This window comes from Anser cygnoides, chromosome 13 (genome assembly GCF_040182565.1).
Source record: "Anser cygnoides isolate HZ-2024a breed goose chromosome 13, Taihu_goose_T2T_genome, whole genome shotgun sequence".
Taxonomy (NCBI): domain Eukaryota; kingdom Metazoa; phylum Chordata; class Aves; order Anseriformes; family Anatidae; genus Anser; species Anser cygnoides.
This window is the reverse complement of record NC_089885.1, coordinates 20,711,749-20,781,552: the sequence shown is the minus strand read 5'-3', so window position 1 is coordinate 20,781,552 and position 69,804 is coordinate 20,711,749. Positions and strand designations below refer to the sequence as shown.

The following is a 69,804-nucleotide window of genomic DNA, read 5'->3' as shown; positions in this document are numbered from 1 at the left end:
TCCTCCTGCCCTGCTTCTCGCAGCCCAGAAGGGGTTAACTCCCAGCAGCTGCTCCCCAGATGCCGGTTCTGGAATTCACATTTGTGTAATAATAAACCTCGGGGTAAGCGGTGGTGATGGGGGGAGCTGCTGCCCCCCGCCCCCCCTCGCTCCCCCCGCCCAGCGAGGGGCTGCTGCCAAGCGGGCGGCCGGGGGCCGAGCAGCAGCCCAGGTGCGGTGGGATCCCTCCCGTGGGATCCCTCCCGACGGACTCCCAGGGAGATGAATTGGGGGCCGCCGGGACAGCCTGATGCATTTCCATGCCCATCGCCAACCCCCCCCCCCCCCCGCGGCCCCGGGATGTCCCGGGGGGGCAAACGGAGCGGGTCTCCCCGAACGGGGCAGGAGCGCGGCGTAATGTGTTTCAGGAGAGAGGGGTGAGGAGAGACGGGCATAAATTTTATTTAGAGGCTTTCTCTTTAATGGCTCCCATCGCGTGGCGGGGCAGCACACCTGCTTCCAATAGCCGGCCCCCGGATTCGGATTCGGCTGCCCGCGGGTGCGGGAGGAGAAACCTCTTCTGCCACCGCCTCTGCCCAAACACCGCCTTTGCCCCTCATCCTAGGGCATGCCCGTGCTCCCCTCGCTCTCCCCCTTCCTGCTGGGTGTGGATTTCCCCCCTCGCCCCTCTCCCAGGGGCTGGGTGAGCTCCCGGCCACCCTCATCCCATAAGGGTGCTGTGGGGCCGCGGTCATGGTCCCGGCAAGCCTCGAGCAGGGCAGGCAGGAGGCTGCAAAGCCCTGCCGCCCCCGGAGTGGCTTCACGGTCCCGGCTCAGACCCGCAACGGCCCCCAGCGCTATGCAGGGAATTGGAGAGAGATCAGAGGTTTCGCTCAGATGGGCGGCAGGGGCAGGAAGAGGGTTCGGGGAGCCTGATTTGAGCCTATCTGTCGCTCCATTTGTCCTGAAACCCTAAACCGGGTCGTCGTCTTTCAAGTGAGGATTGCTGCTGCCAGCCAGGATGCCTTTCTTCTCGTGCCGGTGCCGTATTTCACACCGCGGGGAGTCACCAGAGCCTCCCGCTGACCACAGCTCGTCCCCTGCAGCACCAGGCTGGGAGACACCAGCACAACCCCTGGTGTGGGGGGCTCCCAGCTCAGCCCCTGCCCGCAGCCCCCCAGAAACCCACGGGATGGCGAGGACACAGCCTCAGAGGCCATGGGTGGAGGAGCAGGAGGCTGGGGGGATTTCACACCCGTCCCACAGGGCTGTACTCGCGGCGGGGGGGCACCCAGGCTCACCGAAGGACGGGCGTCAGCTGCAGCGGCCCCGGCGCCGTGGGTGGGTTCGCAGCCCTCCCGTGGTCCCTCTGATCTCCGGAGCTCTGCAGCATCTCCGCTTCCTCCCGTGCAGATGGGGGGCCGGGGGGCGGGGGGGGGGGGCATCCCGCTTCTAGGGACCATGTCTCATCTGCTCCTGCTGCTCGGCAGCCCCGCAGGCAGCACGCCCCAAGGAGAGGGGTGCTGGGGAGCAGACAGGGAAGGTGACGGGTGTGGGGAGCCTGTGAAAGGTGAAGGGCCAGCTGTTGGGGTACCAGGGGTGGGGGGGGGGGGCTGTTGCTCCCTCAGAGCAGGAACCCTGGCTCTCCAGTGCTGTGGGCACAGAGAGCATCCTGCTTTCCTTCCCAAGGAGCTGAGCGGGCTTGCAGTGAGCTCGCCGTGCTGCACCAGGGAGAAGCCACCGCAGCTGCATGTGACAGTCCCCATCCTGCTCCTTGTCAGATAACATTGAGGACAGCAGGGGTGAAGAGCACGCAAGTGCAGCCAGAAGACACAGACACCCCCATCAACACAGCCCCGCTGCAAACCTCTCTTCCTGGCCTCGAGCTGCCCTGGGCCAAACCCCGGCCGATGCCCTGGGAGGGGTTTGAATCAAGCTGTTTACAAAGCTGTGGAGCCTCCTTGGGAAGACCTTCAGAGTGAGCTCCGTCCTGCTCAGCCAGGTGAGGACGACCCACAGCATCACCCGTTGGAGTGGGGTCGTGCCATGGAGCTGGGGCCAGAAATCCCTGCCCATGGCCAGCCTCTGTGCTACCCCTGTGCCAGCTGGCATCTGCGTCCCGCTTGAAAAACATCTTCCTGACAGCATCTGCAGATGGCCCCAAGTCACCAAGGACAGCACCACGCTCGGTCCTGGGCAGAAAGGCTTGCACAACAAAGGCACGGCCAGCACGCCTGCCTGGGGAGAGCAGTACAACCCTGCGAACCTCGCAGCTCCTGGGAAGGGGGTATTTCTGAAATCACCACCTTTGAAGGATTTCGGAGCATCCCTGGGGATGTCCCCATAATTAATTTTGGGGGTGTTGGAGCAGGAGCAAGGCTCCTGCAGCCACTGGAGTGCACCGGCTGCTGGGGGGACAAAATGCGCTTTTGGGGAGCCTGCAGCGTGATGCTGCTTGCAGTCTGCTGCTGCTTCCCCTGGGCCAAGTGCTTTCTCTAACACCAAAAAAAAAAAAAAAAAGAAAGAAAACCAAGCCTCCAAACTTATCTCAAATGGCCTCGTTATGACTATTTTATTTGCTGGCTTCAGCCCAGCCGCTCGCTGGCCAAAGAGCCTTGATTTCTCCCTCCAGCTCCAGCTCTTCGGGGGGAGCAGCCTGGCCGCGGTCCCATGCTCTGGATTCAGACAAGCCTGGGTTTCCTTTGGAAAGCACCGTTAATTGACATGAGAAAATAATCCAAGCCTCTTTCTCTCTCGAGCAGCAATGGTTCTCCTCAGAGGGCATCCTGAAAAGCCGCGCTGCTTTTTTGGGACCGTGCAAATGCACCAGTCAAAATAACACTCCCCAGGCCAAAACCTCTTCCCCGGGGCAAGGCTGACGGCTTCAAAAGCTTTGCTCCGGAGATGCCTGCGGCCACTTGCTTTGCAGGCTGGCCATGGGCCGGCTCCAGCCCCGTGTCCCTTTCTGTTCCCCTTCCGCATCCCCTCTGCTCGCTCCGTGTCCCCTGGGAGGGCACAGGGACCTGCTGCTTCTCTGCTCTGCCTCCGCCACGGACCTCCAGGTCTGGCCAGCCTCCCTTGCAGAACCCCTGGAGGTGCCCAGCAGCACCCTGGGGACAGCTCATTGTCACCTCTGCCTGCCCTGCCCAGGTCATCCTGCCCTGGGAGTCACTGGGAAAAAAATGGGGCCGAGGGACAGACAAAGCAGCCAGCAGTGGGCAGGAGCTGGGGTGCCTGGGGACCCCAGGGTGGTTCCATAACGCACTCGCTTGTTTGTTGGTTGCCTGGTGTTTGTTAGTTTTAGAAATAGTCTTATCTTACTGATCTAAAAGCAATAAGGACATTTTATGGGAAAAATAAATCCTACCTTACTTCTCCCCAGTGGTGCATTATTGCATCCCAAAAACAGCACCGATGGAACATTTGGGTCACCACAATGAGCAAGCACATTTTCAAGTGGCAGGCTTGCTGCGAGCACATAGCACTGCCCTCCGCTGCTGTGGGCAGGGGCACCAGGAGGAAGACGATGGGCGAGGAAGCCAAGGGTGTTTTCAGAGCCCTTGGGGCCCAGCGTGACCCCACTGGACAGGCTGAAACCTCAGCCTGGGGAAGAGGAGGTGATGGAGGGAGGGTGATGGAGCTTCTCAACCCAGTGCACAGGCTGCTTGCAGTTTTCATGCACCCCAAGGAAGGGGGAAGCAGAGGGCAAGGGCATGGACGAGCCAGCAGCAAAGCTAGGAGCTTTTTTGCTCCTGCTCACTCCAGACATCACCCACGGAGCAGAAGCCACCGGTGGTAGGACAGAAACTTGGGACTCAGTGAAAACGTGCGGCTCAGGGAAACTTCTGTGGGTGCGGCTCCTCCCTGGGCCTCAGAGGCAGGCAAAGGATTCTGCCATTATTGCTGTGAGACAGTAATTTCCACCAGCCATAAAACTTGCTTTTACATTTGTATAAAATACACTTAAGTGCATGCTAAATGCGGACCAAATGAGACAAGAATTGCAAATGGAACGAATGCCATATTGATTATCGAGGATTTATTCCCTGAGGTTTAGCAGGTTTGCCATAGACACAGATCTCCTTGCACATGGCTGTCGTTAACACTCATGAAACCAGCCATTAATAGTTAATGGCTAATTTAATAATTAATCAGTATTTAACAAATGCGAAGGGGAGCAGCCTGAGAGCCTCCAAAATCAAAAAGAGAAAAAGTTTGCAGCGGTGGCATCCGAGCGAGTTTGGCTTGGTTTGCTGGGCTCCGAGGCCGTAATTTGGGCAGTGCCAAAGGTCAGCTCCGCAGGGCCAAGCCCCAGGACCCTGCCCAGGACCCCGCCGCCAGCCCCCATGAATACTGCATGCTTACAAATGGCTGCAGCGCCGCTGCTGCCTGCTCCCTAATTGCTTCAATTGCGCATTAAACAGGCACTAATCTTTTCATAAATATTGATACTTGCACTGGAAGGCGGTGCCCAGGAGGGGCGACTCCTGGCCAGCAGCAGAAGCCGTGCCACCACGTGGAGGCCACCAAGGGCCCCCACCCCACGAGGCCCCCAGCACCCTTTGGCAGCACCCCCGTGCCATGCGAGAGCTGCGGTGGCCGCGCTCCCGGGGGGCCGAGGACGGGTGCAGAGCCCCCGCCCCCGCCACGGGACGCAGAGGCTTTGAGTCAGCCCTGGGCATTTGTAAATTAAAGGCTTATTATTAGCAGTACTTGAGATGTACATGTTCCGTCTCCCTCGGGACGTTCATTTCGTGCCGATTATCATATTTTTTAAAATGTAATGAATTTATGGAGATAATTCAATCCCACTGACTAGGAGGGTGTCTTACTCCTGCCACAAGTAAAGCTGCTGCGTGTGTGAAAATGGAAATTGCTGCGGCACTTTCCATGTCTTTTGCCTGTCTTCCCCTACCAAAGGATCCCAAAATGCTTTGCAGACCCTATCTGCTGGTGAGATCGACCAGAATCACAGCACTTCACAGGAACACAGCCACCTCTGGGCTGGAACACAGAAACTCTTTAACTAGAAGCAGAAATGTAATCAGATTAATTAAGTAAGTACAATTCCAAGGCAAGAAAGTCAATTAAATGAATCATACGTCAATATGTAAATAAAAGGAGCTGGCTTTGAAGCAGGATTAGAGATAGGAGTGACAATCAAGAGCGCTGCTTCTTGCAGAGCTTGTTCAAACGCCTTCCAAGAGCCACTTCTCGGGGCCAGCTCCAGCACCGCATGGGGCTGCTTGCCACCGGGATGGGGACGGGGACAGGGACGGGGATGGGGATGGGGACAGGGACAGCTCTGAGCAGGTTCCATGCACCAAAAGTGCTCCAGCAGCTCCAGCTTCTCCAAGACATCTGCAGAGCCAAGCGTGTTTGGAGGCACACAAGCGTGTCTGTGCTCCCTCTGCGTGCTTCTGCCCACACACTGGCAACACCAAAAGCTTTCCATAGCCATGCCCATGAGCATGTGTTACCGTGCACATTTTTATTCCCAGCCAAACCCGATCCTCAGTGATTTGCCCCCATGGTGCCTAGCTGCTCTCCTCTCAGCGGTCCAGATACCCTCTGCTTTTCCAGCACGTTTTCTCTCCTTTCCCTCCTTCCTTTCTGCCTGCCAGTGAAGACTCCCTGCCACGGATGTCTTCCTGCACCCATAAATCTTTTGCATGGGCTGAAATAGTGTCATTGAAAAAAGATCTTTTTTGTGCAAATTTCAATAAATGCCACTGGAACAACACAGTAAATGATCCTGAAAATACAAGAGCAAAAAGGAGAGAAAGAAATGGCAGCCGAGGGGGAAAGAGAGTGAAACGCCTGGATTTAAGGCTGCCAAACAATGCATTTAAATAATTCAATTTGCAAAAGCAGAGAAAAAAGAGAAAAGAAAAGAGGAGAAAAAGCTCAGCTTGTGTAGCAACCCAATAAATAAACTCAGAGAGCACGAGGCTGGGAATGCAGGACTGGGGTAGGCCTTCTGTTTAGAGGGTTTTCATTATAATGCTGGCAAAAATAAGAAATATTTTGATAGATTAAGGCCGTAATTTCACTTTTGGTTCCTGAAGTGCCCCGCCTGTAACCAGTGGGGTTTTGTGGGCGCAGGGACATGCATAGAGCTGCAGCTCCAGCGGGTTTGAAGCAGGACACCTGAGGGGTGCAGGGATCCCACTGCCCCTCCGACCACACCGGGGCTTGTGCTTCTTCCGAGGCTGATCGTCTTTTTGTGCTTTTGCCTGTTATTGCCCCTTAATTACCACGGCTGGGGTTAACGAGCTAACTTTGATTTGCATATGTCTCTGAGAGAGCCTGTTCATCCTGCCAATTCCTGGCTATAAATCCCTATTCATGTCGACGTTGTTGGGAAAATGAATCAAAATAATGATCACTCGTTGCCTTTTACCCGCGCAGCCCCAGCCAGGTACTTCACAAAGGCATCGAACTCTGAAGAGGAAAACCAAGCAGGAGCATCACGAAGTTTGTTAGCGATTCCTGCAGCACGGTAACCCCTGCAGCCACCCTGGTGAGGGTCACTGAGCATCACCCCAGGGAAGCGCTGGACAGCACAGCAAGAGCCGGGCACCCCTGCGGCGGAAGCGTGGGCACTACGATCTCTGCTGGACCCCACTGCTGTCCCCTGATGCTCTGGTGTGATGCCTCCTGCTGACTGTTCTGGACTCAGGTCTCTCTACTCCACGCTAGGTCGGGGAATCCATGGCTCTTTCTTAAAACCAGGGCCAAGCAGGACAGGAGCAGGGACACACCAAGGGACAGGCAGCGGCCGGCCCCCGGCACCTCCCCATGGCGCATCCCTGTGCCTGGTGCCAGGGGTGGCTGTGCCCAGCCTCCTGCCGAGCGCTCCCTGAAGAGACCAAAAGGCTTTTAAACTTAGAAAAGCCACATTTTATGTGAATAAAGACGAGAGGCCTCCCTTTTCAAAGGGAGAGAACTCAAAGCAACTAGGGAACAGAAGAGAAATAAAAAGCTCTTTCCCTGCCCGCCGCACCCGCGAGGGCAGAGCCCTGCTTGCACACTTGGCTTCAATTAGCTCGGGGACTTGCAGAGCTGCAGCAAACTCTGCTGAAGCCCCCCTGGCTGCCAGGATGTCCCCTCTGCCTGCGGAGGTTCCCGGTCCCCATGCTGGCTGTGCTGCAGTGAGTGCACCCAGTGCTTGGGCACCCTGCGCCCTCACCCCCCTGTCAGCCCTGGCAGCACCTCGCATCTCGCCCAGGCTCCTCACCAGCACATAAAATTGAACAGCTCAGCCCAACAACATATTGGCAGCGATCCCAGGGCTTTACCAGGAGGTTGCTGCTGAAAACCAGGTGGGATTACCTGCACAGGGTGGGCTGGGGCGTGCTGCCCACCCTCCAGGCGAGGCAGGGGCTGCTGCACACCAGTAAGGACGCACATGCAGGGCACTTGCTGGTGGCATGGCACAGGGAGCAGCTGCCACCTCTGCTCACGCTGCCTGGCTGTTATTAGCACCGACGCTCCCACCTGCCAGCACAGGGGCTGCTGTTGTGCCCAGAAACCTTCCCCATGCCCCTGCAAAACCCTGGCACTCGGGAGCAACCTCAGCAGCCCCAGCCCACAGAGGTGCTGTGACACCCAGACATGGCCACCGCCACCACCCCGACCCCCAGGGCTGCAGCCCTGCACACGCTGCTGCCTCCAACACCCCACGCCCCTTGCAGAGGTAACTCTGGGTCATGTATTTGAGATATATTAAACTGTGAGGGAATGTTTAATTATCTGTTTAATGACGCTTAAAACATGTTGGAAATATTGTTCTGCAGAGGAGAAAAGTGCACGGCATCCTCTACTCCCAGAGGCCGTTCATTACCCCGGATGGTTTTGTGTTAGTCACAGAGTTTAGGTTCTCATTTTATTCCCATTCACACCCTGCTGCCTCGCTGGTCCCTGAGCTGCAGAAAGAGGCCCATAAACAGGGGCAGAAGAAATACCTGCAGCAGATGGGTCTCAGCAGCAAGGACTCAGCGCCTGGGGAACCCAGCACCTTCGTGGAGTTGTGTGGGTGGGGATGTCCGAGGGATGCTCTGCACAAAGGAGCAGACCTCATCTCAGCCAGGAGCCAACTGTCGCTGTAGGAACACCAGGGTCTTGTTCTGGGTGCCAGCAGGGGACATCCACAAAGCCCTGTATGACCCCCCCAGGAAAGCACTCACCTCGCCTCAAGCACAGTGCCTGCGGCAAGGATCGGGCACTGCTCCTGCCTGGGCTCCAGCAAGGGGAAGGTGATGGCTGCTGTGCTCGGTGACCTGGCAAGGGCTGAGGCAGGAGCACCGCGGGGACCTCGGCTCTCTCCTGACAGCTTTTACAGACCCTACATTTCACTGGCTTGAAAGTGCTGACACTCGTGCTCCCACTTAATTCCACCAGTGCAGCCCATTTCGGGGCTATGAGCCTTGGAGAAAGCCAGCCTGGTTCGCTCAGAGTGGAGACGTAAATCCTCATCGGACCCCTGGCAGCAAACATCACCACCTCCATGCCATGCTTGCTGGCTGAAAGCCTCCTCTCGCAGCGAGGAGATGAAGCACCGTCCTGCTGGAGCCAGCCACGACCCCTGAGGAGTCCAGGGGAGGTTGTGCCAGTGGGGCTGGCACAGAGAGGACCTGCCGTGGGTGACCCCAGACCTGTCCCCACGCAGGAACTCCTGCGAGTGTAGGCTTTGAAACCGGCATTTGGGACCAGCATCTGCTCAGGAAAAGTTTGCTGTACAGCCTGCTTGCAGCAAAGTCTCTTCCTCAGCAGATGCAGGGCTCGGGTGCCTCTTTCAAAGGGTTCCGGAGAGCTGGCCTATTTCTGGAAAGGACAAAGTGCCATTTCCTGATTTATTTGCAGTTTAAGTGGGTCTGCAAAGTCCCATTTCGAGGTTGAGGAGGAGGGCAGAGGGATTAGCCCACAAACAGCTGTGGTGCCTTGAGTCCTAAAATACTCTCTGAAAGAGGATACTGGCCCTGTAGCTGAGCTCGGTGAAGAGCTTTCAATTTATTGTTCTTTTTAAAGCACCTGTGCTGCAGGATGTCATTTGTCTCTGTGGAGGAGACAGAGTGCCAGGATTTAGGTCCCCACGGACAGGCAGCCAAAGGACCCCGCACATCTCACGATCCCAGCTGGGTGTCCCAGCATCGCTCCTGACCGACACAGAGGGAAAAAGAGATGAATCCCATAAATCCCATAGTCATCTTTTTAAAGTCCTTCCACGTCACCAGGCCTGGTTTCGTCTCCATCTCATTGCCCTACAAGCAGCAGAATCAATTCACGACATCACATCAGCCACTGCTAGAGGGGCAATGCCATTTCGTGTGTGTTTCGGTGAGGAAGGTGGTGCCAGGACGCACCAGCACTCCTGTCCCAGTAAAACATTGCCATCAGAAAACACTCCCACTGCAGTTAAGCAGACGTTATGGGAAAAGCAAATAGGGCTGAAGCAGCAAGTAGGGCACCTCGCAGGCACGAGCAGCTCCTCACCTTCAGCAGCACAGGCTAGAGTTAGATGTCAGTAAATATTTATCGGGGGTATTTCGGTCCCAGAGGCCCATTCAGGCCTTTTCTTCCGTCCATATTTTCTCATGGGATCCTCAAGCTCTGGAGCAACTCCCTGAAGGCAGAGGTATGGGAAGGGACGTGTGAGCTCTCTGGGTCCTGCACTGCCTGTGCTCGAGTCCCACGCTCATCAGTGAGGCAAGTGTCCGTAAAGGCACCCCAGAGGGGTCTTGCAGATCAGCTTTGCACGAAGAAGAAAATAACGACATCCCAGTGCTTCCCATGCAATTTCCCTCATACTCTGGAGACTCTCTTTTCTTCCAAGAACCTCCACGGCTTACATTTTGGGAATAATTACTGCTCTTCTTTCAGTGGTAGCACTAATAGGGCTCCTCACGGGGCCAGGGCACACTGCAGCCCAGCTCTCCCGAGAGCAGCTCTAGGACATCAAAACCCTGATGCTGCTGCCTGTGTCTGCGGCCCCACAGAGCTGACCGGGGGGGCCAAGGCATGGCAGGAGCAGGCAGGAGCAGGCAGGAGCAGGCAGGGGCTTCATGCCGGGGCTGCGGGGCTGGCTGGACAGGGTGTGCTGGCCTGGGTCCGCCGCAGCATCTGGCCTGCCGTTGGCAGACACAGGGCTCAGCAACTTTCTCCGAGCTGAGGAAAGAATAACGACGGAGTAAAAAATAGTCCTGGTCCCTCGTGAGCCGCGTTCATTAAAAGAGAGCAGCATGCTTTATGGCTCTCGCGTTATCCTCCCGGTGGTTTCCCCAGAACGGGCTCCTCCAGACAATGAGAGCGGCTCCGCCAGCGCGCTCTGCACCATCTCCCGAGCGCCCTGAGCAGGGGCCATCACTCAGCCTCTGTCGGCGGCTCCGTCAGGCCCACTCCGGGACCACCCCAGCTGCGGGTCTCCTCCACCCTCCTCTCCTCCCCACGCTGCCCCGCTCCCCATGGCTGTGAGCTCACCAGCTGGAAATCCATGGGGCGTCAGCTCGCGCCTGGGGCACGGGCGCTGCCGGACGAGAGGCTGCTCCACGTCCTGGCTGCATCTCCATCTCATTGCCCTGCAAGCAGCAGAACCACGTTCTGGCTCTGTAGCTCAGCAGTGGGCTCTAGCCACAGGATTTAGGCCTGACTTTCCAAATTCCACCCACTCAAGGTCAATGCTGAGCTTGATGAAGACTCCCTCATGCACCAGCTTATGCCCGCTTTCTCCTCCTCCAGCCCTCCCCAGTGCTCTCAAACAGCAAGCTGCAGCTTGGAGGAGAAGGTGGAACACCAGGAGTAATGCCACTGTCTCTTCCAAGAGGGTTTCACCTGCCTCTGCACATACCAAGAAGGCAGCTGAAGGATGGGCCCCGCATCCCAGCTCCATCTCAGCATCGGCTCCACGTCTCCCACCCAGAGATGGTGCCTGCCCTGGGATCCAGCATGGGAAGAATCTGCCTGGTCGTGGGCTTCCTTCACATCCAACAGGATTTGCATTCGAGGCTAATGATGTGCCAATTGCTTTTACAACAAATCCTCCCGGAGGTCTCCCAGACGGCTAGTTGATTCTTGTGGCCTGCTCTGTATGTAAGATTACGTAGCTGCTGCTAACCCCACCGTAAATATGTTTTTAATGTTTAATTTGCATCTCACTCACATTCAATAACTGCTCTGGGAAATCTAAAGTGCATCTTAAAAACTGAGCCACAATAATTATTGAATATTAGATACCATCATTGGAGTATTAAAAACATATTTCTGTATAGAACCAGAGTTTGAACACACAGCACAGGGCTGCACCACACACAGTGCATGCCGAGCGCCGGCAGAACAGCCAGCTTCCTATTGCAATATCAGCAACAACTTGCGTTCCGGATGCATTTCCCATCACAAGAACCCCAAAGAAATTGTCCCTGCAGCCCGGACAGGAGCGATGTGCCATGTGTGGGCACTTTTGGGATCGGGCTGCACCACTGAGCCCTGGCACAGCTCATTCCTCCCAGCACGGGGTCAGGGACCGCTGCGGGATGGCCCAAGGCTGCTCCCTTAGAGCCAGCACCTTGGCAGCTCTGGTCTTTCATGCCGGCGTGTGGGTAGCCACAAGTTAAATCAGCGAGCCCAGCAAAGGCACTTGGTGCCTAAATGGAGAAACGTGCTCTGAAGAGGCCACTTAGCTGCTCTCACGCTCTGTTTTACCTGGTTTGCCCACTCCAGCATGGCGACTGCACCAGCAAATGAGACTTGCAGCTGAGCAGAACCTTTTCAGAGCTAGCCCCAATTAGGCTCACTCGCAGGATTAGTGTACATATTTTAACAATGCAGATAATAATAAATAAAGGGAGAACATGCATTAGTTCCACCTGGGGCCCCGCAAATACCCAGAATTAGCGAGTTAATGTAAAAATAGAGCATGCGACTATTATTTCCCCATCCTCAAAATTTTCATCCTCTGATGGATGCACTCAAGGGAACAGTCAAACTGTGTCTCTTCAAGACACTTTCTTAGTAATTTGACTGCAAGGTTTTTGCTTCTGTGCTCCCAAGAAATTGGAGGGGAATCAGCACTTCCCTTGATCATGTAAAACTTTGATATCACCAGGCAGAACTGCTTCATGCCTCCAAGACCTGTTATGTTATACAGTCACAGAGGTGAAGATCACAGACCCCAGCAAGCACAGAGGCGCCGTGATCTATCACTGGAGCTCCTTCTGATGCCATGAATCAAACCTCCAAGGTTTTAAGAGACCAAGCACCAAGGCATTTAGCAAGCACAAAGTCTGAACAGCCACCCTAGGGCCTTTGGTTGCTGCAGGGACCCGATCCTGGCCTTGCACCTGAGATTGGGTATGAGTTTGGGCAATTTATTCCATTTTCCTGGCCTCCCTTCTGTGGGGGTAATCTGAGAGGTCTGTTTCTACACAGGCAATTCTGTGGTTCCATATACAGGACTGGCTTAATTCAGGAGAGGAGGAATCAAAAAATACCAGCCCTGTTTCTCTGCTTTGCCTTTCTTGGGTTAGAAGCAAATTCATTTTGCAGAGGAGGGAACTGCAAGGGAGCAGCACAAAACTCAGCTTCTCCCTGCATCAGGAGTCTGAAACCCCAGATTTCTCTGGAGTCCATTAAGGTTAATAACTTGGCTTTTCCCACAAAGGCAAGATTATCCTTCGGGATTTACCGCCACAGGATTTTGCAGAGCTGCAGACAGGCTCGGGTAGGTGCAGGGCAAACTCGCAGAAGAGAAATGCAACCCAGGCTGTTAGGTGCAGCCACCTGGATGCTCTTGCTGCTCGGTAAATCCCTAAATCAGTAGGTAAAAGAGCAAAACGTATTTGATTCTGCATTATTTCTTGTATGTGTTATCTCGGAATCACGCCAACAACATTTTCCAGGTCTTGTCATCCTGGAAGAAGAAAAAGCAAGGCACGACGCACGGAGGCGTTCCTGCGGCACACTGAGGCTGGTTCCCAGCCGCGCAGCTGGTGCCAAAGAGAGACCCGTGTCCTGCCAGGTGGCCATGCCTTTATCCCCCAGCACCAGACAGAAGCACGAGGGTGGGAGCGGGAGCAGCCCAGCATGGGGGGACAGTGGCTGCCACGGGGCACCCCACATCCCAAGGCTGCTGGGCAGCTGCGGAGCCAGGCTGGCAGACAGAAGGGAAGCAGCAACTCTCGTGCTATTTCAGTCCTAAAAGAGCTGCAAAATTCATGAAAAATAGAAACGCGTGACAGCAAAAAGCGAGACTCTTATTCCTGCAAGCTGTTTCAAGCTGACACTTGCGGCTGGCCACGTTGCATCCCCCTAACCCCTCCATAAAGCCCCGCGCCCGGGCGCGCCGTGCAGCGTGCGCTAGCGGGGCCGCGGTCCCTGCGCACGGCCACGAGACCGCGCGGAGCCGAGCACCAGGCTGTCGGAGCCGGTCTGCGGAGCTGTCAGGGAATCTGAGAAAGCCGAGTGTGAAATCAGCATGTTTTGTGGGACAGTGGGCACAGACTGCCCATATGTTACCCACACACATCACCAGTCATCTGGGAAATGCGCACATCTTACAGGCTTTCATTTCTCCATTTTTCCCTGTTGGACTTGTCAGAGAAATTTCGCTGCCAGCCCATATACCTTCGCGAAAAACGCATGGCTCAATCTTTCACAGATGGACTTCCCTCACGTCTGGGCTTTGATCAAGGCAAGAAAGCAGCGGGGGGGGATTATTACCTAGAAATGTGTCTGTGGAAGCATTTGTGCGTGCAGACGCGCTCCTGGTGCCGTTTGCAGGTTCATTTCTCTGTGCGTGTGTGCATCCACGCCGCTGCGGCTCAGAGCGGACCCAAGGGCACCGCTCACACCCCAGCATCACCCAGCCAGCCCAGCGGGTGAGGGGGTCACCAGGGGGCTTTTTCTCCTCCCCTCCCTGCCAGCAGGGTTTGAACATTGGCAGGACCGGGGCCAGGACCTTGCTGGAAGACGGACAAGTGAGAAAGCTGAGCTACACCGCTTTGCTGCTCTTCAGGGGCAGCTGAAGTGCGCTGCCTCCTTTTTGTTGTTCTCTTCTTTCCATTGGGAAGGGGGGAGGATGGAAATCTTCAGCGCAGTGTTTCCACCAGGATCCTCAGAGCCCTCTTCAATACCTCCTCTGAGCCCCTCTGGCCTGCTTTGTCTGCAGGCTCTGGGTGAGTGGTGTCAGGAAAACATTTTTAACCCTAGCTGTCGGGGCTGGAGGGAAAGCCCAGTCCCCCCCCCCGGCCCAGGGGGACTGCAGGGGAGCAGCGAGCCCGAAAATGAGGCAGCTCTGTGGGCAGCTGATGGCTGGAAAGGAAGATAAAACTGAAAGGGACCGGAGCATGGGTGGGTCTAAACCACGGCACTCGCATGCAGATCGCTTCATTACATTTGGGAGGAGTTGCTTTGTTTTGTTGTCTGAGAGAAGGGCACGTCACACAAAGCAGAAAAGCTGGGGGATGCAGCAGGGAGGGCAGCTGATATTTGCGGGCGGGGGAATTAGTTCAGCGAGCACTGAAGTCTCAGAAAGTTTGTTTTAATTTTCCCAGGAGGCTTGGGTTGGTTATTCATTAGCAGCGCCTTCAGACGCGGACCCGGCCTGGCTGCTGCCAGCCGAGCGCAGGCAGCGGGTGACACTGCTGTGACCCCCGGCACGAGGGGGGCACCCAGAGCCTGCAGCAGGGGGGACAGCCCCTCGTGTCCCCTCTGGTGAATCCGGCCAGCCCCGGGAGCTGGCACCTGCTGCAGCCCAGGGCAGAGCCGGCGTGCTTGAGGTGCCCCGAAAGGAAGCTTGGACGGAAATGGGAGTTTTGGATGGGGATTACATCCAAAACAACAACAGCAACACCACTGAGGGTAGGGGAGAATGAAAACAAAAGACTCAACAGCTTAAATTGCCCTTTCTGAAAAAAGCTCAGAAGAGCTTTCAGAAAACCTGGAAGCTTTCACCCTGCAGGGCAGAGAAAAGCCTCTGACCCTTGCAAGCTGCATTTTTCAAGCAAAATGTCAGGGCACATCTCAGAAGGCAGAAAACACTTTAAAGGATGAAATAATTGTAAAACACCCCCAAGCATGGAGCAAACAACAAGACGGCTGGGATATAAGCTGATTTATTTTTCATTTGGCCGATGATTCCCCCAAACTCCACCACCCTTTCACAAGGACATGGCAGCCCTGCCCAGAAGCCAGGCGCAGAATGGCCAACACCAAGGTGCTGCCGTGCCCACCCTGTGCCATGCCGCTGCCCTCTCTGCACGCACGGCTGGCGCGGATGCACCCGAGCGGGGACGGCGGTTGGCCTTCCTGGCTGTGCTTCCATCCAAACATCACAGCTTTCATCTTGAGCAACAGGATCTTAAGCAACCCCCAGGGACGCAGGGTCTGGTCTGGAGCACTTCACAGGGTGAGGGAAGCGGAGAGGGAGCGGCAGGGTTGTATTTGGCAGGGTGGATTTGCCCGGCTTTGTGTTTCTTCTGGCACTAAACAAAAAGCAACCGAGTACTTGAATCCCATGCACAAGCAATGTGCACAATGCGCTTTGCCTCTCCCCAGGCTTTTGCTGGGGTTGCACACCCCCGGCCAGCGGCGGTGTCCAAAGCACGCGGCGGGTGCCGGGGGTCAGCGGCGGGGCTGGGGGCACCGAGGGCGCCAGGGCCGGCAGTGCAGCCAGGACAGGAGGCTGCTGCCAGCGAGGGGACCTCATGACAAAGCCCAGAGCCCGTCGCTGGGCAGGCTCTGGGAAAAGCAGCCGAAAGGAGAGCCCACGGAGGCTGCCGAGCCCGCTGGCTGAGCCCAGCCAAGCCATTCCATGCATGCCCAGACTGCTCGCTCCGTCCCGTCTCCTGCGCGCAGGCAGGTTTTTTGCTGCGTGGCTTCAGCAGCTGCCCCTTCTCCCAGGGCCTTTCTGGCCCCTCGCAGCCAGCCAGAGCAGATCGGGCAGAAAAATCCCCTTGGCAGCATGCACAGATCCAGCCACAGATGGCACGCGCGCACCCCCCGATGCCAGCCCGTCCCTTGAAGGTGACCACCACTCGTCATCCCGCAGCCGCCGGCGCTGTCAGGTCCCCCGCGCCCGTCTCCGGCGTGACGTTCCAGCTCATTAATTTTCCCCATTAGACGTTCCTGAGGGAGCTGAGGAACTTGGGTGCGATTTTTCTTCCCAGTTTTCAGCCCCTGAGCACATGTGAGAAGAAACACGCGCAGCCCCCCCTCGCTGCTTCCCTCATCGCCCGCGTTAGGACTTGACCTCCCTGCTTTCTGCCCCGATTTTTAAATAATGTTGAAAATTTGTCACTGGACCCCTGTCATTCTTCAGCCACTATCCACTTTAAATGGATGATTTGCAGAGCCAAAGAAAACACTGTTCATGGGACCCGGACAAGAAATACCAGACCTGCTCTCACTGGCCTTAAAAGCAATGCGTGTTGTAGACCATACGTCCTGTCTGACAAGAGCTGCTCCAAAAGCAGCCTTGGGAGAGAAATGTCCCGGGAAATACCCCGAAAAATTAATTCTTGCATGTTGCCGCCTCCAGAATAAATGAGATAACATTTTTAGCTCTAATTGGGTAAACGGAAACTCTTGTTTCCACAGGGAACTTGGGCTCTGTGTAACAAGCCATTAATCAGGGGGCGAGCAGGGAGCCCTGGGGCAGTGTGCCCCCCCAAGATGTGTCCTGGCGCCCCAAAGCCGTGAGACCACCCTCTGCCAGCCCTCGTGGGGCACAGCCCAGCCCGTGGGATGCAGCTCAGAACAAGGGGCAGCCTGCACCCCTGCTGGACCCCAGTTCTGGCCATGTTTGTAGCCTGCTCCTGCTTCGCAGAGTGGCCACAGGTGGATAATCCCCTCCTTGCCCTACTTCTTAATGTTTTACATAGGGAAGGATTTGCATCCCTGGGCTGACTTCTTCATTTTTCATTTAGAGAAAGCCATGGGGAGCCCCATGGGAGGGCTGGCACACTGCTGTGCTGCCCAGCCCTGCCCTTCCTCTCCTCTCTCCCATCACCCAGCCTGAGGGATGCAGAAGGGGTCTCTGCCCACCAGCTCACCATGCCACCATGCACCATCCTAGCATCATCTGCCTGCCCACCACCTCCAGCACCCTTCCACCTGCCAGCCCAGCCCAGGTTCCCTGCAAGCCCCAAAGCCATCCCTGGCATCCCACGCCCCAGCCCCTCGCCCTCCCCGCAGCACGAGGCAATAGCTGGAGCCCGACATCCCATCTGGAGCCGATCAGCGCTGGCTGACTTGGAGATGTCACTTGTGGAAACCTCGATGCTTCATTTTAAGCGGCTTCTGCCTCTTCCGTTTGCGGTGCTCAGACTCAGAGACCCCCAAAAGGCGCTGAGCCCTCCCAGCCCTTTGCAATTAGCAGGGCTGGGGTCAGGCCGGTGGCTGCAGGGGGGGGGAGATGCAGTTCATAAAGCTGCTCGCAATGCCCCATTTCACAGCACAATTCCCCTTGCCCCCTCCTGCTCCCCCTCCGGGGCTGAAACTTGCTTTTTTGTGTACCCGCACACACGTGGCCCTGAAGGATTGCCGTCTCAGAGATTAAAAGGCACCATTATGGGAGTCAAACATAAATTCTCTTTTTATTAAGCAGAGTAAATGTCATCAGTGAAAAAAAGCAGAGGACGATGGAGAGAAGAGGAGGATTTCATTCCAACTTCCCTTTACTTTCGTTCTTGCTCCTGGCCCTGGCTCGGTGAAGTTGTTTATTTTAAAGTCCAGTAGGGAAAGCTCATATCTTACCTGCTTTCTGCGGGGATTTTCTGCACCATTACCATAATGAACAGCATATACAGTGTCAGTACCACTTGGCTCCAGTCTTGCTGCTGAAACCCTCGGTCGCTGCCTTTGGGAGGGCCAAGCAGGGCAAAGGCCCCATGCCAGGCATCGGAGCCACCTTGCCCCTGTCCTGGACAGCTGGCACTGCCCAACACGTGGTGACAGTGAGGAGGTGAAAGCCGCCATGTGAAGGCCGCAGGGGCCAAATTCCTCCCGGCATCCTGGGAGGGCCAGAGGCAGCAGCTGCCCTGCGCAATGACAGAGCAGAGGGATGAATGGGGACGGCCTCACGGGGGTGCAGGTCGGCTCCAGCTCCACTGCTTTGCCTCCTGGGCCTCCTGGGGATCCTGGGCAAAGATCTTCAGTTCAAAGGGCAAGTCCCTATCAGTGGAGCCGAAACATTTCCCTTAACCTGATGAGACAGACCCAAATTTGTGTCACATGCCCGCCTCACCTAATTGCCTGGCGTGAGGCTCTCCGCAGCCCTGGAGCCAGGCGGACGCAGCGAGCCCACCCCGCACAGCCCGCGGCTCCCTCGGCATCCTCTGCACCACAGGGAGAGGCTGCAGCACCACCGTGGGGTCCTGGCCTTGCAACGGCATGTCACACACCCGAGAGCAGCAGGGACCCCGGAGCGTTGGTGTTACACAGCATTTTTCAAGGCACGGAAGTGGGAGAGGGAGAGCGCACGGGAAATGTTTTTCCTCCTTTCAGGTTTAATTCTTCTGTCGTGCACTCGCCTGAGATGGTTTTATTCGCACACAGCAGCAGAGAAATGGCTGAACAAAGGGGCTCCTTTTTTTATACTTTGTGTTATCTTTGTAGTCTGAGGAATGTAGCTGGGTTTAATGGATGCATTACCCAGCACGTGTGTGTGCCTGCATGCACGAGAGGAAGGGGAAAGGGGGGGTGCGGAGCCGGCAGGAAAGCCGGCGCGATAAACACCGCGTGCTGCGGTAACCACTTACTGCTTCAGGTGGAGTGTTTGCTTAAGTGGGCTTCACAATGTGGGGGAAGCACTCAGGACATATCTTAAACAAATAACCACCGTGCACAGCAAATCTGCCCAAGAGTGGGTTTGCTGCACGGCCAGGTGCTCCTTCCAAAGGAGATTTCCGTCCTCCTGCAGTTGCCTCGGGTGTCCTGCCTGTGGGGAGAGGTGGATTTATTCGAGCACCAGGCCGGCTGGTCACCGTGGTCCCCCAGATGCCTGTGGGCAGCGCTGAGCCCGGCTCCTTGGGGTGCTGCTTTTCAGCGCCTGTGTGTTTCCACCCCCTGGCAGGGACCGAGCAGCCCTGTATCGTGCCCAGGCACTGCTGCAGCCCTCAGGCTTTACCCACTGCGCTTATTGATCACCCCACCGGTGAGCCAGAAGCCAGAGTGAGACCCTGTGCCCTTCCCACAAGGTCTCGATTGTTCTGGTGCACACAGACAGGCTTGCACGGTCGCAGTGTGCGCCAGGGAGGGTCGGTCTCACGGCACAGCGGGTGTAGCAGGGGCCCAGCACCATGGGTGGTTTATAAAACGATTGCTATCAAAATTCCTTCCGAGAGAGATGGGAACGTCCAGCCCCAAAACAAAAACAAAGGGAAATGGAAGGGTTTGTCCTGTGAGTTTACTGTTTTTTACACCAGTGCCATGTTCAGAATCTCCAGCCGGGCAGGCGGGTGGGTGACCGGGCACAGCCCCACCACATCAGCCTGCTGGCCCTGCCGGCTTTTGCCAGGCCCCGGTGCAAGCCTTGCCCAGCATGCAATAAATAAATGGATAAATCATGCCCTACAGAGGGTGTGCTCTTCCTCAACCTCTGCGTAAATCAGCTTATTCCTTGTATCATGACATATGATCACACCCACTGCGGCCTGCACTGGAGGGTTGCTGTGGCAGGCACCTTTTGTGCAGGCCGTGCCCCAGCCCCTGCTCACCCGGCCCGGCTGAGCCCCCCAAAACCACACTCACCATGTCCCTCAGCCTGGAGCTGGGGCAGGGAGCACAGACACGGTCATCTGTCCCCACAGCCCTTCTCCATGAGGAAAGGAAAGGCCTTGGCGTCCCGTGACGGCGAACCATACAAGCCCCGTGTCCCTGTGCAGGTCCTACTCATGCCATGCGGCTCCTGCCATGGGGGGACACAGCTCAGGGGGAGCAGAGCGGCAGCAGTCTCCCTCAGCCCTCGAGCCCAAGGAAGCAAGGGCTCCTCTGAGCCTTTTTGCCCTTCCCCAGAGAGCTCCCCAGCACTCACCTCCCTCGCTCTGCCCCTCCAGTTTCTCCCGCACACACATACAGCTTCCTCCTGCTATCTTTGTCAGCAAAGAGAAACTGATACGGTCCATTAGCTCGGCCCCCTCCCCTGATCTCCCCCCACTGACAGGGAACATGACACTGCGCTGCCAAGCACAGATGCAAGCTCTCCATCCTGACAAACGTGTGTTGAGAAAGCATTTTTGACCAAGTTCCATATCCAGGGCTAGTGTCAGACAGGGGAGGTGGAAGAAAAGGACCTCTTGGCTGGAGACGCTGGAGATAAGCAGCAACAGGAAGCCTGCGAGTGAAAAAAGATGCTAGCCCCAGAAATTTTAGAGGGGAGAGCAGCGACACAAAATAATTGCTGAAAGAATGCAGCTTGATTGCAGACAGCGGGGAGAGTCTCAAATCTTGCATGGAATGAAAGGCCAGGATGATAGCTTAAGGGGAAGAAAAGTTATCAGGCTAGCAGGAGTGATTTATTCAATGGAGGGGATTAAGAGTCCAAAAGTTAATGTGCGTAATGTAAAACAGGGAGGCTGAGGGCTTCAGGGGGGTGCAGTGGGAGAGACACGTGGGTGCATGGAGGTGTAGGAGTGCTGCGGGAGGTGTCAGGGTGCTGGTGGCCATGCTGAGCCCTTGCTCAGAGGCTGCCCCAGCCCGGGGTGGGGTGGCCAAGGGGTGCAAGGAACCACCATGCCTTGTGAACCGAAGTGGTTAGGTTTGGTGGAGGCCAGGCGGTTTCACCCCAACCTCTCTCCTCTCTTCCACATCTCACTGGAAACCAGGAGCGATGTCCTGGTATGGAGGATGCTCTTCCCCAGCCTTGTGCTATGAGGCCATGAAATGGGGTCAGGATTACTGTGGTGACACCACGTTCACAGCAAAGGGCAGCTTCCCTAGCTGGTGGCTGCAGGACAGAGCATCCACCCCAGATCCCCCCCCTGTGCTCTGATCCGCTCCTTCATCTCCCCACAGAGAGCCAGCAATGGGCCAAATCCTCTCCCAGCTCAGCCCACTGGGCCTGGTGGAGCGCTGCCAGCCGTCCCCAGCCAGCGTCCCTGCATTGTTCGTGGGGAGCTTCCGCCATTCATCCCTGCTCTCCTCCCAGGTGCCTCGCCAGAGAGGGAGGGAATCCTGTCAATCGCTAACAAAAATGCTGTTCAAATCATATTAAAATAAAAGGCTCTTGTAATTTTTAGCGTTTATTGAAGTGGTTTCTCTTTATTTCTTTTCTTTTGGCTCCCCGAACATTTTGGAGCACGGCTGCCAAAAATGAGATGTTTGACCGGCCCCAGTGACGCTTCTGTTGGCCTCTTTCCCTCCGCTCTTCTCCACGCTGCACTTCTCTCACGTCACCTCCCTGCTCAGCCTTCCTGAAAGCTGCGTGACCCCCTGGGTCTCCTCATCTTCTGCTTTGCCCCACCTCTCCTCCGTGCTCCCTGCAGCCTGTGATGTCTGTGGGCAGGCAGCGGGCTGCCTCCGTTGTGACTGGATTCCATGAGCTGGAGTCCATCATTGGAAAGCGAGGGGTAAAGGAAGGGAAGGCAGCGGATGCGTGGGCATGCCAGAGGAAGAAATGTGCGGGTCCTTATGTCCAGCATGTGTCCACTGGCTCCTGGGCTCTGCAAGCACCACTGCCACCCCGCATGTCCCATCAGGGGGCTTCGGCAGATGCTGGACCACCATCTTCATGCCCATTGTACAGCTGAGGAAGCTGAGGCATGGCAAAGCAATGCACACAGAGCCATTTCCCCTGAGTCTCCACCAGCCTCTGTCCCCTGCCACCCTGCCATGCAGCAGCCACCCATGCACAGCATCCCCGTGCTGCCCCTGTGCCACGCACATCCCCGCAGGATGCAGCCCAGGCGCCTGCTCCCACCTGGCTGCAGCCCCGGCAGACCCGCCCGCACCAGCCCATGCTGCTGCAATTAATGCCTGGTGCTCGGGCTCCCAGCGTATTTAATCCGCTAATGGTATTAATTCCCTATTAAATTAAACTGTGCAAACATGTTGCTGGCTGGGTTTGGGGAGGAGGGGGTTGTGCCTCTCCCTCCCCCACCCTTTTATCCCAGGAAAGACACTGGAGCATTTGTTAGCGGAGAGAGAAAGAAAATCCTACAAAGAATTGCAGCATTTATGCAGTTATAAAAAAAAAAAAAAAAAAAAAAAAAAAGGCAGATTATTTTTCAAAAAAGCCAAAGGAAACTCCCCTTTTCCTTGCAAACAAAATCCCCTCTCTCCGGGCAGCAGCCCTCTGTCCCCGGTCCCAGCGTGCGGGCAGACAAAAGGCCTCGGTGGGGCACAGGGTCCGGAGGGGGGCAGCCGGCCGCCCGCAGCAGCCCCCCGAGCCGTGCCTGGCCGAGCTCACATTTCAAAGCTGTTGTTTTTACATCGAATGTCCTTCTCTTCTCATACATATATGCATTCAAAGCAAAGTTATGATAAAAATCCAGCGCAGAGCTGAAAGCGAGGGCTTGAGTTGCGTTTTGGCACGGATGGGGCTCATCCCTTCTGCAGGAGGCTCCTTGCCAGAAGACATCTTGGAGTGGAAGGAATTCTGGAAATCGGGATTCTGCATGCTATTGGGTTTTATTTGTCTCATTCGGGGAGGTGAGAGGAAGCAGCGAGGGGCTGAGTGTAAAAAAATCTGGTCTGGGATTTACCTGCGACTGACGCAGGTGAAAAGTGTTGGATGATGGATTCTTCCCGGTGAATGAAGAGACAAAGGGGAGTCTCTTCCCTGTCTGACACTTTGTTAGTAGCATATTTTCAGGCAGGGGAGGTTAAGTAAAAAATCTGGTCTGGATCAGCGTGCTTGTGTCTCGTTGGATGGACTCTGCGATGCCATTTTAGATAGACACAATTTGCAATGAGCACCTCGAGAAGACGCGTGTCTGGGAAACTCTCCCGGCTGCTGGAGCCATTTGTTGGAGACACCAGCTCGCACGGGACCATCGGCTACGTCCGACTAGCTGCCTGGGAGAGGATTTTGTCGTCGTGTTTGTTGTCTTAGTCTCCTTTTTCATAGCTCGCCGCATGCTCGCTGATAGCTCGAGATCAGCGTGAGCCAAATGCTTCCAAAACTTCTCACTAGGATTTTTGGATGACATGCCCCTGCTCTGCTGTGTCCCAGGAGATGTTCTGGTGAGCAGAAGTTCACACCCCTGATTCTTATGAATTTCCAGGAAACGGCTACAGAGAGCTGAATTTCAATTCAAGCACGTGTGGCTGCATCACTCAGCCGGCTAGGAAGGAGAGGTATACCGTGTTCCTCGGCTGGCTGATTAAAATTAACCAATCCTAATCAGATTTTCAAATACCGAACACTTACAGGAAGCATGGGCAAATGCATAGTGATGATTTGTTAATACTGTTCAGAGACACATAGCGCTTAATTAATGTATGCAGGAAAACCACACAGAAGGCAGGTTGCAGATGGAAACACAGGTAGGACACGATGATTTCATTATCTGCGATTCTCTGGTCACAGTCTCCGCGAAGCACTGGTGTCTCTGCCAGCCAGGGCTGACTCGGGTCCATTTTCCCACTAGTGCCGGGAGCTGCTGGGCTGTTAGGAAGGGCCGATGCTGCTCATCCTGCCCATCCTCAGGCTCCCTGGCTTCCCAGTTCTTGTACCAGGGATGGGTGCAGAGCACCACTGCCTCCTGAGATCCTGTGTCCAAGAGCCCCAGATTGGCTCCAGGAGAGCAGCAGAGCCTCCCACCCACGCAGCCCCGGCTGCCCCGAGCGCAGCGGTGGCAGCAGCTTGGGGAACATTGGAGCTCTGGGGCTCATTACCTGCTCCTGCCCCAGGGAAAAGCGGAAACCTAAGCCTAAGTGCAGCGTATGCCATGGCTTCTTTGAACGGGACATAAAGGGCTATTCTGAAAACATGAAAGGGGGAGCACAAAGTTGCCTCTCTGCGAAATGGAGGCACGACGAACATCGGGTTGTCCCCGCGGAGCGGAGGCGGGTGCTGTTTAGGTGTCGCGGAGGTGACAGATGGTGAGCGTCTCACACATCTCATCTCTGATCCCAAGGCAACCTGGGGGGATGCCGCAGTTCAGAGGAAGATCCCGGGGATGTGAGGCCGGGGGTGCAGGAGGGGCAGATGCTCCCGCAGCCCCCCGGCTATCACCTTCCTCCCACATGCGAGTTGAGTGCTGGGGAAGAAACCACCACCAAACTCTCTCCAAAGTCCTTTTGTTACAGGACAACCAAATGCTGTTTCCAAGGGCCCAGGGGAAGGTCAGAAAAGCACATCACAGCTGCAGCATTTCCTTGATGTTTCCATGAGGATTTTGCTCACTCTTTGCTGAGACCACGGCAGATCTGAGTCGCTGGTTTGCATAGCAGTGAAAGTACGAGCAGCAACCCCATTACCCCTGGGTGTCCAAACTGCTGGAGTTCAGCATAAAACCACCACCAAACCTGGCCAAAACTTCCCACACTACAGCAAACTGCCTGTGGGACAAACCCATCCCTGGGTGTTTGCAGCAGACTTGCAGGTCACCATTATGTGGGCTGAAATGGAGAAAATTCGCTTGGAAAGGTCTGAAACGACCAAAGTTGAACGAGAAATGAGATAGCTTCTAATAACCAGATCCCAGGCACTTCCCTAATTGGGCAGCCCCAGAAATTGCCCTTTACCGTGTCTATTCCTTCCTTTTTGTAGAGGAAAAGGATTTCCATATGTGCACAGCTCAGAGAGGTCAAATTAGCAGCGCCCGCTCAGCCACGCTACTTGGGGCAGCTCGGCAGGGAGAGGGAGGCACAGAAAAAGGTCGGTGTTTTTGGAGAAAACCGCCAGCAGCCTTTCGTTCTGCAGAGCAGTGGTGAGAGGTGGGGAAGGAAGGCTGGGAAAGAGATTTTTCCAGGAAATGCTTCTGAAAAACAAGTACCTGCCGTGACCCTGTGCAGTCAACCCTGGCCATGCAGCAAATAACAGATCAAGAAAACACAACTAGAAGGAGCTGATCTGGCTCACAGATGATTAAGGCTTTGGGAAATCTATTTCTATTAAACTGCCAAAGGATCTGGGCAGGAGGGGGAGAGCAGGAGCAGGCATTTCAGTGACACTGCAGTGTGAGTATATCCTGCATGGTTGAGTTACCGGCTGTGATTAAAGTACCAAGGCCTTTCCTGAAGACTTAATTTGGATTCAGACAACTGACTTTGCCCTCAGTTTGCTTTCCAGGGGGACGGGCAAGTATCTGAGTCTAAGGGGAACCCCAAGGTGTGCAGAATGAAGAGCCCGGGTGGTAAATGTCACCACCAAGGATGCTCTTTGCTTCCTCGTCCTATAGAAATAGAATGATACCATGAAATAAACTCATCTTGCCTAACTTTAGAACAGACATCTAACTTTCAGACGGCAGGCAGAGATCCAGTTGTCTTCCAAAGTCAGTGCTGGAACAGATGCTCCGAGGAGGTGACTCCTGGACTGGGGAGGAGCAGATGACTCGTTTCACAAACACCATTCAGCAACACGCAGAGGCATTTGCCTTTTGCACAGAGGCTTTTTGCAAAGGCTTTTTTCCAAGTCTCAGCAATGGTCGGATTTGAAATGAGCACACAAACATGGAAGGGACCATGACATAGGAGCTGTGAGGTTTTCCTTTTTGAGTGGGTATACGGAGCCTATGGAGTAAAAGACAAGTTAACTGCTGTTGTAATAAACAGGATTGTAAAAGAATTTATTTCACACAGTGACTTATTTGCTAAATATGCTTTGCTCAATGTCCTGCTTCCGCTGTACTCGTTTGCAGAACTAACAGCCACCATGGGCACTGGGTGACCGGAGTACACTCCCCAAAACTATTTTGCAGGAAACTTTCTCTGCACTTTCCCATTCCACTCTCCACCAGAGGACACCATCTCTGTAAAACATTCATGAGCAGCTTTAAAATAATAAAAAATTAAACAACCTTTGCTATAAGGTATGAAATATTTACCATGCTGCTGTAAGCTAATTGCATACGGAAACTACAAAGTGCCAGCGCTATAGGCTAAGTGGCACCGCCGCCATCCGGGGGCTGATGCTGGCCAGGAGTGGTGCTGGGACAAAAAGCCAGCAGAGCTCCAGCTCCCCCCTCGCCTCCACCCAGAAGGGCTGGACACAACGAGGAGGACGGGCCAGCAGCTCCTGTGCCCAGTGCTGGAGGTGCGGGGCCGCTGCAGAGCCCAGGAATTAGCTCCAGGAGCCTGCGTGCTCAGCAAACGCTCATCGTGCTGGAGTCTCACAGGCCCTCCTCAGACTTTGTCACTTCTTCCCATCCCGGCTGCAACCCTGAAGTGCTCTAATGGAAAATGGTAGAGCCGGCTGAACAAGTTGGAGCAAATGATATATGTGACAAATTAAGCCTACGTTTCTGTTCACTTTAATCATTGCAATTTCCTCCAGTTTTTCTTGTTGTTTGGAAGTATTTAAACATCTTTGGGAGGGAGACTTTTCTTTTTTTTGGCTTGATTGCAAACAGCTCCCCGCGGGTGCTCGGCACTCAAGCTGTGCTCTACCGGGAATCAGGACTGATCAGAGCAGTCACCTGGTGCCGCCTCCAGCCCTGGGTTGGCTGCACGGAGCGCTCGCACGCCAAATACACCCCGCATGCAAATCCAAACGCGGCCCTACAGCCGGAGGAGAGGCTGGAGCGCGCTTGCTTTGAGATAGGCGCAGCGCAAACACACCAATGTTTGCAAGAACCAAGTGGTACACGAGGAGGATGTGTCCGGCGATAAGGAATTCGCCTCTCCCGACATCCCCTTCCCCAGAAAAGCTGGGCTTCCCGTCCACCGAGTGCCTGTTCCCCAGATCTCTCGCCCGCAGCCCGACCTCGCCTCCTGCCCGCAGCCCCCTGCCCCACAACCCCCCAGTGCTTCGGGGCGTCCAAAGGGGCGTTCTGCTCCCCGATGCCTCAGCTGGGATCCAGAAGAGCAGAACCCCCAAGGAAGAAAGAAATGAGCGCTGGGCACAGAAAGTATCGCTGCTCTCCATTATTACAGGATTTATCTTCCTAATATCCGGGGAGCGTTGCCTGGCAACTCGGCTCTCCGACCTCTGCCATCTCCCCCCAGCACAGCCCAAATGAGCTCGAGCCGCACGGAGCCTCCTCTGGCACAATTGCGAGCTGATTTACATGGGCTGGGGAAGCGAGCACACTGCTCACCCCTCCAGCTCCAGCCCTTTCTCCTGCCTGGCGGCGAAGCCTCCCAGCAGAGCAGCCAGGCTGCCCCGCTCCTGGCCCCAGGATGCTCCTGGAGGGACGCAGGCTGGGATGGAGGCAGCTCCGCACCTGCATTTACACCTGGTTGGGGAACCCCGCCATAGGGCAGAGCAGGGAGGAGAGCGGGGCCATGCCGTGCTCCCAGCCCAGGGGCCAGTGCTGAAATTTTATTCTTTGCTCAGGACAGGATTAAAGCCTCGCACATCCCCAGGCAAGGGGGCTGGGGCAGAGGGAGCCCAGCGCTGCTGCCACCACCGCAGCAGTCAAAAAGTCTTACACTTGTGCAGGTTGTGTTTTCATTGTCCATAATATTTATTTTTCTACACACTCCCCCACCCTGGGATTTCAAAAGAAGGAGAAAACAAGCAGCAACAACAGTAAAAAGAAATTGTAGGCTCAGAATCCCTGTCCGAGGTACGTAGCACAGCATGAGTGTACAGGTGCCGATATCACCCCGATAACCACAAAATCAATGCTGGAGTGCAACTGGCGGGGCTCAGCCACCAGAGGAGAGGGACATGAAAGCAGGGATGAGGAGAAAGGGGATGAGCAGGGTTTCAACCTGTGTGTGATTTCCTAGACAGCCTCCAAAACCAGCCCCTGGTCTGTACAAACTCCTCTGGCTGCACCTCGCGTGCTGGAAGGCAACCTGCAGCCGGCGAGGCTGCAGTTCAGCTGCGTGTTAACAGGAGAGCAGTCCTGTTCAGGCTCACAGGCTAAACATTCAAAGAGCCACACATCTCCGCTTCCCTCTCGAACACCAGCGCCCAGCAAGGTGCACAGAAAAACCCTCCCTCCCCTCGCACCCCGCTGCACCCGCGGGGCGAGGAGGCGAGGACAACCAGAAAGAGGAGCAGGCGTGTCGCCCGGCGGAGAGCAGGGCGCTTGCACAGATACTATGGTGACGAGCATTGTGTAAAACCTGAATAGACCCGAACAGAAAAACTTCAACAGTATCACAGCCAGGATCACCGAGGCTCCGGGAAAGCCGACTGGCTGCGCACACTTGTAAACTTGAGGGTGGGCTGCTATTGTAGAGCAGAAAGCTGGCGGGAGAGGTAGGGGCGGGGAGCGCTCGAGTGATGGAGAGAATTCAGGTGAAAAAAGGTTAAGTGCAGCCAGATATTTAAGTGAGACGGAGTCGCCCATGAGAGCAATGCAAACAGTTCATTGCAAGGAAACCTGATCCAAGGCCATTCACTGCACAGGCCCAGAGACAGGCAAGTGCCCCCTCCCCTTACACTCCATGGGATCTGGCAAGGACAGTGCTGGCTCAGAGTTCATAAATTCTTCAGCAGAAAATACTTAGATACTTAATCAAGGGCTCCTCTGTTACTCCAGAACAAGTTTACATTATTAGAGGGGGAAGGAAAAAAAAAGAAAAAAAGAAAAAAACTCAACCAAACAAAAAGGGTCCTAAATAAAGAGATAAAGTAGTATGACAGGACAGCAATAATAGCTTTCAGGTGTATGTTCTGCATAAGATTTCCAGGCAGTTGGTTTAGTTAATGGATTCCCTTAATCTTTCAGCTGTCAGCATGCAATCTATAGTCTACTGTTTCCTCCACACCGTATTTATATGGACAAATTCAAACTTGTATAAACAGACAGGAGTATCTATTGTTGTGCGAGAGCAGAACACAATGGGAGCTTGTCACCGATACATCACAGCTGTCGGGGAGCGGTGGCTGGAGAAGCTGGGAGCTCGGGGCCAGGAGCGAAGGAGCAGCCTGGAAGGACGCGGAGGTGCTGGGGAGTGTGGGAGCAGGGGCAGGGCGAGACGGAGCGCGCTTGGCAGTGGCCAGCAAAAGGGGAGGGAAAGAGGAGAAGGAAGGGAGGAAAGTAAGGCCTGGTGATGGAGGAATGAAACACAGAGGTTTAGTCTAAAATGATTGTGGTCCCATGCAGCGATGGGGGAAAATTGAGCCAGCTGGAGAAGGCACAGGGCCAGCCATGGGGCTGAGATGGAAACGTGCAAAGGGACCTCAGCGGGGCGGGGGGGGCACAGCCCCAAAGAGACGATGTGCAAGGTCCCCAGGCAAGATCCTTCAGGCAAATCATGTCCAAAGAGGAGGAGAAACTGGGAAAAGTTTGGTTCTGACAGCAGCTGGAGTCCCTCGCACAGCGGTGTGAGGGGAGCAGGCACGGCCCCTGCGCACACTCACCCCAGCGGGGGATGCTCGGAGCTTGCTGGTTTGCTTGTGTGCCTCCTGCACCATGGCTCGGAGGTGCTCGAAGCTCTTGGGGATGCTGAGAGCCCCAGCAGAGCTCTGCCCTCTCTGCTGGCATCACCTGGAGGCAGGGGAGGTGGCAGAGCCAGGCCAAGAATTGCTGATGGCGAGAAGATGAAATCTTGGCCCCCTGGGCACGTGGAGGCCCAGAAGATGCTGGAGGAGCGAGGGCAGCACGGGGAGGCTGCAGGCAGCGGGAGGTCGGGGCCGTGCACAGCTCCGGTCTCTGCCGCTCCTGGTGCTTAAATCACAGGGCACAGCTCCGTGAGGAAGGGCTTATTTCTCCTTTGATAGCTCTGGTTGAAGGCAGGGAGGTTTCTTGCCATGCCCTGCAGCGAACACGCTCCTGGCACCAGTGGAATACAAATAACCAGCAACGAGCAGAGCAGATAAGTTTCTGCTGGAAGTTTGACAGAGCCCTGCAAAAGCGTGCTACCCAGCACGGCGGCTGCAGATATGTTTATTGGCAAAATGCAGGACAAGGGAGATAGGGACTAACTCCCTGTGCCGGTCTGCTTTGTGTACTCGAGCACTCACAGAAAACGCATCTGAAAGCGTTCCCCTCCGATCCCATCCCTGTTCATCTTTTACTTGTTTATTTAAAAGCGCAGATTTGCAGAAATGATCTTTCCTGCCCCTCCACTGCCCTGTTCCTCCCTAGCCCCTTCCCACAGAGGCTCCCAGAGTGGGCAGGGGGCTTCTGCTGGGACCTGCCCTGGCACGGGGGCAAATGGGAGGAAGGAGCAGGGGGTGGCAGCCTCAGCTCCCTGCCAGCCGCAGCGATTTGAATATATATTGAAAAATTTTCCCAGTGTGTCAAATAGGCAGGGAGAGGGTGCGGGAGGGCTGAGGGGGCGGCGGGGCGGTCACGGTGAAGGGTGCTGCTTGCTCACCTGTCTTCAGCATCCCAGCTGTGCAGGAGAGGCTGCGCTTCCCGGGGCGCACGGAGCAGCCTGCTTGGCCGAGGCAGTGCCTGGAGGCACAGGGACGTGGTCGGAGGCCATGGATATTGCCACGAAGGAGAAGGGGATGGAGAAGGGGATGCTCATGCAACAGGAGGCTGGGCGGTGGGGCAGCTAATGGTTTATTAAGAGGAAAGGGGTCAGGGAGCCGTCATCAGGCCCTGGGGCAATTACGCCGCGTAGCCAGTCCTGGCTCTTCCGGACACAACTCATCTCTCTCCAGGGTAATGCAGGCCGCCTGGTGCACCTGATCCCCACATTAACACTGTCACAAGCTGATGATATTATCAAGTGAAGCGTAGCCTCCAGGGGAGAAGGCTTTTAACCCTTCCCACGCTGGCCGTGCAGGGAAGATGAGCCCTGGGCCGTGCCAAACAACAGGTGAAAAGTGATCTTTTGAGGCTCAGGTGAGTTTGCAGAGAGAAGTGCCTGGGGGAAGAAAAGGAGGGGCAGCAGAAAGGCAAGGCACAGACCGTGATGGCTGCAAGCTGGTGTCAAAGTCTCAGTGATATTTGTGGCTGTACAACGGCCCCCAGAATTTTCCCCAAGGACTGGATTAGACAAGCCATCGCCTTCTAAATGGCCCATCCTCTGAGAAATCATACCTGCTACCACCCCTCCTCCCTGCCGGCACCAACCAGAGGCATTAAACCACCACATCAATACAGCTGCATCTTCACAGAGTGCCAGAGCCATGCAGCACCTGCAGCCGCAGCAGCATGGCCGAGTCCTGGGTCCTGCAGCAGCCCCGGTGCCCTGCAGGACTGTGTTTGCTGGTTTGGGTCCAGAGCAGTGCAGAAGGCCCCCAGGAGCAGCAGCCCTGCCATGCTCCCCTGCCCCTCCCCACAGATCCTTCAGGACCATCCTCCCTGGTGCCGTCCCCAGCCCCCCAGGGGAGCCCCCCAGCTCCTATCTTCCACTGCTCCATGCCACCCACCTCACGTGGCCCCTTCCCAGCCTCCTCCAGTTCTGCCAGGCTGGAGCCTGGGGACACAAACCGGAGCGTGGGACCGCAGCAGGGTTGCGGAGATGCTGTAAAACCCTGCTCCTGCCGGGCAGCCCCGTCGCACCCGGCTGGCATCCTCCCTGCACCTCCCTGGGGAACCCGCGCCGGTCCCCACGTCCGCCTGCAACGGTCTGAGTTGCACTGCTGAAATCTCCAGGGCAGGAAAAAAGGCTTGAATTTCAGTGTTGAAATCTCCAGGGAGAGAAAAGCGAGAGGAGGAAAGCGCCCATCCTGAGGGGCCGAGCAGCTGATTTAATTCAACCTTCCCATCGGAATCGGTGTTGTATTTGAGGTCGGAACAGGGGAACAGGTAACTACAGCATAAAATGAAAGCGGGTACCGGAGCGGGTGCCAGGCCCGTGTTAGGAGGCAGCCCGGTGTTTCAGGCTCTTCATTCTTATTCATTACCAGCTCTGGAGGCAGCATCTCCAAATCCCTCTAAATTCCTGTTCTCTCTCTCCCTGATTTCCCTCTCGTCCCACATGCTGAAGTCTGCAAACAACTCACTTAAATCCGCTCCTCCACTGCCCAATAAGCTTTTAACACTTGCTGCATTTCCTGACAATGACGCAGATTGTATTATAGCTTCTTAAAAGTTAATTTTTTATTGATTCTATATATATACATAAAAATACACACGCACTCAAACATGCACGCATGTATTGATATATATATATTGATATCTAGCGAGTGCTTGCTGCAGGCAGTGTATCAGAGGCTGATTGCTGCTACTTCCAGGGAAAAGGGGCACCCTTGCCAGCATCAGGAGAGGCCAAATGCAAGAGCAGTCTGATAAGCAATAGCCTGTGAAGCAAAGAGCCTCTCCTTGGGGTGTCCGCAAGTTAGAGGACCAGAGGTATCTGCCGGGCTGGCTTGAAGCTGAGATGACTGAGTAGTTTCTCTTAAAAAATACCCTGTGCTGAGAGGTTTACCACTGCTTTTATAGGCTTTGCAAGACCACAAAGCACCTGTGTGCTCAGGCTGGGGTCAGGAGCCAGCTGGGGAACGGGCGTTCTCTAGCAGGTGATGGTCTGAAGCCTCTCAAGGCTTCAAGGGGCGATGACCCACAGTGGGTTTCCCTGGCACTGTGCTGCCACGTGGGTTAGATACAGGGGAGGCATAAAAGGGTCTGGTCTGCTTGGAGCTCCTTGAAGTAGTCCATCTCAAGGTGGCAGTGAAGACAAATTCCCTCAGCAGATGAGGTCGCAGAGCTCATTTCCATGATATCCAGGGAGTTACTCTGCTAAAAGCAAGTAACACGGTGAAATCAGGCGTTCAGATGTGGAAAAGCAGCACGGGGGCTGTGTGCATCCTCTCCTGTGGCAAGCACTGCTTTAAGCCTCTAAAAGCAGAGGCACGTAATGGAAACGGAAAGCCATCAGAACTCCAGGGCCTGCTGCCTGTATTCCCTTTGGCATATATAAAAATCTCCCTGTTGATATGAATAATTTTAATAAAGTAAGGGGAAAGAAAGCCGTGGGTGAACGTTGAGGACATACCTTTTCTTTAACTGGGAGTCAGTGTTCAGAGGGGGGAGGAGGGACAGGACCTGGGGCTGCAGCTCTGCACCGGCTGGCAGGGAGCGGGCTGTCCCCGGGACGGGGCTGGCTCGTGGATTAGCGGAGTTGTTGGGCTCCGTGTTGCGGTCATGGCAGAGGAGCAGAACTGAGAAGCCAAATGGTTTTGCTAATCCGCTTGCTTTGATTTAGCGGTACCAACCGTTTGCAAACACAGCTTTAATCTCCACTGCTGATTTTCAGCATGAAGAGCTTGAGCTCAACTAAAGACACCGGGAAGAGAGGATGCTCAAATAAAAATTGTACTGCGGAAGCTGGCCCAAGGAAGACCCTCCTTTGCACACGCTGAGGCCCCATGCAGGCGCACGGGGTTTTATATGTCAGACCTGCTCCTGCACAGCTGCTGCTGACTGCATGCAGAGCGGGCGCTCAGCAGAGGACAAACTCTCCCATCCTGAGAAAACGCCTGTCCCAGCACAGCGCTGCTTACAGAGAGCACTGTTGTCACCTGCTGCAGGGCAGAGGCTTCAGACGGGGGGATCTGCATGCAGAAGGAGCCTGCTGGAAGGAACCAGGCCCCTCTCCAGCGCCAACAGCCTCCCAGTGCTGCCCCTCCTGCCTCCCGCACAGCCGCTCCCTCCTCCCCTTCTCTCCTGGTGAACTCAGCTCCGTGTCCTTCGGGGTGTCTCATGCTTGTGCAAGATGATCTGACATCCCTTCCCCTGGGCTCTGTATCGAGGTCTCTGCCTTCAGCCAGGGCAGGGATGGAAGAGCTGCAGGCACAGGGCGGTGACCAGGCGGGCATCTGCCAGCACCGCCAGCCAGCACCGCGGGGCAAAGCTCCCCAAAAGTGGGGTGCCTGGGGATCACGCGGGGTCATGAAGAATGTCCTGCCATTAATTAGCTCATGCAGAAGGGAGGATTCCTCTCAATCGGAGGCATCACGGGGCGTGACAGGGCCCTAATTGCCACACAAGACATTTGGCAGTGTGGCTGACGGCTGGGGCGGCAGAAGGAGCAGATCACAGCCCCTGACTGGAGGACCTTGACAAGAGAAAGGTAAGGGTTCTTCTCACCCTGCTCTGCTCCTCTCAATCGCATTCATCACATCACAAAAGCGTTAGCAAAGGGTAATTATTAAAGATCAAAGAACGACATTTGCAAAGGTTGCACAGGCAATGAAGCCCAGAAACACGTTTCTGGAGAGGCTCTGCCTTTGTGCCTGGATCTCAAGGAGAGCATTGTGAAGGGCTGATGAAACAGTCTGACTGTGCTTCGGAGCTGGTATTACTGTAATTCATTTAAAACTTGACCCAGTTTTATTTTCCATATTGGCATATTTCATCTTTTTTAAATAAAAAAAAAAAAGAGAGAGAGAGAGGGAGAGAGAGAATAATTGAGTACACCCAGCAAAACGTACCAAATGTTTTGTTTGAGCCAAAACTCTGTTTTTTAAGGGAAAAAAACAGTTGGCAAAAGTCTTTTCCCAGAATCGGAGTGAGAATGTGGGAGAAGATGCACATGCACAGCAGCACGTGAGCGCACGTGGGAGGAAGCTGCCCCAGAGCTGTGTGTCGCACTGCCCACGGCGCGGGGAGCGCACGGACTCCTGTGCTGGTGGCTCCTTCTCCTGCCTGATGGCGAGGGCGAGGCCCGCTCCAGAGCGAGTTTTGCCCTGATTTAGGGACTGTTGGACAGGAATGATAAACCCTGGCCGTGCGACAGATTAACAGGCACTGTCTGGTAGCCGCAGCGGGAGGAATGAGTGATGGCCCTGCCGTGTCGGTGTGCCTTAGCTGATCATCTGCTGGTGGTGAGGGATTTATGGTGTGCACACGTGTGTTCGGGCACACCTTCTGCCGTGCCTACACCCCCGACTCCAGCCGGCAAGCCCTGGTCTGTGCTCAGTGTGAGGCAGACTCAGCTCAGCCATGCTTTTCCTGCATGGGATGCACACCTCCATTCATGTGCTCATTCTGCCTCCAGGGCATGAAAGGGAAGCAGTTTTTCTACCTAATGGAAATTTTCTTTGGCATGGAGACCACAGAGGGAAAAGTGCCTGGTGTGCAGGTAGGTGGGGGAGGAGCACGGGAGAGCGGTGGGAGGCTGCAGGGAGGCCCGAGGCTCTCAGCTGGGAGGCTGCAGGGAGGCCCGAGGCTCGCAGCTCGTGGGCAGGGGCTGCTGCTGGCCCTTCCCGGGCAGGGTGGGGTTGGTACGGAGCAGGGGCCACGGGCACAGCCCAGTCCAAGCCCCAGCACAGCAGAGCAGGGCATTGCTGGCCCCTGCTCGCCCCTTCCCCGCACGTGGACCAGAGCCGGCTGCTGCGCCCACTGCTGCTTTTGAGGGGATTTAGTCTTCCCTAAGTAAACATGGAGGCAGTTGATACACACCTTATAATTACATTGCTCCACTCTGCAATTATTACATTTTCCAAGCTACAGCTGCTTCCTACTCATTATCAGGTTAAGAAACTTCTCCTGATAGTACCATTGCATTAACCCTGTAATTAAGAGGCAGACCACCCAGCGACTGGCTGCTGAGAGGGGCTTCTCCAGGCGCGAGGCAGCCATGCCGCAGCTCGGCGGCGGCTCTCTGGGATGCAGGGAGTCACTTTTCCACCACCAGGCAGCTGCCCTTCCCTCTCCTCTCTGATATTTTCAGTGGCACAGCAGGAACATCCTCACTAATATGCCATGGCAGAGGTGATGTGCTGAGCATTCGGAGGGGCAGCCGCTGAGCGCGGCATTTCGGCAGGCACGGGCATGGGTACCTGGGCTCACGGGGGGCTCACTGGCACCTGATGGATTTTGCATTGCCAGTTTGTGAGCATGGGCTTCTACAAACGAGATTATTTGCTGTTGGAAATGCTGTTTCCCATGGCCCTGCCCAGGCTCAGGCTCTTTACTGCAGCTGCTGGGAGAAACGGCTGGGTTGCACACATCCAGCTGGGTCCCCATCAGAACAAGGGGTGGTTTCTGGAAGGTGGGGATGTCACCTAAAGCAACACGGAGGATGTCAGGAAGGCAGTGAGGGAGCTCGCTTCCTTGCAGAGCTGCTGAGAAACCCCAAGACCTGAGGCTGAGCAGCTGCTGTTCGGGGACTTGTCCAGGGAGAACCAGGTGCAAGGCCTGCAGATGGGCCAGAGCCACAGGCCAAGCAATTTTAGCCCTTATCATAGTGATTCTCCTCAGGCACATCACTTTCAATTTCGTTCAGACCTGTTTAGAAGAAAGAAGGGCACTTCTCAGACTAAGAAGTTCAGAGCACCACCATACCCTCACCCTGCAGAGGCTGTAATTTCATGACCCTTCCCAGCCTGGACAATTTAATGTACTTAGGAAGAAATTAGCTGCTACTGCTGAATTCAGTCCGTGGCATAACTTGACACCTTTAATTACAGGAAGCAGAGCTGGGCTCCAGATAGAGCGGCATATCTAGAGTGGGATCATATCAGTGCAATCAAACCCAGCCGGAGAGCACCCAAAGGACGGCTGGGGGGGCACGCTGGGCTGCTGCTGCCCTTCTGCTCCTCCTGGAGCAGCAGCTGGGCTGCTTTCTCCTGCCCAAGCAGAGCTTGAGAAGCTGCACACACTTCGCTGCCTCCTGCAGTTGCTTTCTTTTGGCTAGGGGAGTGGAGCTGGGAACGGCTCTACCTGCTGGAGCAGTTTGCAAAGAAGTGAGGGAGCAAATATATTTAAGCTTTTGCCGTGCTTGCCAGTAGCAGCAGGATCTGCCTCTGCGAGCAGGGCTCTGCAAGCCAGGGACAAAATCCCCCCCCGGCAGGACAGCGGGATGGGATGTGCAGCCAGCCCCGGCCGGACCACAGCCCGCTGGGCTTGGCAGTGACAAATCGCCGGGAGCGGCGGGGATAAGTTCACAGACAGACCCACAAAACTCCCCTGGATCTCTTTTTGCCTTCACATGCAGAAAACCAGCTCCCCCTCCAACGGGATCTTCCCCTTGCTATCCCAGCAGCTCGGCTTCCAGGCCGTTTATCACTTACCTAAAAATCGATGACAAGCCGGAGTGACCCCAGGACCTGGAAGTATAAATTGGCCCTAATTATCACAGCGGCTCGTTATGCGCTGGGTGCTGGGGCTGGCGCGCTGAGCCCGGGGCATTCCTGCCCCCTGACCCCGTGCATTTCTCTCCGTTTAAGCACTTTTCTCCCCGTCCCGCCTGCGATCCCACCCGCCTCAGAAACGCTGCTCATTTCATCTTCGGTCTGCCTGTAAAACGAGGGTAAAGGACACCCCCTGCGAGGTGCACTTAATTAAAGTTTGAAAGATGCTCGAGGAGCATCAGATAAATAAAAAGGGGCTTTGATGGTGTACAAGTAGTCCTAGGAGTGATGGGCGCCCCGGCAGCCAGACGGGTTCCCGGGGGAGACCCAGGGGAATGCAGCGGTTTCTCCCCCAGCTTCTTCCCAAGCCCCTGGCATTTGTTTAGCCCCAGGCTCTCTCCAAGGTAAACGGGAGGGCCGACCCCGCCACCTCTTCCCACTCCAGTTGCCAGGGGCCGCTGAGTGCCCTGGCAGTTGAGCAGCCCTTGAAAGGCTCCTTTCACCATAATTAGACATGTAAAAATGTAAAACCTAAGGAAAAGAATTTATGCATCTTCTAATAGCCCTCAAGTGTCCATCCAGCCACAGCCTTTTTTTCCTGGGCTTTTATTTGGAGAGTTGCAATAATTTATGTCATGCAATTAGGTTTTTGTCTGCAGTCTCCAGGAGGCACCATGAGTGCAGAGCCGGGGAAGGAGCCCCGAGCCTGGTGAACAGAGGGAGAAGGGGAAGCGGCTCCGGCAGGCTCGCTGCTGCTCATCCCGGAGGCAGGATTTGTCCCTGCTCCCTGGGTCTGAAGCAGCTCAGAATTACCAACCAGAAATATGTCATGGCAAAGTCCTTGAACTCAAATCCCAAGGAGAGGGTCCTGAGCTTGAGGACTGCTCGCTGCTGGTGGGCCGGGCTGGCCGTGTGCCCCTGCCCCAGCCCCTCGCTGCCCAGCACCTGCAGCAAATCCCCGCGGCTCAGCATGGCCAGGGCTGCTGGGGAGGCCGGAGCAGGGTTACGAGAAGGGGTGGAAAAAAAGTGCAGAAACAGGAACCTTGTTGCCAAATGCTGCACGTTCAGCACATCTGGGGGTCAGAACACTGATCGCAGCCTGGGCTGTGCCGGGCAGGGCAGATCCTGGGTGCAGGAGGCCCCGTTGTGCTCCTCACCCTGCTGCACCCACACGGGCTCTGCTCTCCCTGCACGGCTCCGAGCCCCGTCCCGGTGCCGCCAGCTGTGCCGAGCCCGGGCAGCACCAGCAGATGTGCGAGCCAGATGCCGGCTCCTGCCTCTCTCATCTCGCCGTCAGAGGGAGAGCATCGCCCGGCCCGACGTGCAGATGGTGCGGGTGGATTTCCCCAGCACTCAGCCCGACACCTTCACATTCAGCGTGCTGTCACGGGTCGCTGCCCCCCGGGGGGCAGGAGGAGCAGGCAGGGCTGGGTGCGAGCAGTCGGGATGCTCGCAGCTCCCTCTGACAAGGGCACGGGAGATAAATGCATCCCCTGTACAGCTCTGCGGGGGGAACTGCGCGCTCGCCTCATCCCAGGGGTCCAATCCTGGGGAGGAAAACATTTTAGTAACATAGAAATTAGGTCACATCCCCTCGATTGTCTGAGTAAATGGGACGGTGTGTACATTTTATTTACCTTCCTACAGGGCAAATGTAGTGAGCATGTAATAAATCATTTCTGCAGCTGCTGGGCAAGCCTCCTGCTGCAAACCCAGCAAAATTCATGCATACTAAACCTGCCCTAATTACAGCTCCTTCTCCATCTTGCTCTCCTCCCGGCTCCTTCTTACACATCCACTCGCTCGCTTGTCATTCTCTGCCTTGCTCCTCCTTTTCCCCATCTGCTCCTTCCCTTCCTTGCCCTCGCTGTTGGCGGGGGGCCCCCTGCTCTCGTGCTCACCCTGAGCCTCAGCCCTGCTCCTGCCCTCGGGATCACACACCTTCCCCCCGGCTTGGATCCTGCCAGCCGGACAGACGTGACCTCCTCCTAGTGCCATCATAGGCCTAGAAACCTCTGGGGTCCCCGTGGGAGCTCGCGGGCTTGCTGACAGCTCCGAACTTTCTTTTTGGCTCTTTGAGCCCAGTTTCCTCTTCCGCAGGCGCGGGTTGGGGTTGCCCCATTGCTGTGGTGCTGGCGGTGGGCTGGGGACGTTCCCCGGGGGGCCACCTCCTGTGGGTGCCCCCACGGGGCCGGGCAGGACCAGGGGCTGCTGAGAGCTGAGGTTTCTCACAGCACTTCAGACATCAGAGCAAACAAGCTGTGTCTGCCTCGGCGGGGCAGATGACAATAGTCTTAAATTGCAGCAAAAAGGATCCAGATTGGTGTTTACAAAAGCCTTTCTAAGGATAGCAAATCGCTGGAGCAGATTGCCTGGGGCCGTGCCAGACTCCCCAGCACCGGCGGTCCTGCCGGAGCCTCGGAGGGCCGGCTGCTGGGAATCGGCCTGGCCAGCCGGGGACGATGCCTTCCCCGGCCCTGCTGGGACCAGGGTGGACGTGAGCTGCCCCCGGGCCCCTCCACCTCCTGAGCCACGGCTCTGGGCTGGGGCGGGGGGAACAGCCGTGCACCACATGTGCTGGGCCGGCCCCGCGAGCTGCGGAGACCTTGAGGTCCTTAAAATAATCCCTAAGAAATAAACAAACAAACAAAAAAAAATTAATGCCAAAAGCAAATACAGAACAGGCTTATTCCAGTCGTTCCTCCAGCAGAGTCTATTCAAAGAACGGAGAGAGGATGACACGCTGGGCCAAGCTAAACACCCATGCAACACATTGCAAACAATAGCTTCACAGAGCATGAAGCCAGAGGGAATCATTGTGGTCATTTACTCTGATTTTCTGCAGAACATATGCCATGGCACTTCCCAGAATTCATTGTTTAAACTAGGCAAGGCTCGCAGAGAAATATTCACTCTTGACTTAAACTTTTCCAGGGCGGGCGGATTCTCTGCGGAGCAGCACCAGGGAAGAGCAGGAACTCTCCTGTTAACCAGTTTGGGGACTCTGTGTTACCAGAGCGAAACCCCCATTGACTGGAAACAGCAGTTCCAGCGAGATGGAAACTATTTGCAAATTTAGGCTGAGACCAGACTTAACTGAGCCGGGCCTTTTCAGCACACAGTGCTTGGGCTTTTCACTCTGGGATTAATTCTCCAACACAGAGGGAAGGGGGCCAAAGCAGGAACGTCGTCACCTAAAGCCAAAAATAAATATCCTGTTCGGGGATGGGGTGTGCGTTGTCCCTGTGTATTTCACGCTGACTCCTTGCCCCCCAGATACCCGGGGCTCCCCGGTGGCTCTGCCCCCCCCCCCCCCAGTGCAGTGCATGGGGGCAGCTCCTTGCCGTGACTGCCGCAGCCCGAGGGCTGACCCCACAACAGCGGCAGCTGCAGAGCACAACGGGACGCTTCTCTTCGCAAGGGGGAAGCGTTTCCCCTGCTTCCAGGAGGAACGCTTCAGGTCTCACCTAATGCTACTGAGAACTCTGAAAAAAGAAAACTAGTCTGGCATGCTGACAACTTTTAAAATTTGCCCAGCTACCTCGCTCTTAGCCTCAGGCAAGGGAAGGGAATTTGAGTCATTACAAGTATTTGCAGCTCGCTCTCCATCCCTCCTCAGCTGTGATGCCAACAAATATTTTTTGTTGTGCTCTTCATTTAAACGCCCCGTTTCCAGTCCTCTTCCTTGGTTGTGGTCTCTGGTCAACACAGACGGCATCACCGGGGAGGGCGCTTTGTCTGGAAGGAGATGTCTCCGCCAGGGCAGGATGCTTTACCTTTGCAGGTTGCATGAACCAGGAGCTTTCCTTGTCCCTCGAATCCCTGGGCGTTGCTGCGCAGTGCAGGTTTCTGCACTGCCAGACCCAGCCTGGCACGAGGCAGCAGAGGCGGCAGCAGCAGCGAGTGGGGCTTGTAAGGGGGCCGAGGGGATTTGAGTTGTGGGAATGCTGTGTGGGTGCATGCCCCACATGGTGCTGGGGCGTGGGGCTGGAGATGCACACAAGCATTTCTGGGATGCATTTTGTGCTCCTCTTCTTCCTCTGAGCTGAAACTCTGGTGCACAATGAGCTCATCCCCCACTTCTCCACAGAAGGGTCAAAACCGGGAAAGAAACCCGTTTCCCTCCCAGTGTGCCTAGTCACCAAGGGAAACCAGAAAAAGAGAAAGCTAAAGGACATGGGACGGCTCCGAGAAACGAAAGGGCAAAGAGTGGGCAAGGGGGAGGAAGAAGGAGGATACAAGTCGCTGCCAAACCACTGCAAACCAGCGAGGAGATTATGCTTGGATGAGGTTCCTGGAAAAACCAGCCGAAGGAGGGAGTCCAACCCAGCCAGGGATTAATGAGCGTTGAAATCCACTTCCACCGACAGTGCCCAGTGGCTGCTGGAGATGACAGCCCCGCCTGAGTCAACGCTTGGAGAGGTGTAGCTACTAATCCAGCCGCACGAAGGCCCGGAGCAAGGCAGACAGACAGACGGATGTCGTCCAAACCACAGGATGCTCCCAACGCTTCCCAGCACGGTGGGGGTGCTGCCTCCCGCCTGGGGCTCGGCTGACCCCGTCCCAGCGGTGTGCGGCTGGCAGGAGCCGAGCCAGGAGTCGCACCCGGCAGGAACCGGGTCAGACACACACGTAAATACCTCGGCAAGATGCTGGTGGCCCCAAAACCCACCCAGGACCAGAGCCTTTGGAGGGGACATGCAGGACTCCTGGAGCCAGCCCCAGCGGCGGGGGCACGGGGTCAGCTTGGAGAGCCTGGGCTCGGGGAGCACCAGCATGGGGAGGCTGAGCTCACACGTCCATGTGCACGGCCTTGGAGAACAGACAACTTTTGAAGGATGTCAAGACCAGGCCCGTCAATAATTCCTCAGCAATGACATCCTTGCAGAGGGAAAGCTTCTTTTATTAAGGGAAAACCACTAAACAGAAGCACTGGTTTCAGAGGAATAACCATTGAAAGCCCAGCGCCACCGAGGAAGCCAGAGGCCTTCCCCACAAGCCCTGGGCTGCTTCCAGGGGGCTGGGAGGTGTCAGCACCCTTTCAGCCTGCTCACACGCTGGGTTCTCCTTTTAGAGACAGCAATTCCTTCATCTTGCGTAAGAAACCTCCACATCAGAGCTCCCCTCCTCACCCTGACGAAAGGGAAGCAGATCTATTACTATTTTTTCTGTAAATGTTTTTGCTGGCTACGGGACCCGCTGGTTCTCCAAAGGCAAGCAAAAATTAGGTCCCATCCAGCTGTTCCCATGAGCGAGGTGAGGTGGGGGAGCCGGGCGGGGAGGAAGCAGGAGGTCAGGCAACGAGGGGCTGGGGAGGGAAGCCCACCCATCACCCACACAGCCCCTGCCCATGGCTCCCTCGTCACCAGACCCTCGGCCACCAGCCCAGAGCAGTGTCCATGGCACCTCAGAGCCTGGGCACTGGGGTGGAAAACTGCCCTGGGTGACAGAAACTTGTCTGAGCTCCCTTCTACCAATGTTTCCCTTGCTAGATGGTCCTTTTCCCCCGTGGTGCTCACCTGCAGCTTCAGGCATATTTTGCTGCCGCCACAGAAAGCTCTTCTTTGTAAGCGTGGCCAAGGCAAAATATTTCCAACAAAGAGTCCAGGCACACACACAGAGAACCCTAGGACACGTGGTCCTTGTAGCCAACCTTTGTTTATAACAAAAGAGCTCTCTAGGAATCCACCTGGATATCGTTAGCCCTATCTCAGAGATGGGGAGCAAGGATGGGCAGAGGAACACTTGACCCCAGCCCAGACAACCAGCAGCTCGTGGAGAGCGCAGAGCACTGCTGGGCACTGCACTGGTGCTCTGGGCATGAGGCTGCACGAGGGACAAGCCTGGGTATTCACCTGGACATGAGGTGTGGGGAATCAAAATATTTGCCCAAGGAAGCCAAAGGCAGAGCTGCTTTCCCCACAAAGCTGAAGAAAGGCCGTGGCAGAGCTAAGGTTTGCCTCCAGCTCCGTGAGCCCTGGCTGCAGGAGCATCCCGGCTGCTTCTCACACACCTGAATATTCCCAGGCGCTCGGTGTCAGCAGCCAGCAGCCAGAGCAAGCTCTGCCCAGGTGCTCCGTATCCTGCTCCGGGTAGCCACGCCGGGCTGCTGTCAGTGAACACAGTGATGAAAATTAAATGGAAACTCAACACTCAGCCGGCAAACCTGACAGTGGCCTAATTTGGAGAGGCAATGTGCCTCAGGCCGTGCCGGTGGGGCTGAGAGAGCAAACATTTTTAAATGTTCTAAAAATCCGTCAATTCTGCTCCTTAGTCCCAGGAGACTGAGGCCCCAGAGCACCTTGGAGCGCTTCCCCCCCTCCGTCTCATCCAGCTGGGGAAGGGTCGGAGCTGCATAATTCCTGGCTAATTGCTTGGGATGAATCTGTGTGGGGTCAGGGAGAACTCCCCAGGCCCTGGGGACACGGCAGCACCAACACAACCTGTGGCCCTGGCCCAGGGACAGTCCTTAAACCGGGTAAGCAGCCAGGTTCGCTCGTGACTTATGCACTTGGATGAATTTGCCGGTAGAGCCTTACCTTCTGCAGCCCTTCGGGTCTCATCTGCCAGCTCTCCTACCATCCATCCACAGGCACCGTGCCGTCCCCGTGCCCGTTAACCTTGTGCATATTTTTAAATGATGCCATTTCCTTTGGCTTGCACAGCACTTTATTTGTTCTTTATGGCGCTGCTCTCACGCAGGGTGGATGCTGCTCGGAGAGAAATAAATGCTGCGGGGAGGAGCGGACAGGCTGGCTCTCCAGGCTGCAACCCTTGCTTTGACATTGACTCGCCACGGGCCGTGAGCTCCCTATCTGCCTGTAGAAGGGGACGGTGACATTCACCTGGCTGCTGCAGGAGCTGGGGGGGACGAGCAGCCCAAGACAAAGAGCACTTTTTTACCGGGTGGCACTGCCAGAGCCGCGCTCAGCGGGGAGAGGCGCATTCGAGATGCTCCAAGTATGACCACATCTATTCCTGGGGTGGGCGATGCCACATCTAGAGCATGATACAGACACCAGCCGGGCAGGCAAGGCAGAAGGGAGGCTTCTCTGCTTCCAGGGGGAAAGCATTTGGCTAAACCCAACCTCACCTCATCTGCTCCTGCAGGGCTGCATGAGTCACAGCCCGGCTCACATGCACAGCAAGGACGGGGATCTGACAAAAATCTCCCCGGCCCAGCCCCTGCCCTTGGGCTGCTCGACGCGAGCCCTTTGCCCACCCCGAGGCTGCCAAGGCACAGGGGGCTCCCCTGCTCCCACCCACTGCTCTGTCCCCTGGCGCTGGGGGGCCGGCACGGATCCTGCCCATGCCACAGGCACTCAGCCCCCAGCCATGTGCCATGACCCAGCTGTGGTTCACCAAGCTGTGAACTCGAACCCAACCCGTTCAAAGCCTCTTGCCAGTCGTCAGCCTCTCCAGGCCCTAATTAGAAAGGCATCACAATTTAAAACGCTACACAACTTACCCACACATATACGTTTGGTGCAGCAGAGAGCTCATCCTGGCAATATGGGGCTTTGGGCTGTGCGGACTGCCTGATTTCGTGGCACTGCCCATTACTGGGTGGTAGCCAGCAGCTGCAAGCACAGGACACCCACAGAAGCCATAGGGCCACTGCTCTTCCCACAGCAATCACGTTAACCACCATACAAACAGTCACTTGAGCCCAGTTGTGGACTGGATGGTTCCCGAACCCACAGGCCCTCCCCAGATGGCCCCTCCAGCATCCCCACCAGAAACAAGCCCTCACACGAGCAGTGTTTGTGTCCCTTATTGTCACTCATTCCTATCAGCATTCAGCTCATCTCCCCCCATGCCTTCCCCACCCCTATGGATATAACGTGCTCATTCCCCCGCAGCCCTTCCCTCGCTCCTTCAGACCAAAGTTGGGCCGTGTCCACACCACTCGAGCCCTGGGCACCAGGACAGAGGTGCAGGGTCCCGAACAAGCACCTTACATACTCAGGGTTTCCTTGGCAAAACGTCGCTGAGCAAAGCCCACGATGCCAGCACATCGCCCCACCGCAGCCCCAGGACACCCGCCAGACACGCTGCACCTAGGTGAGGTCCGACCCTGCCTTGCAGAGCGGGGCCTGGATTTTCTTCCAGGGGAAGGGGAGCAGGCAGCGCACATGCCTGGCTACAGCAGGACCCGGCAGCATGTGCCGTGTCAGGCCTCCAGATGAGCAGACAGAAAGCCAGAGGCTTCCCACAGCCCTGCCGCTGGGAAATGCTCTCACGATAGCTCGCTCCGACGCCTTTGGCTCTGCGGAGGGCTGGATGTCTGCTCAGGCTCAGGGCACTTCCCCTCTTTGAGAGCTGCCACCCCAGGTGGGTTCCCCTTTGCTTCTGTTAATCATCTCAGTAGCCAGCCCCAAACAGTCTGGAATTGATAAAAAAAAAAAAAAGTGGTTCAGGGCAGGGATAAAAACTTGCAGACAACAAAAGGAAGGGCCAGAAGGAGAATCCATCCCTTCCTGCAGACAAGGTGCTCGTGCAGCAGGGATCCTCGGCTGTCCCAGGTATGCAGCCGTGATTTTTTAATGCTTCACAGACGTAGCAGGCCCATACATCAGCACGCCTTGCCAAGGGAGCTCGGCTAATGAGGGTGATTTATGCAGCGGTCACTAATGGCTGACCTGGGCTTCCATCAATCTCTCCTGGAGGTTTCTGAGGATGGAGGGAGATTACGGCTTTCCTGCCAGGCACAGGGTGGACGGTGCTGTGCCAGTGTCTGTACCGCGGGGGAAAAACCCACCAGGGTGCCTCCGGCTCCCCTCTGCTGCTCTCTGTTGCCACCATGCACAGCAGGGACCTTGCTCTGGATTTAAACCCAGATCCATTCGTTCACGCTGCAGCGAGCTGAAATCCTCAGGAGTGAGCAAGGGAGTGAGGCACGACCTGAGAAAGCTCCGGGGGGATGCTCCTGCTATGGGCTGTTGTGGCACAGACATTACCGGGGGCACTGCACTGAGGCAGCCAGCTAGCGTACGGCAAGGAGTGCTATTAAAATAAAACACACCGAGCCAGCACGGCTGCACAAATTCCAAGCAGCACAGGAAGGGTTAACTTAAGCAAAGGCAAAACAAAAACAAAAACAAAAAGGTGAAAATGGAGATCCAGGAGGATAAAAGGGCTATCAGGAGTGGTCAGCCTGAGAGGAAAAGAAACAGAGGAGAGGAAAGGAATTTGCTTCCCCAGAAACCACAAGTGGCTTAAAAAATTTGTGAACCGACGGACCGCAGCCTGCCAAGGTGGCATGTCCCCAGGAGGGCCACAAGCTGACCAGGGTGGCACGTCCCCAGAAGCACAGTGAATGTGCCGCACAGATACAGCACCAGCAGGATGGGAAGGAGCAGCGACTTCTTGGCAGGAGATGCTCAGACAGGAGGAGAAGGAGGGGGTGGCAAGCCTCAGCGACACAGGTCCGCAAGTGACACCTGAGTAATAACAGCAGCAGCTTTCTCCTTGGCCTGTGACCATTATTCAGCATATTGGCTCCAAACAGAAGCTGGGGGCACTTAGGATGCGCCCAGCTCCTGCCTCGTCCTCTCGCGTGAAGGCTGCCTCCTCGGCTCAGCTGCGGTGGGAAGGAGATAAATGACGCCCTGGATGGATGGGGAGGAGAAGTGCTCAGCTCAGGGACCGCTGCTCCTCACCGCAACGTTAAATTTGGCCTGATGGGCTGGGAATAGATGAGGGTCCGGACAGGCAGCATCCTGCCTTCAAGGTGATGCCCCTACCCTTGAACACCACGGCTGCCAGAAAGACCCTGCCAGGGACGGGAGCTGCCGACGAGGGACCAGCTCTGTGCCCACAGCATCACTCGGGGTTTTCAGGTGAAATAATGGGAACAATGGGAGCAAACCCACAGGCAGGCGGTGCTGAGGGTGGCTGGGATGGATGCAGCTCTGTCCCAGCCTCTGCTCGGCTGAGCACTGTGGGCGCTGGCCATCAGCGCCCTGGCACGGCGCTCTCCTCTTGGCACTGTCCCCCTCCTATGAAACACATTAAATATTTAGCGGAGCGCTGAAGCTGTCCGCCTCCATGCCAGGCAGGAGCGTTAGCTATTGGGAAGCGATCCCTTCCCTGGCACCGGGAAGGGTGAAATATGTATTGAAAGGAGGAACAGCTCCAAGAGGAAAGACAGGGAGACAACTTTGTTGTCCCGGCCAAATTCTAGCCTGCCAACTTCTGCTTCTCTAAAATGCTGCCTGCATTTTCAATAAATAACAAAAATCAAAACAAAACCCAATCCCCTCCGTTCCTGCCTGAAATGCTTCTGCAGCAGGCTGTGTAAACACCTGCCACATCCACCCCAGCCGCGGCTGCGTGTCATTGTTGGGCGAATTGATCTTTGCGTATAGCTTGCACATTTGTCTGTAAAGCTCATTAAGATCCGGCAAGATGAAAGGCAGCACAGAAATGTAAGATCATTATCGTTATCAAAAGAAACACAGAAAACTGCTGCTATAGAGGCAGATTTGTTTCCATATAGAAAGCTGTTCAAAGTTCTCCAAGACACTCTTTAATAAGATGGCTGTTATGTGAATAAACTTCAAGAGCTTCTCTCACGCCGGGGAAAACTTCCAAGGCCCTGTTTGCCTTTCACGTCCGTTTCATAAATTTTCCTTGCCGTTCCTGGCAGACGGGAGGTGATTTTGGTGAGGCGGAGCCCAGCCCTCCCGACTCGCAGGCTGCCACGAGGGCCGCGGTGTTTCGTAGCAGATCTCCACGCCTGCACCGAACGGCTGCAGGTTGCAGGAGCTGGCTGACGGGGATTTGGACGCAGCGAATCCGCTCGTGCCTGGAGGAAGCAGAAGAGTTAAACTCACTCGAGGCACCATCTTCTCCAAGAAGAATCAGTTCTTCCCACACGGGGTCATTTCTTTCTTGAAACCAGCCTCCCTTTTATCCACAAGAAAATCTGCTCGTAATTACCGACCAAGGAAGAAGGGGCTTCTGGAAATATTCATCTGCAGCTGAGCCATTTTCACCCTGGCACCAGCGGAGCGAGCCTTCCTCGCTCCCATCTGTCGCCTTCGCGGCGCTGCCAGCCGGGCTGTGGCACCCGGCGCCGTGCTCGGCCGGGAATGTGACACTGGGGGGGTGTCCTGGTGTCCCTGGTCGGGTACGGGGGGCCAGGACCCGTAGTGGCACAGAGCCAGAGCACAGGATGCCACCTGGGCCAAACCTGCCTTCCCCTGCGCGTTCTGATGGGGTCCCTGCTCCTTCCGCAGGGAAACATCCGCGGCTTCTCCCCGTGGTGTATCCTTCCCTCTCTAACTGCATCCCATTTACATCGCCAGGAATAAATCAATCTGCTTCTTGGTGCCTACACCTTCAAATATTTATAGACTGTTATTATACTTTTCACTCCCTCCCTATACACACATGCCCTTTCCTTTAAACGTCTCTTCACCAAACTATGTCTATTTAGTTCTTTTAATCCCTCCCCATAAATCTGCCCTGATCCACTCACTGCACCCTGTCCATTTATTTCCGTTAATGAGAGGCTCAGCAAAGCTCCCCGCAGCGATGGCCAGGCCAGAGCTGGCCAGGGAGGGGCTGTTTTCGCCTCCCCCCCAGCACAGCACCTCGGGGACCACAGCTCCGAGGTGCTTTAGCCCAGAGCATCCCCCCGTCCCCTACCGCAAAGCTCAGCTCTGTTCCCCAGCCAGACTTCTGCTTTCTGTCTCCTTCGGATTTTGCTTTTTCTTTTTTTTTTTTTTTAACCCAACTGCAAATGACAAAACTGCGAGCAGCTCCCAGACAACTTGCAAACCCAGAAATGAGCTATTTCTGGTGACTGAATTTAAACTTCCTTTCTTATTTGCAAATTGCCTGTGAGCAGATTGCGAGTAGCAGGCATCCAGAAGCTGGGGAAGGCTGCGAGTTTAGATTCGGATGCTCACCCCACGTGGGCTCCTTCCCCTCCTCGGTCTGCCGAGCCCCGAGCCACCAGGAGCAGCAGCCCCGCTCCCCAGGACTCTGCGCTCAGCATCCCCCGTTGGCAGCCAGCCTTCAGCCTCTCCTCGAGCTCAGCTGCTCCTCTGGGTGCACCGATGTGCTGGAGAGCAAGCACCAAGAACATGGGAGACTTGGGTGGAGAGAAGACATTATTCTTCTCCAGCAGGACTTGGAGGAGCTGGCCCTGCCTGGCTGAGCTGCATAGATGGTCCTTTCCCTGCAGCAGCCTCCTCGATGGGCTCTGCACCCCTGCCTGGGCCGAGTGCTCGCTGCCTGGATGGGGACAGGAACAGGGATGGGGACAGGGACTGGGACAAGCACAAGGAGAGGGCAGAGCCCTGCTGCATGTCCCCAGGCACGAACCTGCTCAGCCCGGCTGCCCTGCCGAGGCTGCTCATGTGAAATTTTGCTCCTGAAGAGGAAAACAAAGTTATTCTTTAAAAACAGAATAAAAGAAAGAAGAAAGGGGCTGCTGAAGTAAGCACATTTCCCAGTGCCAGGCAGGCCACAAGCAGAGCTGCAAAATCTACGTGAGGTTAAAATTTGCCGCGATGAAGCTGCGTCAGGCAACAACCTCCCAGCTCCCACAGCCGGCTGAGGCTGCAGCGGAGCATCCTCTCCTCCATCCCTTACCCTGCTTTTGGGGAGGGCCAGCTGCCCTGAGGTCTCTGGGGGATGACGACGGGCCACCCCAAATACCCCAGTGGACAGTCAGAGGGTGAGGGGCAGGGTGAGGCCATGTTACCCATCTCAGCCTTCCCACTATCTTCATCTGTGGCCAGGCAAGCTCGTGTATCTTTTCCGTACCAAAACCTTCAACCCCCACTGCAGCAACTGCTTTCTCATTCCCTTCTTTCCTGGCACCCTGGATCCAACAAAGCCTTCCTCCTGGCAGCAGCTCTTCCTCCCTCCAGACCCCCCAGCTAACTCATGAAGCTCCTCCATCCCAAAGGGAAGGCATCGGTCCCAGGCAGGTCTCTTCCAAAAATAGTTGAGGACATTTCTGCAAGGAAAAGGTCCCCAACCCACCTGCAGCTCCTGACCTCCACCTCTCTCTGCAAAGAGGGAAAAACAGGCCTCCAGCCCCCCATTTCTGAGCCACTCTCCGTTCCCATCCAGCCTCCCAGCACTTGGCCACTTCTGCACCTCCCACCCAGCAGGTGCTGCTTTGTATCGCCACGCAAAGCCCGGCTCAGCTGGAAGTCCTTGTGAGATTAAAGCAACTTCTCTCCCATTAAACTCGTTTCTGTGATCCTCTGCAAGTTCCGGGGCTTGCAGCCATGTGAGCAGAGCCCACGTCTGTTGGGCTGTTGTTCACCTCCAGGGTGTCTCTGCAGAACCAGCTCCACGTTTCTGCCCTTTGCTGCCGCCCTGACCCAGCACCCCTCTGAGCTGTACCCCAAGAGGGGAATTTCAGGGAGATGGACACGAGGGGCTCGAGCGAGGAGGGTACCTCTGTCCGGACACGAGCTGCTCCCTGGGTTCCCGACCCCCGCACGAAGGGGCTGTAATTATCCTTTGGCCCTTGCACAAATTGCTCTTTGACTTGGAGCGCCGAGTGCTGACGCGCTGGCTCAGTTCGGAATTGGGGTTTAAATCAAAGAGCTTCCCTCCAGGGATCTGGGGGAGATGGAGACAATTAGATTTGAGCCCTGAAGTTTTACAAGTCTAATAAATTTCCTGGTAGCCTCAGGCTGCCGGGCTGCCGTGCAGGAGCCAGGCGAGAGACCTTGGTGAGTGAAAGCAAACATTTCTCAAGGCAGGAAGCCACAACACGGATCTTCCTTCCCCGGCCAGGGCCTGGCTCCTTGGCCCCGTGTCCTGCTGTGCTGGCAGCTCCACGGCTGGGCTGGTGGCTCCCAGGGGAGCAGGGCTCCCAGGGGAGCAGGGCTTCTGCTGGAGGTGAGAAAAGAGCATCTCCTTAACCGTGCTTCATGCAGAACCACCAGGAAAGGCGGCACGGGGAGAGGTTACGGAGATGTTGGCACCACAGCAGCAAGCGCCCAGGGGAGGCCAGCACAGGGCAGCCCTCACCCCTCGGGAGGCACAGCCTCGCTATCCTGCCAGAGATGCTCTTCTTCTGACCAGGCAGGGCCCCACATCCACCCCACCCTTGCTCCAGCAATGCTAATGGAGAAGAGGATGGAGAAGGAAGATCCCTTTCTGCAGGAATCCTGGCTTCTGGGAGCCCCTGCAGCAAACCCGCTGCTGCTGCCATCAGCACGGTGATCCCTGGTGGTGCTCGGGGTGTGCGGGGTCCCCTGCCACGGGCAGATGAAGGGGAGCAGCCATGGGAGCTGCTGCTGCTGGCTGGCCTGAGGACATGAAATTCCCTAAATCTACCCATGCCTGTGCAGGGCTGTCCCCTCATACCCCATCAAGGACCCCCAGGTGTTGCATCCCGCGCGCCCTGCAGTGACAGCACTGTGTCATAGTGACAGTGGGTTCCCTGGCCCTCTTTCTCTGCCCCTTTTTGCCCCAAAAAGGGCAGAGTCAAGCAGGAAGGTGAAAAGCAGGAAGAACCTGTGGGGAAACCTCCTCCGGTACTGCCCTGCTGCGGGCACGGTGCCACCAGCCATCCCCTGTCCCTGTCCCAGCACGGCAAGTGAGGCAGCTCCCGGTGCACCCGCACCGCCCTGCGCCGTGCCCGTCCCTTTGCACCCGGGCGAGAGCCCTCAGCCGGCTCCAGCTCCTCCTCCCACGCCACCCCCTCTGTGCTGGGTGCCTCCGGTGTTTGTTCAACAGAATATTGCCGTAAATTACGTACACCACTGACACGATGTAAAACATGTTTTATGCTCCCATTTTCCCCCTGTCTTCCCGCTCACCCTTTTTCTTTTCCAATTTGAGTTGGATACACTGTGCCAGGGATTAGCACAGACTTATTTAAGCAGCCAGTCAGCTCTAAAGCATTGCTCATAAAACCCGGAGGTCTCTGCAAGCCCGTCGCACTTGTCGCTGGTGACCATAAATCCCCGCTTTGTGTGAGCTTCTCTCCCCCTCCTTTTCCTGCTCCCTTTCCCGAAGCAGCCTGGCAGCTCCACCACGCATGGGACTGGGCAACAGCAAGTTGTTGGGGAGGTTCATTTCCTTTTTTTTTTTAAGACCCTATATCCCAACTGCTCCCTGAAAGCCCTATTACCCGCCACATCCCCTTGGGCACAGAGGGATCCGTAGGACCTGGCAACCCTGTTGGGCTTCATCCACCCCCTGGCATTGCAGGCTGGGTTCCTGGGAGAGCATGGGCTTGGTGAGGCCTCGAGGCAGCAGATGCAGCCATGACCACGAGGAACATCTCCCACCAACACCCAGCAGCAGGGCTGGGACCCCTCAAGAGAGGACAGCGGTGCAGGGTCACCTCTCCCAAGGTGTGGGAGGGTCCCAGCACAGGCTGGCAGCACACAGCAGCAGGGAGGACGTGCAGCAGGCTGGCCACCACCCCACTGTCCCCTGCCCTGAGTGCCAGTGGCAGCACGTGGGACACTTGGCACGTGCTGGCCCCATCGGTGGCAGCAGGGAGGAGGGCCAGGCTGGAGGACTTTGATCTCCTCCTTTAAAGCAAATATTTCCTTGCTGGGACTTTGCTAACCCCTCATCCTGACAGGCCGGATTCCTTCCTTTATGCTCTGCAAGGAAAGCTCCAAACAGAGATTTTGCTCTGGAGGAATTCATGGCACCCACCCTGGTGACAGGGCTGCAAGGCAGTCTGCGCTTCCCCCCTGTTTGTATTTGGTCTTGTGTTTTTTGGACGGGAACCACGGCATTCAGAGCGCTGGCAAAGAGCAGAATATCCTGAGCAAGCACAGCTGGGCTGGCTCCAAAGGCTGTGGCCAGGATCCGGGGTGCGGGGACGGGTCTGTGCAGGAGCAGCTGCCCTGCTGGCGGGCACCGCGGGGCCGATGGGGCACCGGTGTCGCTGCCAGCAGGCATCCAGGGGTGGCAGTGGTGCCCTCTGGTCCCCTCCGTGCAACAGGAGAGGCAGCAGCCCCTGAGCAGTGACTCTCAAGCAGCCAGACCCAGCTGTGTCTCCCCGAGCCCCTGGGGACAGCCAGGTCCCCCCGACCAGGGGACGAGCAGCGAGCGGCAGAGAGCAGCAGGTAATGAGGAAATCTTATCACCGCTTCCTGCTAATTTTCCGAGTGCACCACGAAAAAATACAGTCCTGGGGACATGTGTAACTAATTAAATGGTACAGGGAGAAGAAAAACACAGATTTTTTTTTCAAGACTTTGAATTATGTCTGGAGGTGAAGGAGTCAGCAGGCTCAGGGGATAATTAATCACCGGAGGTGAGGTGCCCTGGCTCCCCATGCCAGCGCCTGCTCCTGGCTGCCAGCCCTTGCAAGGCACCGGCCAGCTCTGAGAGCAGCCCATGGTGCTGACGTGGGGCAGGGAAACTGCTCGTGGAGCCGGAGAGAGGAGAAGAAGGGCTCCGTGTCGTGTGGGATGGAGTTTGGCACGAGGGACCCCAAGGAGGCCGAGCTGGAAATGCTCCCTCTGGCTGGGAACTCTCCCAGGCTGAAGTTCGGGCACGTCCTTGGTGCTGCTGGTGGGATCCCAACATCCCCATGCTGAGGGGTGTCTGCAGAGTCCTGGGGCAGAGCTGCACACCCAGGACAAGCAGCATTTGCCACCCGTGGGGCCAGGGACCCTGAGCCTCTGCACCAGTCCCACCGAACCATCATGAGCATCCTTCCCAAAAGTCCCCGTGGGGGCAGGCACGGAGCACAACCACGTCCTGCTGGGTGCTGCCCTCCTCCCGGGGCTGCTGAGGGCTCCGGCAGCCAGCACAGAGGTGAAATGCTCTGGGTGCAGCTTCTCCCGAACAGTGAGTGCTGCCCTCCTCACCCCCCACTGGCACGCAGAACATCCCATACACCTTGTGCCATTTCAAGCCGCTTCATTACCGAGTTTTACTTTCCAGTCCCCGCCCCGTGACCGTAATCCTGTTTCTGTGTGTTCCATATCCAAGGTGTAAGAAGTCATCGAGAGCTGTTGTTAACTGGAAGGGTGTATTTGGTGTGGGAAACGGTGAGCAGATACTCCCTAATCCCTGTGTCAGCTCACATCCTTTTCCCATCCCGTATGGGCACTGCACCCAAACAAACAGGGTGCCTGGTTACCATCGCCGTGGCCCTTCCCCTGCCCTCCAGGAGGATCAGGGTGCGTTTGGGACGTGTCTCCCTGTCCGTGCCATCAGGAGAGCTCCGCATGGACCCACAGCCACCTCTCCCAGCCACAGGCGAGGTTCCCCCCAATATTTTTGGGGGTAAGGAGGAGAGGCCAGGACTCTGCCCAGCCCTGGCCCAGAGCTCAGCACCAGCCCCGCCTTGGGACAGCGCGGGCAGCGGGTGCCACCAGCCAAAGCCAAGCTGCGCCTGTCCTCATCCAAGCAACCTGCAGGGAATGGGGGGTCCCAATTCCCTCCTGAGCTCACTGACCCACGGAGCTGGTGGATATCTGAGGCCGATGCGGCCCAGCTCCAGGAATCCCAGCAAGGGGGAGGTCATCCCTCCTGCCCACACCTCATCTGGCCACTGCAAGCGGGGATCCTGTCCCAGCCTGCGCAGGCACAGCCCCGGGAGGCTCCCGGCCGCCGGCTGCCTGCAAGCTGAGGCAACGCTTGTGGGTTTTCAAAGAGGCAGGCACGCTCCCCGCTGAGGCAGCCCCAACACGCAGAGCTGGGCAAGGCGAGGGCTGCCGTCCTGGGAATGGCCCCAGAGCCTCCCGCTGCCTGGCAGAGAGGGGAGAAAAATCCTTACCGCCAGCTTCTCCAGCATCTCCTCCCCCGGAGCGGAGCAGCAGGACGGGCCAGTGGCCTAGGGGCTGAGACAACTCTGCCCCTGCCCTTAAAAGCCAGGAATAGGGGAAAGATGAGTGAAGGGTGCGGGGGGCACGGGCCCACCCTGGCTGGCTGAGCAGTACAGGCATTTCTGCGAGCTGACCCAAATCTTTCCAAGGGAGAGCTGTCATCAGGGAACGCTGATCCCGCACTTTAGAGCGGCTTTTTTGGAAACGTATCTGTTTCATCAACATGTTTTGTGAATAATTATGAAAACATACTGCAAGGTCCAGGAATTTCATTGGAATTCCATTATTTTTCCTGTTAGTTGGAACATTGAAGTCAAAACAAAATGCTCTGACCACTTCAAAACCCACTTCCAGCCTTGCCAAGAGGATTCTTTTAAAGATCATTTCCCAATTTATTAGAGGGCAATGTTTTAAGACCCAGCGGTGCCGGGGTTGCGGTGTCACATCCTGCACCCATCGCTCCTCCTGGGCTGGCCCTGACCCTGCTCCTGGGGGGTCATCCCAGAGGCCCAGGGGGGGCTCCCTACAGTGTGTCCCCAGCCCCAGGGCCTGGGGACAGCGTGGCACAGGGGCTGGGTGGCCTTTCCCTTGCCATCACAGCGCTTATACCTGCTCCTTTCCCAGGCAGCAGCTCGGGACTGGGGGCTGTAACTCTGGGCCCTTTCAATTAGCATTTTGCTCTCCTTTACTACCCAGCAGTTAGAGGTGTGTCCAGCCGGCACCCAGGGGCCCTCCCAGCCCGTCTGAAATACCATTTCCATTTCTGACCGGAGTAATTGATGTCCTATTTTCCCTTCATTCATATGCAGGTGGCATGGGAAGGCTGGAGCGACGCGGAGCAGGAGCCCGACGGGAGGAGCTGTCACCGAGCCCCTCGCTGCTGGCCACCAGCATCACCGGCTCTGCTGGAATTTAGCCTCTGCTTCCCCCAAAACTGTGGACCCACAGAGCAGGGGCCAAGCTGGCAGCCTCTCCAGGCCAAAGCCTGCTTGGAGGTTCAGCTCAGACACAGAGAAAAATAGCTGTCTGCCATCCACCTGGGTCCCAGGGGTGTTTGTCTGCATTGCTGGTACTTGTCACGGGGATCGCCCAGGTGCACGTCTGGCAGCCCCCGCATGTCCCCAAGCCTTGGTGGGGTCCCAGAGGGGGTGAGGACCAGGAAGCACAACCCATGCAAGCCCCAGGACACCTGTACTGCCCTCAGATCCTCACCCTGCCAGTGTGGGGGCTGCCACATCCCAGGGGACAGGGCTGGGCCAGGACCGACCCGTGTCCTGCAGCGGTGCCGTGTCCCTGCCCCATGTCCCATCCTCATCGTCTGGCTGTTACCTTGCAGAAGTGCCCCTTTGTTTCCAACCTCTGCGCTGCTGTCTGCAGAGCAGGCCCCGCTGCTTGCTGCCAGGAGGACGCTGCCGCCACAGTGCCAGCGTGGCAGCGCGGCAGGAGGGGGCCCTGGCTGCCTTCCTCCCGGCTCCCAGGGGACGGTGACTGATGGGCGCATTAGGCTGGAGAGAGAGCAGGTGACAGGAGGGCAGCCCGCAGACAGCCGCGGCTCGGTGACACGAGACAGGGAACACTGATTACTTTGCCAGCCCCAGAGCAGACACCTAATAACAAGGCGGCGAGGGAGCAGGGACAGGAAGGATAAATAGCTCTGAGGCTGCAGGGCTTCTCCGCGCCGTCGCAACCCCCTGCGTGCGGGGGTGTATCGCCACGAACTTTGCTTCTGCTTGATCCTCGCCAGCGGACGGGCGCGGGGCTGGCGTGCACGGTGCGTGCGTGTGCCTGCCCGTGCGGCGCTCTGCTCGGTGCAGCAGGTCCGTCCAGCCCTGCGCTCCGCAGCCGGTCCTGCCGCCTCTTGCTGCAGCTCTGAGTCACCCGGGCAGGAAGGGCAAGGCACCGTGTTAACCGCTTCCCCTCCAGCAGCAGCTGCCGGGGAAGAGAGGGGTTTGCTCGGGGGGTGCCAAGGCAGGGCAGGAGGCCTGCAGTGCCTACAGGGCCTCGTACACGTGTGCAGTGCCCCACTCTTGGGGCTGTGCATGGGACACGTGGCAGTGGTGGGCACTCCTCGGGCTGCTCTGCCCTGGGGTGTCCTGAGGGGTGGCCCACCTTGTCCTCCTCCCCCAGGTCTCTCCATGCACTCTTTGTGTCTGCACCACCACCATCGGGTGTCTCAGGAAAGGGTCGGTGTTCCCTCTGACCCCCCCCTGCAGCCACACGGCCTCTTGGGGCTCTCCTGGAGCACGTCCTTATTATCATTTCATTTTGGGGTGGTCTTTAAGGAGTTAAAGGAGATGAAGGTAGAAGAGGCAAAAAATTAAAGGAAGGATCGATCACCAGGACTGAGAGGGAGAACATCTCCCCAGGGAGAACATCACCCTGTTGCAGTGGATGTAAAATCCTCTCTCCCCCCAGGAGAAGCGGTGTTTGCCCTGACAGCAGCCCCGGGGGATGCAGACCCTGTGCCCGGGGAGGTCGGCTGCTCGGCAGGAATTTGGCACAGCCGCCTGGGAGCAGGGCAGCTGCCCCGCTTGGACAAGCGTCTGGGATAAAAATCAATGCCAGGATCGCTCAGACAAGTCGTGCTGCTGGGGTCACTGCACAGTCTATGGCCCGTCTAGTGCCCGGGGATGTGTGCTGAGGAAGCACAAGTCCCTGGCTGCCCTCCAGGAATAGATAAGCTGTTTAGTTATAGAATAACTCGATTAACCAGGCTGTGTGGGGACAGCAGATCACCACCGCCAAGCCCGAGATGTGGGCCTGATGTGCCCTTTGGCCTGTTGTGATAAAGCAACAGGTCCAACCCGGAGCAAAAAGGAAGGTGGGAAGCCTTGCTGCAATGTCGGGAGCGGTGCACGTACCCAGGGACTCGACGGACGCCTCTTGCAATAGCTCACGGAGACACGGAGGTGCTGTGAGCTACATAACCCACGGTATGCCATGCCACCCCATCCCGTCCCATCTCACTCCCCTTTCCCTGGACAGCCAGCGGCAATAGCATCAAGCTCCCCATGGCTCTGCCAGGTCCATCCTTGCACGACTTCGCTCGCTGGCTTTGATGCCCTGCACAAGCCCTGGCTGCTCCCGAGCTTCATCCCACCTCCCGAGTGGTCAAAGCTGCCAATATTTGGGCTGCTGCAGCCCCTGAGCTGCCGTGCCTTCCCAGATTTAGCACGGGGCTGCGAGTCCATGCCCGAGTGTCCCGGGTGGCTTTGCTGCTGGTCCTGCATAAAGCACTTAATGTCTTTGTTGTCTCCTGAGGCCTGGGAGCAGCCCTACGTGTCTCATGGACCTGACCTGATTAGTTACTGCTTGGTGTCTGCTTGGCCCACTCGAGGCAGATACCTCAAGGCCAAGGCTGGGAAAAGATGGGACTTTTCTCACTCCAAACAAGTGAGACTGGGAAGGGAAGAGCACAAAAACTTCCTGCAGCCGTCACAGCTTCCTGGGGATTAGCTGGAGAAGGGAAGGTCGGCTCATCCCGGGGACAAGCAGCTCATTTGCTAAATTAAAGCGCTAACCGAGGAACCAATTTTTTGTGTGTGTAATTTCTCCCTTCGTAATACTCGGTACTTATCCTGCTAATTGCTGGTGCTTGGGGCAGAGCGGGTGGGTGTTTCCACAGCCCAACAGCACCCGGAGCTGGGCTGCTGGTGCAGGCAGGGGGCAGATCTGCCCTCCTGTGCCAGGGGGAGTGGGGCAGGGGGGCTGCTCCCATCCCCGCTCCCATCCCCGCTCCCATCCCCGCTCCCAGCCCCACTCCCAGCCCCATGCCACCCACTCCTCCCAGCCCAGCCCCGTGCCAGCTGCGCACCCTGCCCTCCTGCTCGGCACCTCTGCAGGAAGAGGAGGGAGGAAAAGCATTGCTTAATTCTCGTCACGAGCAGGCGAATTGCTTTATAGCCTCTCTTCAAGCCGTCTCTTTTGCCACTGGCTTCCTTGTGCAGCTTCCTGGGGCACTGGCACTGCGATGGTTTTAATGAGGGAGATTTCAGAGGTGATGAGTAAGGCTGTGAAGCCTCACTCAAACCCACGGACAAATCCCTCCATCAAAAGAGCCAGTGACTTTTAAGCAAAGTCCTCCAAACACTTCCTGAGGCTCTGAGCCTGGTCCCTTCTCCTGCCCCTGGCTTTCAGGTGCCCTCTTGGGAGCTTTCACCTGTAGCTCTTGGTGGAATCAGCTTAGGTGTGCCTGCCTCCCTCCTTTCGGTGCTGACAGCGAAGCCGTCCCTGACCTCACCCCACGGCAGACAAACCGCCCGGCAGAGGGCGGATGAAGAAAACGGCCTCCTCTGCCCCTCAGACCATAAGATGGAGAAGAATTGGCTTGTGGTGAGGCAGAGGCATGAAGCAAGGGGCAGGGACACGGTGCTGCCCCCCTGCTCTGCCACCCCCTGCCCCGCTCTCCCGCTGGGCTCCCCTGCAGCCGCCCCCCACCGCGGGCTGCTTGCTTTGCACCAAAGACGTCTCCACTTTCCCCACAACACATCATAAGGCAACCACACGAACCAGAGGATGTAAGTCTGAACGGCTCCGAGCGCATCGGGCAAATCTGATCCTGCCAGATTAGGGAAGGCATTAGCGGGGCTTTGAGCCCTCGCCTGGGTCTGGGGTTTATATATGGCCACGGTCACCGCTCCGAGAGTGACATTGCAATACATCACGCCTGCCAGCCGCAGCCCGCGGCTCCCTGGCACCCGGCCAGGCAAAGGTAATTTTGTGCTGAGTGATATCAGAAGTCAAAATGAGCCCCACATACTTCGTGCAATTCCCAGTGGCTGTAAAACACCTCGGCCGTCTCCCATCCAACATTTATGTGTTTTGCATTAAACTTCCCCAAATTAGTGCTAAGTGCATTAAAGTTGTAAAAATAGCCTGCGTAAAACCCCATTAAATGCTTAAATATACGGACCCGGTGCACGGGGATCTATAATTCAGGCCGGAATTCGGGAGCCCTGTCAAGCAGAGGTCCCGTGCCTGGGGGACGTCGGAGCCCTTGGCTGCGCGGGTTGCTGCGGGAGGAGACGGTGCCAGAGCTGGGAGCAGCTTTTCCCCCATCAGGAGCTTCCTCCGAGACGTCAGACGTTGCAACTCTATTAATACTCGCCGAGCATCGGATGCAGACAAGACAGGCCGGGGGGATGGGAGGGGAGGAGGCAGGCGGGGAGGAAACATCCAGGCTTGGCCTTACGCACCACTGTCCTGGCACGTTTGGGGGATAATGGGGTGGAAGAAGGCCCGAGGGAACGTACGCTGGCCTGGGTTCAGCTATTGTGGGGAAGCAGAAATCTCGCTCCTGCCCTGGATGAGGCTGTTACCATGTTTCAGAGGGAGCCGGGAGCACTGTCGTCACTCTGGGAGGAGGTTTTGCAAAGATCATCTCCCCCAGCACTGCCTGCTCAAGGTGGGGATGCCAGGGGGGATCCTCCAAGCACTGCCCATCTCCCCCAGGTGCTGTGCTGGACCCAAGCGCATCACGTCTCCAGGGACCTGGCACCCAGCCTGCATTTCTCATTTCATCCCATCTTCTCCAGCAACACTCACGTGGTTTTGGTGTTTGCACCCTGGGATGCACGGACCCCCCGACCACATGCACAAGGAGGATGTCACCAGATGGCGGGTGCATTCAGTGCTTCCCATCATCCAGAGACATCTTCCTCGTGGTGCTCTTTCCTCCACCAGTGGAGCCGATCCACCGATCTCCAGATTAGCAACCATTGCAGGGCAGAACCAGTCAGGTAGGAGGCTGCCCACAAGGGTAGGGAAGGGAGATTTCCTGGTGTTTGCTTTTCCCACGCGTTCCCAGAAAGGTGGGGATCTTTTCCAGGCAGATTTCAGGCTGGCTCATGGCCGAAGCGAGCTGGGAAATGTGCAAACAGCCATAAAATCACCCAATCTGAAGAGGAAATAGCTCGGCCTCCCTGGTGTTTTTCCATGAGGGAGCAGACTATCGGCTCAGCCTCCGGGTCTAGAAAAGCAGACTGAGGGCCAGGGAGGGAGGTTTGGCTCCTTTGATCCCGCTGGTCAAACTCCAAAGGCTCTGTCCCACTCCCTCTGCTCTGCTCCTGCCACCACCGCTCTCCGTGCACCTCCCCTGACAGCAAGTGGACCACGTTGGCACTTTGGGAGGGGAAAGGCACGACCACTTGTATCACACACCGTGCTGGGAGAAACAAGTGGGTGCTGCTGGTCCAGCACCCAGCCTGGGCACCTCATAAGGGTCCCCTGCTGGAGGGGAGCAAGACCCTGCTGCCCAAACCCTTTCAATTGCAACTGGAGAAGAAGCTTGCGACCTCACCCGCTTTTTGTTGGCATTATTCTTCTGCCCTGTAACACCTCTCCCTTGCTCTGCTCCTGCAGAAGAGAAAAAGTCCATTAGTGATGTCCCGAGCGGGGTGGCCTCGGGTGCGCGGCCAGGTCCTGGTGGCTCTTGGCCATTATACTCCGTGCTTCCTCTCAAAGGTACCTGTCCAGCTTTATTACTGTCACTTCCCAACCCTTTGGAAGCCTTCCCAAGATGTACTTACGGAATTACTGTTCCCACTCTGCAGAGAAAACAGCTAAAGCCTTGTTATAACTCCTTAATGTTAACATCTGAATGGAGGGATTATCCTCCCTTACAAAAGGCTACATGTTTGTTTAACGCTGTTTTCACTTGTTTGAAAGTGAATTTTATAAAGTCCCTTTCCCTCCCTGTGCCTCCCCCTGGCTCCAGCCCTTCAGTTTCTCGCTGGGGACAGAGCAAGCCTCGGGCACTTGTAGCTTTTCCTGCTGGAAACATTGCTTTTAAAGCTGCACCGAGATGGGGCCTTTGGTTTCCCTTTTTGCAAGGTTCCCAGCTCATCTGTGTGCCCAGCTCCACTTGCACTGGGAGGTCCCCAGCCCACTTTTGGTGCTGAATCTGCACGGAGGCTGCCCCGCGGCTGGCAATGCTGCTGATCTGGCTGAAGAAAATCCAACGTCAATAAAAATATTTGCCCGCTGCTGGCTGGCACTGCCATCGCTGGTGGCACTGCAGGGGCATTTGGGAAGCACGAGCAGCAGCCAGGCGCAGGGCAGGACCCACCCGCATGGGAAAATGTGGTGAAACTGCAGCCCACAACGCAGTGCCCTCACCATCTGCTGTGCAAAACAGTGACAGGATCAGGCCCACGGCTAGGCTGGAGAAGGAGCAAGAGCCGGTGGGGAGGAGACTTCCCTGCACTCAGAAGCAGCAGGAGCACAGGTTTCCACATATTCAACTTTGGGGTGGGCAGAGAGGCACGAGGGAGTGGGGGAGAAAGGGGAGAAAAGGAAACTCCTGCAGATCTGAAAAGCTTCCAGTGAGTTCGTGCTGCCTGCATCGCATCCTGCACGGCATCCCATGCTGCATCCTGCACCACATCCCACATTGCATCCCATGTCACATCCTGCTCAGCACCCTGCTCAGCACCCTGCACCGCATCCCTGGCTCCCCCAGCACCGCTCCTGCCCGAGCCACCCGCCCCTGCCCGCCTGGCTCCAGCGCGCACGGAGCCGCTGAAGCTTTTGGACCAACTGCGTTGTTTTTTTTAGAAGCCACAATATTTATAAATGGTTGGTAAAATATTTATGTTATGAGCCAGTTTGCCTTGTTGGTTTAAAAAATTAATATAACATTAACTCCTCTCAGAACATTTAGGTTTTTAAGAATTGAGCTGAAAATTAAACAATCGTTGGATTTGTGGTGGGAGTAACGTGGCAGCAGGAGTATTTATCACGTGCAAAACAAATGGGATTGCCACTTCTCTGCCAAAGACATCAGAATTTGGGGGTATTTTTATGCCCTGAGTAAATATTCTCAATTCTTTGTGAACAGTTTAAAAAACAAAAAATAATAATAATAAAACCTGGTGGTTAAGAACGATCAAAACAAAGCCAAGACATTGATGTCATACTTAGAAAATATAGGAGGCTTAAAGATAAACTTTTACATTGGTCAAATATAGAAACTAATTATACCACCAGAGTCCCTACAAGGATTTCTCTATAAGGTCCCTCTGGTTTTGTCCTCTTTAAAGAACTGCTGATGCCTCATGGAAAATACTGATAAACAATTTGTTCTCAAGTACAACCTGGCTCTTCCCTATTTCTTTCGCCTTTGTTCTCTTCTGCTGAGCTCCGTGTGAATGGAAACAGAGGCCAAACTCATTTGGGGTGTTGGTGCACTAAGTGGTTTGGCCAGGGCTGAGGCTGCACGGAAGGGCTGACGGTCCCATCGCGGTCACCCCCGGGCTGCCGCCGTCCCCAGGCAGGGCTCGGGCCAGGGAGCGGCAGCACAGGTATGTAAAACCTCCAGCAAACATTGATTTTCGCTTTATTTTCTAGAGCCATTCCAGGGCAAGAGATGAGGCGTGCAGCGCGTGGTTGTGCCTTAGGTCCACAGTCGGGTGGAGAAAGGTCAGAGGAGGAAGAGGAGGAGGTGGATTTGGGATGGTTTCCTCCTGCCCTAGAGACAAATCTTTCTCTTCAAGAAGCTACACGCTGGAACCTGAAATAAGCCCTCGAGTTTGCTTTGACAAAAGAAGCAGAAAAGGGTGAGAGAGGAGGAAGAGCACTTCTCATGGGGTTAAATATCTAGTTGAGTAACCCTAGTTTGAGTAACCCTACCTAATAACACTCTTCCATTAATGCTTGGTGTTAGTTGAGTCATCAGCAGAAGAATAACAGCCTACATTTTCAAGAGCAACCAGTGATTTTGTGAGCCCAACTTGACAGCACTTAGAAAGCAATCAATTCTGCGCGCTCATCCTCCCAACGTCAGGCAGCTTTCAAAGGTCTTGAGATGGGCACCAAAAAAGCGCCTCTGCTTTTCAACTGCCAGGCCAACGCTCTTCGGGAATCCAAGAAATATTTTCATGGAGTAATTGTGCAAGAGCAGACTTGTCCATTAAACTGCTAGCCCTGCCCATGGTTATAAAACCAGAGGTGAAACGGCTGAGAAGGAGCAGCCGGCTGCGGAAGGGGGGTAGGGAATAATAAACCTCGCAGAGCACTGCGGAGGAGAAAGGCTGCCGAGAGTATCAGATCGGGTTTGATAAGCTGAACCATCAAGGGAGCAAGCCAATTACTGGCAGAAAAAGGACGTCGTGGAGAAGGTCGGAGCGGATTGTGGTGCCAGTGGATGTGCTAAGGTCAAGGAGAAGGAAAAACAAGCCCAAGCAAGGCGTGGCAGCGAGGAAGGAGTCACCAACCCCCAGTGCTCCTCACATACCTTGAATAGCTAAAATAATAACATAATAAAATCCAAACTAAACTGAAGACGCTGATGTCACCTTAGAAAATATTTAAGAGACCTGCACTTTTATACCAGTAAAGTAAAGGCAGCGATTAATTAAACCCCAGCATGCCTTAAAAGGCATTTCTCCCGACTGCGTGTCTGCTCTCAATGAAGTGGTTTCTGCGCGCGGGCTGGGACACCGCGGCGTGGGAACGGGATATTCCTGCACGGGAAAGGAGGTCAGGGCGCTGGGGAAGGGCGGCAGGAGCCGAGGGATGCCCGTGATGGAGGACGAAGGGCCACCAGGGCAGGCAGGTGGCATTTGGCACGGATGGTAGGAGAAGATCAGCCATGGGGACCTCGCTCTCCAGGTCCGTGATCGGCAGCAGCCACCCCAAGTACGCATGGTGATGGTGGCTCTTCTAGTTTGTGGTCTTCTTTTGAGCATCCAGCACCAGTTATGGTCAGAGAGAGGGGATGAACATGGGTGGGCCACCTCTCTGTGTGCCCAGGGGCCCGATCCAGTCCAGGAGGGGTGCTGGGGCCACCACCAGCCCAAGGATTGCTCATGTGAGGGCGGCTCTGGCCGTGGGCAGGAGCAATGTGCCCCTGTGCCAGCTCTCCAAAGGAAGAGGTCCAGCCCGGCAGAGGAGCAGCCCCATGGGTCGGGCAGCAGCAGAGAAGCCTCTGCCTAAATTGCTTCATTTAATCTATTGTTCAGCTGACTACATTGAAAATGGAGCATGTAATTGTTTCCCCGAATAGAGTCGAACACCATTAAACACTGGTCTGAAGCTTTGCCATCCAGCAAATATTCCAGCTGGCTGGGGATCCTCGGGGATTGGCTCCGCGTCGCCATGGTTACGGACTGTCCACGGCTTTATCCCTACGGTTAATTAAAAAGCCTGTTTTACCAGGCGGCTCTGCCCGAGGTGCGCTGCTCGGCCGCCCCCCCGACCCCAGCCCCCAGCCCGCCGGGGGCACCGCGGCCCCGCTCACTGGGTGGGCACCGGGAGCAGGAGAGGCTGCTGTGTGTGGGGCTGCTGGCCTTCCTGCTCGTTTTTTTCTACTACTTCAAATGGAAGGGTCATTTTGTACACAAGACGCAGATTTTTGCTTTTTCTCAGATGTTCTTTGACACCAGGTGAGGGCTCACGGAGCTCTGTCTTGCTCCCCGGCTGCTCGTGCACACGCATTGCCAAACCCAGCTCGTGCCAGAGGTGGTCCTCGAGCAGAAACAGGTCCTCTGCACAGGACTTCTGCACAGGTATGAGCAACCCAGGAGCAGATGGGGGCTCAAGCGAGTAGGGGTGGGGAAAACCCTTCCTCCCCTGCCCCAGACCCCGAGGGGCTGCCCACACTGCCAGCACATGCTCCCTCCCTTGAACTTTTAGGACAAATCCCAGTGCCAGAGGGAAGGGCACTGAGACCAGTGCCCAGGGGAACAGAGGTGGGCAGCTGGGCTGTGCGCCCTCCTCCTGGCATTGGGGCATCACCCCCCCATCCTGCCTGCGCCCCCAGGGCATCACTGGAGAGCAGGGAGGAGGGAGCGGGGGGAGCAGCCAAGTTATGTGGGAAATTACCTAATTACTGCACAAAATGACTGAGCCACAGGGAAATGCAGACAATGCTCCAAAATGGCCGGGTGCAAATAATGGGAATCAGCCCCATGGAGAGAAGGAAGCCCCGACCACACACTGCCCACGACTGACCCCGGTGGAGGGGAGATGCAGGCTGACTTGTGGGGCTCTGCCAAAAAGTGAGGCCACAGAGGAGCCGAGCCCCATGGAAAGATGGAAAAGGGAGTTAGGATGCAGGCAATGTTAGTATGTCCTGCTTTTTATGGCCTTTCGTTCCCTGTTTCAAACCCCATTTGAAAAGTCCCAAGGAGCCTTGCTGGGAAAGAGTGGATGCGTTGGGTGACTGAAGTCCTCAAGGGCAGGATTCATCCCTGCAGCCAACCCTGAGAGTCAGCTGTCAACGGCAGGCGGAATCAGGGTCTCAGGATGAGGAGAGAGAGAAGGGGAAGAGAGGGAGAGAAAAAGAGAAAGGGAGAAAGAAATAAAAAGAGAATGAAATAAATGAAGAGAGATGAGAAGAGAAGAGAAGAGAAGAGAAGAGAAGAGAAGAGAAGAGAAGAGAAGAGAAGAGAAGAGAAGAGAAGAGAAGAGAAGAGAAGAGAAGAGAAGAGAAGAGAAGAGAAGAGAAGAGAAGAGAAGAGAAGAGAAGAGAAGAGAAGAGAAGAGAAGAGAAGAGAAGAGAAGAGAAGAGAAGAGAAGAGAAGAGAAGAGAAGAGAAGAGAAGAGAAGAGAAGAGAAGAGAAGAGAAGAGAAGAGAAGAGAAGAGAAGAGAAGAGAAGAGAAGAGACTGAACGTAAGTGAGGCTTAATTGTAATGACGGGATGTAGCTGATTATCAAAGCTAACGTTTAGGGCGGGATATCAGACACCATCTGGTGCTTTGCAGCAGGCTGGGAAGGGCCAGGAGAGAACAGCCTCGCGTTAAATCACTGCACGCGCTAGGTGTCGGGGGCTGAGCCGGGGCAGCCCTCACCTGCAGCAGCCCCACCGAGACCCCAACACCCTCAGCAGGTTTGGGCCATGGGCAGGACCTGCTCTGCACCTCCGGCCCTGGCCGAGCTCCATCCTGGGGGGGTTCCCAGCCACTACTGCATGGGAAACTCACCGGGTGCTGGCTTTGGGCTCGTGAGCAAGGCGGCTGCTTTATGAAAGAGAATTTCTGAATCCTTTTGTCAACAACTAAATGTTTCAGTTGACAAAGTCAATGCGTTATGCGAAATTATAAATATTAGATTAATAGTATTGTATAGGATTTATATCACACAAAGATCCAAAGAGTTATTTTTACCTTTGTGAAAAATAAAGCAAGAGAGTTAAAGTGATTTGTTCAGACACATTTCCCTCTAAAACTTTGTCAAAATCCGCTCGTTCCCAGGGAACACTTTGATTTCGATAAACCTGCATTTCTCAGTAGAAAACTCAACCTGTCAGCGGCTTCAGCCAGCTCCAAACATTGCCTGAGCACTAATAAAGGAGGAACCTGGCTCCAGAGAGGCATTTCCCGAACTGTGGGGGCTCGGTTCCCTGCCAGGGGCTGGGGGAGCTGGTGGTGTCGGCAGCGGTGCCGGGTCCATCGTGTCCCCGTGATGGCAAAGCCGGGGAGATGTTGCTCACTGTGCCAGCAGCTCGGTGCCAGCACCCCCGGAGCCACCCAAGCCCCAGCCCCGTGGCACTGTGCACGCACCGGGGGACACTGGTATCGTCACTGCACCCCTGAGCCCGCCCTGGCTGTAGGATGGAGGTGAGAGGCAGCCTGCGGCTCCCCCCATGCAGCAAATGGGCAGAAACCCTCAGCATGCCTCTGCCTCATTAACTGTGCTTTCCTGGCAATAAAAGGCAGTTAACCCACAGGCCCCTTGATCAGCAAATTCGCTCCAGCCTGGAGAAGCCCCCGGTGTGGCTGGGGCCGCGTGGTGCCAGGCTCACCCAGCTGCCCCCTGGCACACAGCCCTGCACAGCAGCGAGGGGACATGCCCAGGAGCAGCCCCCCCTTAAAACCCTTTTTCAATAATGGTCCCCCAACTTTTGAGCCATCTCTTTCTAGCGCTGATGGTGCTCACGTCCAGAGCATGGCAGGCTGGAGCCCAGGCGATCGCATGAGTTTGTTTTGCTCCCAAGCCCCCCGTGCTCCCCGTGCAGGGGTCTCCCCCGCCCCGCAGCCCAGCGCCACTCCCCTCCCACCTCGCCCCCTGCAGCCCCTCCTGGGACCCCCCCCCCCAGCTCCGGTCCCAGCGGCTGCTGCTAAAATTAGCGAGGAGCTTCTGTCCATTCTAATAGTAATAGGCCCATTTTTAATAATGATGTTTTCGCAGCAATTTCAGCCCATCACGGTGTCACAGGGGTATTGACGAAAAAAGCGTCTAATCCCTTTTAATAGATTCCATTTGACAGCGAACGTGTCTCCGGGTTCGTTCCCAAAGGCCCCGGCGGTTTCGGTGTCACTCCCGGCTGACCCCGGTGGGTAACGAGACCTTCTCCAGAAGAATGGCTCAGTGTCCACCTGGGGCTGGGCTCCCCAGCCCCCTGCCCCTCTCCCCCACTTCTCAGAGGAGGGCTTTTGCCCGGTGCTGTGGCACGGGGGGTGCCATTTCGGCGGGTCCCATGGGGCTGCAGTTTGGTTTGCTCTTTCTTCCCCCTTGGATATGAAGCGGGAGGAAGGCAGGCAGGCAGCAGGGGGGTGCTCCCTGCCCAGCTCACAGGATAAGGGCTTCTGTACCTGGGCAGCACACGAGCAGGGCAGCCCAAAGCCTCGCAGCCTCTCCTGAGCCATCCTGCCGGACCCGTGTGTGTAAATACGCGGCACACACCTGCTGGAAGGTGCCAGACAACACGTAACGAAGCCGCGGCAATTGCAGGTCCAGGAATCATTAAGCAGGGAAGAATAATTGGCAGCTTCTCACCGGCATCGCCGGGGTTGGGAGCTGAGGAAGCCACCTCTCACTGGGGGCTGCTCACCCTCCTGCAACCAACCGGGACGGTGCCAGAGCCCCCCGCCTCCTGCATGGCTCCCCGAGCCTGGAGGCAGCAGGGAACCCATCCCCAAGCCCCCCAGCACCCCACAGCCAGCCCCTGATCCCACAGCCCCGTCCCGGTTCTCCCCCAGAGCCCCCTCCCTGCCTCCATCCGAGGCACGCCTGGCGGCGGGGGCTGCTCCCCTGGCAGCGGCCGGGGGCAGGAGGAAGGGCACAGCCCTGCTGTGGCTCACAGCTAAATGCTGCCTTTCACTCCAGCATTCCCAAGGAAAGTAATGAGAATAATTAAAGGTAATTTCACTTATTTCGGCTTCAGCATGTAAAGCAGATGGGGAGGGGGGGGTCCAGCTCCTTGCTGAAGGAGGGAGGGGAGCGAGCAGAGCTCCGAGCCAGGCAGCAGGACCTGCCTGCAGCCCCCCACCCCCTGGGACTGGCTATCAATGGGCTTACTGGGGCTGTAGGGCCGCTGGAGAGCGGGTACAGAGGGGAGAGGTGGTGCTGGGGCACCAGGGCGCTCCCCCCGGGATGGGGGTGAAGCGGTGTCAACTGCTCATCAGCACCACAGCCACCCCGCATCAATACCTGACCCCAAGGAAGCCGGGAGCTGAAAGCGGGGACATTAATTGGTTGTTAGCCACACCAGTACCCTGGGCCAAAGGGACCTAACCGGGTGGTGACGATGCTGATCTGGGTAATTACGAGGCCATAAACAACACAGGTCACCGCTCCGCCAGCAGTGCCTTCGCCACCAGCCCTCCTACTTCTGTGCCACAGGCTGGGGGGTAACGGAGCCACCCTGCAGCCCGGGACCTCATCTCCTCATCCTCCTCCATCAGCAGTGAGCACTGGTGGGGGTGAGCCGGGCAGACTGGGTCACGTCCTAACTTCCTCGAGTGCAGGGGACGGTGCCCCAGGGCTCCCCAAAACTACGGGGACAGGGGGAGAGGTGGCACGCAGGGAGGCAGGGAGCAGCCCGAGCACCGCCAGCCGAATCCCCTGGGAGCTTGTTCAGGCGCAGAGAGCTCTTTGATTCACCTGTGCTCTTGACCCCATTGTGTCTCTTCCGCATGAATAATGCCAACGCTCAAACTTCCCCAGCACGCACGCTCATTAAATATAAATTCCACGCTCAGATATTCAGCGGCAGCGTTGTGAGCGGTGCGTTTGGGTGCGTTTGACATCCTCGCCGTGCCGTAGGTGACGGAGCCACCCAGCAGCCC

At 56.2% G+C, this 69,804-nt stretch overlaps 2 long non-coding RNA genes across 4 annotated transcripts in view; both read right to left on the bottom strand.

Annotated features, from left to right (window-relative positions):
• LOC106042959 (uncharacterized) overlaps positions 1-26 on the bottom strand; it is a 5,722-nt gene extending 5,696 nt beyond the window's left edge. Inside the window, exon 1 of the long non-coding RNA XR_010834818.1 lies at positions 1-26. This exon is cut by the window's left edge and continues 146 nt beyond it. This is a non-coding gene — a long non-coding RNA (uncharacterized lncRNA).
• Positions 27-46,844: 46,818 nt separating this feature from the next.
• Positions 46,845-56,448, bottom strand: LOC106042944 (uncharacterized). Of its 3 annotated transcripts, XR_001211384.3 has the most exons (4): positions 50,015-50,421; positions 49,349-49,397; positions 48,931-49,258; positions 46,845-47,822 (listed from the first exon to the last, which is right to left on the bottom strand). It is a non-coding gene; the product is annotated as an uncharacterized lncRNA (long non-coding RNA). The 3 variants fall into 3 exon arrangements; XR_010834829.1 differs by lacking the exons at positions 49,349-49,397; positions 50,015-50,421 and adding an exon at positions 56,125-56,448; XR_010834828.1 differs by lacking the exon at positions 49,349-49,397 and having other exon boundaries at positions 50,015-50,419.
• Between the last annotated feature and the right edge of the window lie 13,356 nt (positions 56,449-69,804).